We start from the raw sequence: 72,089 nt of genomic DNA on the forward strand, positions 1-72,089 counted from the left end.
ACTCCATGTATAAATAAAGCTGGCCCGTTTGGAACCAGCAGGAAGAAGTGTGCAGCAAGGGAAGTTGCTGCTGCTGTTATATATATATGTTATTGTAAATAAATTTTATTACTTTGTATCCTTAAAACTCGTGCTGGATTCTTCGTGGCCCTTACAAAACCTGTGCTTTTACAGTCAGTGCATGGGCAGCATGGTTGGGACACAATGTCCTCAGGTGTAATTTTCTACAAACAGGGCAGGGTAAAAGGCCATCGAGTGTTGGAACAGTCTGGAGGCAGAAGTTTGCATCATAAGTTACGGGTTTGGTTACCTTCAATTTTTGCTCATTTTTATCAGGAGGAGGAGATGCGAAGGAGGGAGAGGAGGAGAGCAGCAGCCAACAAGAAAAAGTAACAAATGCTGAAGGGGCTGGAGACCAGCGAGAGTTGTGTCAGGGGAGAGGCCAGTGGAGGTGACACAAAGCTGCTGGCAGAATCTACAGAGTCAGCTCTATCTACCTGGACACGAGTGAGATGCAAAGTAGAAGAAGGCTTTGCCTTTCTAGGGAGACAGCCACCTCCATTTGTAATATAATTTGCACAAAGAGAGCTTCAAACTCTGTTGGGAGACACCTAATGACAAATGCTTTGAAAGTGACTACCACCCTTATACAATTCTGACTCATTCCAGAGTTCTGCCAGGGATCTCTTTGGAGTGTCAAACCCACTGCCCACAACTGCATAAAAAGTGTGACCGATGCATTTCACAGAATAATAGCGCCTCCATCCAGTCCAATTTAACCCTGATGAGGAAAGCCAAGCAGAGCAAGAGAGAGACTTTGGGGGCAATCTTTGGCTTCCCAAAGGTACAGCACAGGACAGGCCCTTCGGCCCTCCAAGATATAGGAGGTATAGGGCACCATTGATTGTATACATGTGGAAATCATGACATTCACTGGCCAGTCAGGGACTTCTGTGAATGATTGGATTGGATTGGCTTTGTTTATTGTCACGTGTACCAAGGTACAGTGAAAAGTATTTTACTGCGAGCAGCTCAACAGATCATTAAGTACATGGGAAGAAAAGAAAATACATAATAGGGCAACACAAGGTATACAATGTAACTACATAAGCACCGGCATCGGATGAAGCATACAGGGTGTAGTGTTAATGAGGTCAGTCCATAAGAGGGTCATTTAGGAGTCTGGTAACAGTGGGGAAGAAGCTGTTTTTGAGTCTGTTCGTGCGTGTTCTCAGACTTCTGTATCTCCTGCCCGATGGGAGAAGTTGGAAGAGTGAGTAAGCCAAGTGGGAGGGATCTTTGATTATGCTGCCCACTTTCCCCAGGCAGCAGGAGGTGTAGATGGAGTCAATGGATGGGAGGCAGATTTGTGTGATGGACTGGGCGGTGTTCACGACTCTCTGAAGTTTCTTGCGGTCCTGGGCCGAGCAGTTGCCATACCAGGCTGTGATGCAGCCCGATAGGACGCTTTCTATGGTGCATCTGTAAAAGTTGGTAAGGGTTAATGTGGACATGCCAAATTTCCTTAGTTTCCTGAGGAAGCACAGGTGCTGTTGTGCTTTCTTGGTGGTACCGTCGACGTGGGTGGACCAGGACAGATTTTTGGAGATGTGCACCCCTAGGAATTTGAAACTGCTAACCATCTCCACCTCGGCCCTGTTGATGCTGACAGGGGTGTGTACAGTACTTTGCTTCCTGAAGTCAATGACCAGTTCTTTAGTTTTGATGGCATTGAGGGAGAGATTGTTGTCGCTGCACCACTCCACTAGGTTTTCAATCTCCCTCCTGTATTCTGACTTGTCGTTAGTCGAGATCCGGTCCTCTATGGTTGTATCGTCAGCAAACTTGTAGATGGAGTTGGAACCAAATTTTGCCACGCAGTCGTGTGTGTACAGTCATGTGTAGTGTGAAGGACCATCATTCCCTGAATTTGGAGATTGATTATGATCACAAATTCTCCAGGTTTGTACACACTAACCTGGGAGTTTCCATGATACCTGTGCATTTTCGCACCTCTGAGTTCCAAGGCATTTTAACCCCCTGCTCAATTGGCAGCTAGGGGAAAAGGTTAACAATTAGCTTTCCACAATCCCCTGCTGACGAGAGGGGCACTATTGAAAGGGTGGTTGGTCTCCTTAAGGTGAGATTCTGGTGCCTGGACCAGTCTGCAGACTCTCTGCAGCATCCACTGGTTCACTGATAGCTGTTGTATTTTCTTGTTATTTCCTGGGATGAGGAGTTGGAGGAAGATGACTTGGAAGAATGAAAATCAGAGGAGGAATCTAACAGTGGCACCGATTTAAAAAAAAAAAATTATGGGATGTGGCCGTCGCTGGTTAGGCCAGCATTTATTGCCCATCCCTAGTTGCCCTTCAGAAGGTGGTGGTGAGTTGCCTTCTTGAATCACTGCAGTCATGAGGTGTAGGTAAATCCACAGTGCTGGTAGAGAGAGAGTTCCAGGATTTTGCCCCAGCGGCAGTGAAGGAATGGCGATATATTTCCAAGTCCTAGATTATGAATCTAGTTAGCCACAGGGTTATTTGGAGGAACTGGCATGGCACGAGATTCTTGGAGCCAGGGAGGTAAGGGTGTCACAGGTCTTGATGTGTTGGGTGTTCTGGATCACATACAAGTCACCAACACTTGAAGTAGTGCAACACTATTTTATTGAAAGGTTAACTATTTAAACATACTTGAACTGTAGGTAAATACGATACCAGCTTTAACTAAAGACCTCTGTGCTCCTAGCTAGCTGCTACTCAAATGAGCGGGAACTCTGATGCCCCCTGTCTTTATAGTGCATGTGCTCTCACTGGTGATTGGCTGCGGTGTTGTGTATGTTGATTGGTCCCACTGTGTGTCCATCAGTGTGTGTCTGCACCATGACATACTGGTGTATATTATGACAGGTCTCACGAAAGATCCCTAAGGAGACAGCGTGAGGGCATTGACAAAAACCTCAAAAAACCCTCATTACAGATCTTGGGCCTCTCCCACTTCCCCATCTTAAACATTCAGAGGCTGAAGAAGAAAATAGCACTGTTATAGGCCTTCATCCTTCAGTTTATTCATCAACAGGACAGCAAAAGTTAGCGGGAAAAATGAATTCATGAAGTGCAATGAGGCCAAAATAAGAGTCCCGTTTGATAGTGGGTTTGTTCTTGGTGTTGCAGGCTGCACGTGCCCAAGACAGGACTGTTTTATTTTTCATTATATCGCGCCCCACATCTTCCAAATTTTGATCCCCATTGTTTAGTCCCTGCATTCTGTTCAGGTTGCACTCTATGCCATGACATTTAACCAATGCTGGATGATTATTGTGTGTTGTGAGGCCACTCTTCCATTTTCTAAAGCAACTATTGAATAATTTAACAACTTTGTACAGATTGATAGGACCTCAGTGCCGCCTGACAAGAGAGAAAGAGTGGAAAAGTGAGAAGGAAAGAATATTGTAGTCTCCCAGATGTCAAGCGCTTTGGAAGATCTTAAATGAAATGTTGTTCCTCTCTGATAAAGAATATTTAACTTCACTTCTGTAATCTTTTAAAAATATATTTTTATTCAAATGTTTACATATTTTCAACAACCCCCCCTTACAGAAAAAAGAAAAACAAAGAACACATAAATAAACATCTTACAACTACATCCCGAATTCCCCCAATATACAAACCCCCCATTAAGCAATAATAAACACAGCAGAAAACACAAAGTACACCCCCCCCCCTCCTCCCCCTCTGGGTTGCTGCTGCTGCTGACCACCTCCTAATGCTCCACTAGAAAGTCTAGGAACGGTTACCACCGCCTGAAGAACCCTTGCACAGACCCTCTCAAGGGAAATGTTACCCTCCCCAATTTAATGAATCCTGCCATGTCGCTGATCCAGGCTTCCACGCTTGGGGGCCTCGCATCTTTCCACTGTAGCAGAATCCTCCGCCGGGCTACCAGGGACGCAAAGGCCAGAATAGCGGCCTCTTTCGCCTCCTGCACTCCCGGCTCGTCCGATACCCCAAATAATGCTAACCCTCAGCTCGGCTTAACCCGGGTGTTCACAACCGAAGACACCGTCCTCGCAATGCCCCTTCAGAACCCATCCAGCGCCAGGCACACCCAGAACATGTGGGTGTAATTTGCTGGGCTCCCCGAGCACCTCACACACCTGTCTTCCACCCCAAAGAACCTGCTCAGCCTCGCCCCTGTCATATGCGCTCTGTGAAGAACCTTAAATTGTATCAGGTTAAGCCTGGCACAAGAGGAGGAAGAATTAACCCTACCCAGGGCGTCTGCCCATAAACCCTCGTCTATCTCCTCCCCAAGCTCCTCCTCCCATTTACCCTTTAGCTCCTCCACCGAGGTCTCCTCCTCTTCCTGCATCTCCTGGTAGATCGCCGAGATCCTGCCCTCTCCAACCCACACCCCCGAGAGCACCCTACCCTGGATCCTGCGTGCTGGAAGCAGCGGGAACTCCCTTACCTGCCGTCTTACAAACACCCTTACCTGCATGTACCTGAAGGCATTTCCGGGGGAAGCCCGAATTTTTCCTCCAGCGCCCCAAGGCTCGCAAACGTCCCATCTAAAAACAGGTCCCCCATCCTTCTAATTCCTGCCCTGTGCCAGCTCAGGAACCCTCCATCCATTCTCCCCGGGACGAATGGATGGTTCTCCCGGATTGGGGACTAAACCGAAGCCTCTACCTCACCCCTGTGGCGTCTCCACTGCCCCCAAATTTTCAAAGTCACCGCCACCACCGGACTCGTGGTGTACCTTGTCGGCGGGAGCGGCAGCGGTGCTGTCATCAGCGCTCCCAGACTCGTGCCCACACAGGACGCCATCTACAGCCTCTTCCACGCCGCCCCCTCCCCCTCCATTACCCACTTGCGTATCATCGCCACATTGGCAGCACAGTAATACCCACACAGATTAGGCAACGCTAACCCTCCTCTGTCCCTACTCCGTTCCAGAAACACCCTTCTCACCCTCAGGGTCTTTTTCACCCACACAAATCCCATGATGCTCCTGCTGACCCGCTTAAAAAAGGCCTTAGGGATCAGGATGGGGAAGCACTGGAATATAAAAAGGAACCTCGGGAACACCGTCATTTACACCGACTCCACCCTACCCGCCAGGGAGAGTGGCAGCATATCCCACCTTTTAAACTCCTCCTCCATCTGCTCAACCAGTCGCGTCAAGTTGAGCTTGTGGAGGGCCCCCTAGCTCCTGGCCACCTGGATCCCCAGGTACCGAAAACTCCTTTCCGCCCTCTTAAATGGAAGCTCGTCTATCCCCCTCCCCTGGTCCCCTGGGTGTATCACGAAGAGCTCACTCTTCCCCAGGTTGAGCTTACACCCGGAAAAGTCCCCAAACTTCCTGAGGATCCACATCACCTCCGGCATCACCCCCCCCCCCCCCCCGCTAGGTCCGCCACATACACTAACAGGTTATCGGCATACAACGATACCCGGTGTTCCTCCCCCCCCCCCACTCCTCCCCCCCGTACCAGCACCCTCCAGTTCCTGGACTCCCTGAGAGCCATAGCCAAAGACTCAATTGCCAATGCAAATAGCAAGGGGGGGGGGGGGCGGTAGGGAGCACCCCTGCCTCGTCCCCCGGTACAGCCAAAAGTATTCCGTCCTCCTCCGATTCGTGGCCACACTCGCCACCAGGGCTCCGTAAAGTAGCCTATCCCAACTAATGAACCCCTCCCCGAACCTAACCCTCCTCAACACTTCCCAAAGGTACCCCCACTCCACCCTATCAAAGGCCTTCTCCGCGTCCATCGCCGCCACTATCTCCGCTTCCCCCTCCACTGCAAGCATCATGATTACGTTAAGGAGCCTCCGCACATTGGTATTCAGCTGCCTTCCCTTCACAAAACCTGTCTGGTCCTCATGAATCACCCCCGGGACACAGTCCTCCATTCTGGTAGCCAACACCTTCGCTAACAGCTTCGCGTCCACGTTGAGGAGAGAGATTGGCCTATACGACCCATACTGGAATGGGTCCTTGTCCCGCTTCAAGATCAGCGAGATCAGCACCCTGGACATCGTCGGGGGTAGACCCCCCCCTCCCTGGACATCGTCGGGGGTAGTGCCCCCCCTCCCCCCTCCCTCGCCTCATTGAAAGTCCTCACTAATAGAGGGCCCACTAGGTCCATGTACTTCCGGTAAAATTCCACCGGGAACCCATCTGGCCCCGGTGCCTTCCCCGCCTGCATACTCCCCAGCCCCTTAATCAGCTCCTCCAGCCCTACCGGTGCCCCAAGCCCAGCCCCTGCTCCTCCTCCACCCACGGGAACCTCAGCCGATCCAAAAATCGACGCATCCCCCCCTCCTCCGTCGGGGGCTCAGACCTATACAGCCCCTCATAAAAGTCTCTAAATACCCCATTTATTCCCACCGCACTCCGCACCGTGTTCCCCCCTTATCCCTAACTCCCCCAATCTCCCTCGCTGCCTCCCGCTTCCGAAGCTGGTGTGCCAACATCCGGCTTGCCTTCTCCCCGTACTCATACACCGCCCCTTGCGCTTTCCTCCACTGCACTTCTGCCTTCTTGGTGGTCAACAGGTCGAACTCGGCCTGGAGGCTTTGTCGCTCCTTGAGTAGTCCCTCCTCGGGAACATCTGCATACCTCCTATCCACCCTTAAAATCTCCCCCACCAATCTCTCCCTCTCCCTCCTCTCCTTCTTCTCCTTGTGGGCCCCAGTGGAGATTTGCTCTCCCCTAATCACCGCCTTCAGCGCCTCCCAGACCACCCCCACCTGCACCTCCCCATTATTGTTAGCCTCTAGATAGCTTTCAATATACCCCCAGATCCGCCCGCTCACCTCCTCATCCGCCAGCAAGCCCACATCCAGGCGCCACAGCGGGCGCTGGTCCCTCTCCTCCCCTAGCTCCAGCTCCACCCAATGTGGGGCATGGTCTGAGATGGCTACGGCCGAATATTCCGTGTCCTCCACCCTCGTGATTAGTGCCCTGCTCATAACAAAGAAGTCTATCCGGGAGTAGGCTTTATGGACGTGGGAAAAAAAAGAAAATTCCCTGGCCCCCGACCTGACAAACTTCCATGGGTCCACTCCTCCCATCTGATCCATAAACCCCTTGGCCGCCGCCGGCCTCTTACCCGTCCTGGACCTGGAGCAGTCCAATGCTGGATCCAGTACCGTGTTGAAGTCCCCCCCCATTATCAAGCTCCCTGCCTCCAGGTCCAGAATCCGGCCCAACAAGCGCCGCATAAATCCGGCATCGTCCCAATTCGGGGCATATACATTCACTAATACCACCCGCACCCCCTGCAACTTACCACTCACCATCACATGCCTACCTCCATTGTCTGCCACGATGTTCAGCGCCTCAAACGACACCCGCTTCCCCACCAAAATCGCCACCCCTCGATTCTTTGCGTCCAACCCTGGGTGGAAAACCTGCCCCACCCCTTTTTCAGCTTAACCTGATCTGCCACCCTCAAATGCGTCTCCTGGGGCACAACCACATCTGCCTTCAGTCCCTTCAGGTGCGGGAGCATACGTGCCCTCTTGACCGGCCCGTTCAGGCCTCTCACATTCCAAGTTATCAGCGGGATCAGGGGACTTCCTGCCCAACCCCCCCCCCCCCCCCCCCCCCCGGCCGATTAGCCATCCCCTTTTCTAGGCCAGCCACGTGCCCGCGCCTCCCGCACTCTCCGTTCCCCCCAGCGGCAGACCCCCGCCCCGACTCTCTCTCCGAGCTTCAGCTCCCTTTTGGCCAATGCAGCAGCAACCCAGTTCCCCCATCCCCCCCCCCGGCTAGGCCGCCCACTAGCTGCGTTGCTCCCCCCATAGCGCTCCCGTAAGTCAGCTGACTCCTGCTGACCCCAGCCACTCCCGCCACTCCATCGACCCCCCAGTGTGGTAGTCCCCCCCCTCCTGTCCATCAGCAGGCGCTCCTCTCCAACACTGCCCTTCCCCCGGCCCCACCCCCTTCCTTCCCTAGCGCGGGAAAAAGCCCGCGCTTTCCATCAAACCGGCCCCGCCCTCACTGGCGCAGATTCCTTTTGCGGCCTAATCCCAGCTACCCCACCTCGGGCCTCCCATCTCCCCTCCCCCTCCAACGGGGCCCCGTACTTCCAACCACCGACGCCCACACTCTCACAAAACCCCCACTTCGAAACATTTCACCCTACCCCACCCAGCACCCAAGGAAACAATACAAAACAGAACAGAACATCCCCCAACATCCCCCAAAGCACAGTAACCACAGTAGCCCCCCCGTGTCTAAAATTGCCCTTAGTATTGGGTGGGGTTACTGGGTTATGGGGATAGGGTGGAAGTGTTGACCTTGGGTAGGGTGCTCTTTCCAAGAACCGTGCAGACACGATGGGCCGAATGGCCTCCTTCTTCACTGTAAATGCTATGATACCCGGCCCTCTTCTTGGCCACCTCCGCGCTCCAGTCCTGGTATATACGGACCTCTGCATTCTCCCACCTGCTGCTCCATTCCTTTTTTGCCCATCTTAGGACACACTCCCTGTGCACCAAGCAGTGGAACCGGCGGCTCGTTAGACTTGGGCCTCCTTGCCAGGACTCGGTAGGCCCCATCCAGCTCCAGGGGCCTCGGGAAGGCACCCGCGTCCATCAACATGTTCAGCACCGTGAACACATATGCTCCAGCATCCGACCCCTCCAATCCCTCTGGGAGATTCAGAATCCGCAAGTTCTTCCTCCTTGACCGATTCTCCATGTCCTCGAACTTCTCCTTCCATTTCTTATGCAGCGCCCCGTGCGCCTCCACCTTCACCGCCATGCCCAATATTTCGTCCTCATTCTCCGAGGCCTTCTGCCGCACCTCCCGGATCACCGCCCCTTGGGCCTTCTGGGTCTCGACCAGCTTGTCGATCGAAGCCTTCATCGGCTCCAGCAGCTCTGCTTTCAATTCCGTGAAGCAGCGCTTGAGAAACTCCTGCTGCTCTTGCGACCACTGCGCCCATGCTGCCTGGTCACCACCCGCCGCCATCTTGGTTTTCCTCCCTTGCACTTTTCGCTACACCAAAATTACTTTTGTTCACCGCTCCACTCCTGGTCCAATCCATACAGTGCCGGGGAAATCGTACTGTCACCTTCCCACACTGGGAACCGTCGAACAAATGCCGCTGGGGCCCCTAAAAAGAGCCCAAAAGTCCGTTTCTGGTGGAAGCTGCCGAACGTGCAACTTAGCTCAGCATAGCCGCAACCGGAAGTCTCACTTATGCAATCCTAGTGATGATGAAGGAATATTTATTCAGGAGAGTATGCCGTAAGACTTGGGGGTGATGGTATTGGTGGCCTCATTCTCGATAGAGTTTATGGTGCCAGGAAATGTTGTGCTTTTCTGCACGAAACTGATTAAGATACACATTCCAAACTGGAGCATAGTTAACTCCTGCAGTGTACAGTGTATACAGCAGAATTATCCTTTTCTTTTGATGAGAAGTACTGAAATAATAGCAGTGGCCACAGATTTCATTTGCCATTTTATTAAGACTTGTTCTCGATCATTTAACCAAAAAAAGAAGACAACTCCTTTCCCACTAGTGCTTTCATACTTTCAAACCAAGATTACAATTAAGGATCCTCTGATTTTCACCTTTAATCAAGCACATCACAATAGGCTATACTCATCGCCTTCCATTCACAGCTTCTCCTTCAGATCATTAGGCTGGCAGTGCCATTTCATTAAAAATGAAGAGAGATCTTAGACAATAAGCATCCTGATTTGATAGTAGGAATCTCTTTCTCCCCAGTGGCCTTTATAATTGCTATTTTGCCATTTAGTCTGAGCAATTTAAATATTTTAGCTCTGAGAGACTTCATGCTGAGGGGGTTTTTTAAGTTAAGTAGCTTTAGTTGTAGGTCAGCTTTTTAAACATTTACAGCACACTACAGAAATGGCCCTGATCACTTATCTGCAGATTCTAACATCAGCTGCACATAGGCAAAAACATTACTGAAAATTCCATTGTGCTTTATCTAAAATTATACCTGTCTTTACATAAAACTCATGAGACTAATATCCTATCCTCCAGACATTACTCAGTTTAATAATAAATGATTTACAAATATGTTTCTTTTTAAGTTGCGGATAAATTTTAAATTAACAAGGATTTTAAAGGCAATAAGATATTTAGAATAATTTGTATTCTTCGATAAAATCGGTTTAAATTACAGAATCCAGAAGCATTTGCCCAAGATTATGAATAAGACAAATAGTATACAAAGGGATTTGCATCAATTAAGATGATGGCATAAGCAGTGATGGGTGGGATTTAATGTAGCGAAATGTATGGAATTCTAAGAAGCAGAGCAGAAATGAGTTGGACGACACACTGATTTATGCAGAACAATGAAAGAACAGATTAATGCAGGTGAATATATGGAGCTACACATGGGAAAAAGGAATAGACAATGCAACTGTTCCATGAATAGTCTTGAAATAGATAAGGTTGAACCTGAAAGGATACCTAAGAGACGCTATACTAGATAGAACAGCATTTGCAAATTTTGAGATAAGCAACCTGAACTGATTTGTATTGAGTGAACTGACCAGTAATCCTTAGAGTGACAAAAATAGCTGAAAACCTATTGCACCCTATATTTTTGTGCAGGAATGCACCATTAGTGAACCAAATGGATGTTTACAACAGTGGCTTCATGGTCATCATCAGACTTTAAAGTCCAGATATTTAATTGAATTCAAGTTCCACCACCTGCCATGGTGGGATTCAAACCCAGCTCCCCAAATCAATACCCTGGGTCTTTGGATCACTAATCCAGTCACAATACCACTACATCATCACCTTCGCTTGCACCACCGCTTGCTTTCATTAAACTATTGGTGTCAAATTAGAGAACATAGGCTTAAATTAGAGAAGAGCACCTTAAAAGTAGATATCAGGAAATTCTTTGTTGCTTAAAGAATAATAAGCTTGTAGAATAAACTTTGAATGGGAGGTTAAAAACCCAGCAATCATTCAGGAAACAATCAGGTGCCATAGTGTTCCTATAGTGCCAAAGGAGGCAATTCAGCCCCTCGAGTCTGCACTGGCCCTCTGAAAGAGCACCCTAGCTAGGCCCACTCTGCTGTACTATCTCCGTAACCCCACCTAACCTGCACATCTTTGGACACTAAGGGGCAATTTAGCATGGCCAATCCACCAACCTGCACATCTTTGGACTGAGAGAGGAAACTGGAGCACCCGGAGAAAACTCACGCAGACATGTGGAGAACATACAAACTCCACACAGTCACCCAAGACCGGAATCGAACCCGGGTCCCTGGATTTGTCAGGTAGCAGTGCTAACCACTGTGCCGCCATGCCACTCAACAATCAATGTCCTGATTGTTTTGTGACCTTATGAATGTAGGGTTTTTTTCAATTCATTTATGATGTGGGCATTGTTAATCATTTATTGTCCATTTCTAATTGCCCTTGGGAAGGCAATGGTAAGCTGCCTTCTTGAACTGCTGCAGTCCCTGAGATGTAGGTGCACCCACAGTGATGTGAGGGAGGGAGTTTCAAGATTTCGACCCAGTGACAGTGAAGGCACGGTGATATATTTCTGAGTCAGGATGGTGAGTGACTAAATACACATTGGAAGAGGAAACATCAAGGAAACTATGAGAAAAGCTAGAAAATGAAAATAATATGGATGTTATTATCTATCCTCAATAAAGCTTCCATCAAACACACTACAATACTTGGGAACTTCAGTAATTTGATTGTAAGTCAAAATGAGTTATTTTACATTGAAATTGATCAACACTGAGCCCATGTTTGGAAAATGTGCAAATTTTGTTGTCCTACCTTCAGACAGAGCAGTGATATGTTGGCTGAAGGTTGAGCAGACAATAAAGATGGTGATTTACGGTGACTTCTTCACAGTTGGCCCCTTGGCATTGAGGACGATTTGCTTCCACTCTGGTTTAATGTGTTCTAAGATGGCTGATAGGTGCAATGCATGATCTGCACACTCTGTTACAAATGGCAGGTGGTGCTTGAACTCGAGAGTAGAAGGGTTGATTGGAGCTTTGCGCTCTCCCTCGGAAACTTCATCTCTGCCATTGCAGGTTCCTGACAAAGTGTCTTGGTGTGTTTGGTGCCTTCCTAAATGAGCCTTCTCCATTTTGGTCTGTCACAAGCCAGGATCTTCCATGAGTTGGCAGTTACGTTTGACTTCTTCAGGGATGCTTTGAGATAATCTGTGAAGTGTTTCCACTGTAAACCTGGGAATCTGCGACCAAGTTCCAAGTTGTTTGGGGAGTTTGGTGTTGGGGTATTGAACAGGGTTTGCAATGGTGGGGGTGAAGAAAGTGGGAAAATGTGAGTGGAAAATGAGACTTATTGGGGGCAATTTTCAGCCCACAATTGTCGTTGGAGAGAACGGCGATGTTGGCAGAAAGTCCGGAGAGAATCGCGTTTCCTGATTTTCCCCGCTGGCGGCGTGTGATGAACGGTTACTGCCTTATCATCATGTAAGGTGATGTCCCCTTTAAGACCAGGCTTGGAACCCTGGGGACTCCGCCTCTGGCTCCGCCCATCTGGGAGCCATACATAAAGGCCTGCCTCATGGTCTATATAGCAGTCAGCTCTCGTCCAAATCTGTAGCATAGTTATTAGCCTAATAAAGCCTTCTTTACAGTTTAATCTCTAAGCATCATTATTGAGGGTACCTCATGGCGTCACCGTGTTCTGTCCCACAAAGGGCAGGAACCTCATTTAAATTAATTATAATAAATTACACTATTACTAATGGGCCTCTCCAGCACATTATACCCCTCAATAAATATTCATACCTCGCCGACATGACATCATGTCGGTGAGGTGTACAACAGGTTTTTAAAAACTTGAGTCAGTTGAGGGAATCCATCCGGAGATGCAAAGGTAAGTACAGGGAAGAGGAACATACCCTGTCCTGGCACGGCACTCTGGTACATTGCTTTGTCAATGGCAGTGCCAACCTGGCAGCTCCAACTTGTGCCAGGCAGTGCCAGGGAGCCACCAATGATTGCCCTGGGGGTAGGCAGGGGGTGGGCCCAATGATTGTCTAGCGGAGCCCTTGTGGGGGAATCCCCCGATGATTGTAAGGGGGTGTGTAGCCCCCAATACTTCCATAGTGGTGGAGGAGGATTGTGGATTAACACTTCTGTTCTGATTGGGGTGTCCTTTAAAGATGGCGCACCAATCTCTGTGGAGCTGGGTGCTGGCTCTATCAGGCTCTGCCGTGCCAGAGTGAGGCATAAGCCACACCCACTAATTTTAGCTCTTTAAAGAGGCTGAAGATCTGGAGAGGAAACTGGTCTATGCAACTAGAGAGCTACACACCAGTTTTCAGTCTTAGCCTGATACTTGAAAAAAATATGGTAAGATTCATAAGAACATAAGAACTAGGAGCAGGAGTAGGCCATCTGGCCCCTCGAGCCTGCTCCACCATTCAATGAGATCATGGCTGATCTTTTGTGGACTCAGCTCCACTTTCCGGCCCGAACACCATAACCCTTAATCCCTTTATTCTTCAAAAAACTATCTATCTTTATCTTAAAAACATTTAATGAAGGAGCCTCAACTGCTTCACTGGGCAAGGAATTCCATAGATTCACAACCCTTTGGGTGAAGAAGTTCCTCCTTAAACTCAGTCCTAAATCTACTTCCCCTTATTTTATGGCTACGCCCACCCTTGATCGGTTAAGTATACATGTAGAACTTGCCTCTGCTATACTAAATTATCTTTGAAAGCAGAAAATTGTTAGCCTGAGACGATTAACTTAAGCATCATGAAATAAATTGTCAAAAAATAAATGTTAAGTAATACCTACTAGTTACAACTTCAAAAGTGCATTAATAGGCAATCATGTAATATTGCTTGCTCTGATACCATGAACCCTAGTTCCATAATGTTACCGGCATGGATATTATATTCAACACCAGAACTTTAGTTCACTACAAACAATAAATATTTTAGTTTCCCAATGAACAAACTATTTATATAGTTGAATACAGATCAATATGTTCATCATGTATTCATAGTTCCAATCCAATCATAGAATTATTTTGAACCAAATATTTTCCCATTCAATTCCTTTGTACAGAATTTCTGATCATTGATGCATGACAATTAAATGCCAATGTTTATTTGAGCTATGTTTGTTTGATGTCCCCTATCATTTCTAACTTCAGTACTTAGCAAACTAATCCACCACCAGACCAATCTTGTTTCTGATGTGTGATTTCTGCTTTAAAAAATGTTTTAGATTGAAATTATGGAATGAAAATTTGAGGTACAAGGGCTGAAATAAGTTATAGTTTGAAGATATTTGGATTAAAGAGTTACATATGTTTTCAAAGCCTACCAGAATTTTACCTCCCCGTAGTATTTGGATGATTGTTAATTGCTTGTAGAATTTAAAAAAGAAAGCCTTTTAAGTAGTGCAGTGTGAGCCTGCAATGCTTGAAACACAACCCTGAGAAACAGCAGGTACATAGGGGGTGAATTTCTGTGGGTTTCTCCTGTTCACCTGCGATAAATGTGTTTGCAGAAATCCCAGAAAAACACCACAGAAACTAATGGTGACAACATTCAGTACAGTCCATCAGCTTTAGCTGAGAGTATTAACCTTTATTATGCCAATAAGACAGGAAAAGAAATAGGTGCGTTAAAACTCGATTCTTTTTTGCTTTCTATAAAATGGATTTTCTGGTGAACCAAAAAACTGGCTGCTACAAGTCACATGACGACAGGATTGGGCGCTAGTTTTGGAAAGTACCAGCAGGTGCTTCAAGAACAAAATCCTCCTCTCATCACTGTGGCATCTCAAACCCAATTGTGGGAACATTATAAGCATGCAACCAGGGGACTCAGATCAAAACTCGTTATGTCTGCAGAGCTATTAACAGGCCCATCTCACACCTGGGATTCTCCATGTCAATTTCAAAAGTGGGCCACTGAGTGGACAATAGATGTCATTTGCATCTTGATAAGCTTACACCTTCAGCAGAGTCAGAGGGTCTGCCTAGACAATGGCTTCCTGATACAAGGACATCCGTATAGATGTTAACTCTTTCAAAAAGCTAATGGCTGGGGCATTATCAGTTGTGAAGCCAAAAGCCATTTGCAGACAATGGATAAAGATCCCTTTATACATCATTGTGGAGAAATGGTCACTCGAGTGACCATTTTGAAATCTCTATATTCCATTGAGAACCGAGAAACCCTCAGATTGCTCTTTTAAAAACAACTGGAAAGACCTCCAGCAATCCAGCGAACCAAGCAGTCAGTCACCAACTCTGGTTGAGTTTCAAAGTTTCTGATCACCACCTGTCAGGCAGTCTAAACACACGTGAATCATTCTGCAACATACTTCATTCCAAGGGTTTTTTTGTTTGCTGCTACCAACCAGGAACTCACCTGGACTGGGCCCTGAAAGAAACATTCTTACGCCTTTGACTTGTACTTTGGAAATCACGTGAAATAATATTCATATCTGTTGCTCTTTTATTATTGTTGCCTGGGGTTGTAAATTGTCCTATTTTCTGTCCCGCTGCTTACTGTATATATGTGTGCATGCAAAAGGCTCTGAATATACTCCAATCACCCCCCCCCCCCCTCCCTCCCCCACCCTGTTTAGCTAAGATGAAATAAACAGAACTGGTGTTTGAATTAAAAAATATCTCATGTGAGGAAATATTCCTGGATCATCTCCCAGAAATTATATTGCTTCTCAGAATGGAAAATAATTTTACAACAACTTGCAGTAAAAGCACTACTTTTAACACAGAAGAAGAATGTTCACTGGCTTTGCAAGAATTGTTGAATTTCTTTGAGTGCAGGTGGACTGTATCCATGTGGCCATTTGTACTCCTGCAAAAACAAAGCCATTGGTTACAATAGAAAGGGTCGCTATTGTTTAAATGTGATCTTAGGTACTACACTTCTGCGACATTAGGTACTACACTATGCTAGCCATGCTAAGTATCGTGGCAGCTCCTTGGAGTTTGCATCAGTCCACTCTCCTACACAAATGTCAGGCTAGCTGCTTGATGGCAAGGACTAACCTCCAAACCATTGGTTCATTACTTCTGTCAAGGTCACAGGCACAGATGAACAGCATACGTACAATGAGAGGCACATAAGAACTAGAAATCTCTCTGAGCAGACCATCCAGCATCTCATTTAAAATATCTCAATCGAGGCCGAGACAGAGTGAAGATTTCCACTAGTAGGAGAAACTAGAATCTGACTGAAGGGACAATCCTTTAAAACAGAGATGAGGAGGAACTTCTTCAGCCACAGGGTGATGAATCTGTGGAACTCATTGCCACAGAAGGCTACGGAATCAAAGTCCAAGTCACTGAGTGTATTTAAGACAGAGATAGATAGGTTCTTAATTAATAAGGGGATCAAGGATTATAAGGAGAAGGCAGGAGAATGGGGGAGAGAAACATATCAGACATGATTGAATGGCAGAGCAGACTCGATGGGCCGAATGGCCTAATTATGCTCCTATGTCTTATGGTCTAATAGATCCAGAGACATATTTCAATGTAGTCAAGATTTGTTACTGCATGCTGACAAGTACACCCCTCTAAAGGTTGGTAAGGGGAGGCAAGCACTGGGAGTCATAAGAACAGGAAAGAAGTATGGACTCAGTCCTGGGATAAGAAACTTTTGGGTAAATTGTGCCTTTCCCATTGGAGTTTAGCAGAATGAGAGTTGATCTTGTTGAAAATATTAGATCCTGAGTGATGTGTTGGATACTCTGAATCTGTGGAGACTGTGTTTACCTTAGCAGTAACATAAACAGGTTACCAACACTTGTAATAGTACAGCTCTATTTTATTTAACTAAGAGCTGTGAAACATACTTGCACTGTGGGTCGACACTATGTTAGATTGACTGAAGACCTATGTCTAACCTGACCAGCCTATACTGCTAGCACATGGTGGATGTTTGTGCTACTGACTGTGGGCTCTGTCTGTCTCAGAGGCTGCATCCCGAATGAGCGGGAAAACTAGTGCCCTCTGTCTTTATAGTGACCGTGCCCTAACTGGTGATTGGCTGCTGTGTTGTGTGTGCTGATTGGTCTTGCAGTGTGTCAGTCAGTGTGTGTCTCTGCACCATCATATACTGATATGTATATTATGACATCCCCCCCTTTCTAAAACAAATGTGTGTTCGTGGCCATAAATAGTGTAGTGTGCGAATGTTCCTAACTATGTATGGCACATGCGAGCATATTTACAGGAATATGTACAGAAACTCTAAGATATTTACATTGGAAGGTGTCCAGTGCAGATGGACAGCATGCAACACAAAATATAACTTTAACAACAGTATGTACAAACCAGTGAGTTAATCAAACAGGGTAACGAAACAATCAGTTCATGAGTTCAAAGAGTCCATGAATTCAGGCAGTTCATAAATTCAGTCTCTGAGGTGGGCGACGAATTCTAGTTGACCACCTCAAGGGTGGGTCAGGGGCCACCTGTTCTGGAATGGGCGGGACTGTGTCAGACTCAGAGGGTGGCAGAGCGAAAGGGAGATCTGCAAAGTCCGTGATGGGTTCATTGTGACGGCGAGGCAGGACATTATGATCTGGTGGCGAGCGAGGAAGGAGTCATAGTGCCCGCCTATTTCGGCGAAGAAGAGAGCTGTCTTGTAGACGAAACAAAAATGACCTGGGGGCCACTTGTCTGAGCACCACAGCGGTGGCGGACCAACCACTATCGGGAAGTTGGACACGGACCTCGTCATCAGGAGCCAGAGCAGGGAGATCCGTGGCACGGGCGTCGTACGCCGATTTGTGTTGGGCCTGAGCCAACTGCATTCGATGAAGGACCGGAAGGTTGTCTAAGTCCGGGACATGAATGGCCGGCACCGTCGTCCACAGCGTGCGATTCATCAACAATTGAGCCAGTGACAGGCCGGTGGACAATGGAACTGATCTGTAAGCAAGCAAAGCGAGGTAAAAATCGGAATCTGCATCGGCCGCCTTGCACAGGAGTCGTTTGACAATGTGCACCCCCTTTTCAGCTTTGCCATTGGATTGGGGGTAATGGGGACTGGACGTGACATGTGTGAAGTTGTATCGTTTGGCAAAATTGGACCACTCCTGACTGGCAAAATACGGGCCATTGTCAGACATGACCATGAACGGGATGCCATAACGAGCGAAGGTTTCCTTGCACGCACGAATTACCACAGTTGAGGTGAGGTCGTGTAGCCTAACTACCTCTGGGTAGTTTGAGAAATAGTCCACTATGAGGATGTAGTCCCGGCCAAGTGCATGGAACAGGTCCATGCCCACTTTGGTCCAGGGGGTCGTGACCAACTCATGGGGTTGCAAGGTCTCCCTTGGCTGAGCAGACTGGAAACGCTGGCATGTTGGGCATTTAAGAACGGTGTTGGCAATGTCCTCGTTGATTCCAGGCCAGTACACTGCCTCACGGGCCCGTCGGCGGCATTTCTCCACTCCCAGGTGGTCCTCATGGAGCTGCTCAAGGGCGAGGTTCCGCATGCTGTACGGAATGACGATCCTGTCCAGCTTTAGTAGAATTCCATCTACCACCGCCAGGTCATCTTTAATGTTACAGAATTGAGGGCATTGGTCCTTGAGCCACCCGTCTGTCAGGTGGCGCATGACACGTTGGAGCAGGGGATCGTTGACCGTCTCACGACGAATATGGATGAGTTGTTCGTCTGTGGCGGGCAGATTGGATGCGGCAAATGCCACCTGAGCATCAATTTGGCACACGAAGCCCGCTGGGTCGCAGGGTGTGATGACAGATCGGGAGAGTGCATCGGCGACGATGAGCTCCTTCAGTTCCCGCCATTCTTGTTAGTGGGTGGGGAGCCATTGGAACTCGGTCATCTTCTTCACCATGTTCCTGAGAGCCGTGGTGTGGGAGGCGAGGTTAGGGATGAATTTCCCCAGGAAATTCACCATGCCCAGGAAGCGGAGGACCGCCTTCTTGTCCTCCGGTGTCTTCATGGACTTAATGGTAGATACCTTGTCAGCATCCGGCTGCACGCCAAACTGTGAAATGTGGTCTCCGAGGAATTTAAGTTCTGTTTGACCAAAGGAGCATTTGGCCCTGTTGAGGCGGAGGCCATGCTCATGGATTCGTCGGAAGACGCGTTGGAGGTGATTAATGTGCTCCTGTGGGGTGGTAGATCAGACGATGATGTTGTCCACATACACGCGAACCCCTTCGATACCTTCCACCATATGCTCCATTATTCTGTGGAACACTTCCGATGCAGAAATGATGCCAAACGGCATCCGGTTGTAGCAATATCGGCCAAATGGGGTGTTAAAGGTGCAGAGCTTCCGACTGGATGTGTCGACTTGGATCTTCCAGAATCCCTCGTATGCGTCTAGCTTGGTGACAAATTTGGCACGAGCCATCGTGCAGGTGAGTTCTTCGTGCTTTGGAATGGGATAGTGTTCTCTCATAATATTGCGGTTGAGGTCCTTGGGATCAATACATATGCGTAATTCGCCAGATGATTTTTTTCACGCAAACGATAGAGTTGACCCAGTCAGTCGATTCTGTAACTTTCGAAATTACGCCCTGGTCCTGGAGGTCCTGCAGCTGCTGCTTGAGGCGGTCCTTGAGGGGTGCTGGTACCCTGTGAGGTGCGTGCACCACAGGCGTGGAATTTGGTTTTAACAAGATTTTATAAGTGTATGGGAGTGTGCCCATGCCCTCGAATACACCATGGTATCAGGTGATGATGGCGTTCAGCTGTGTTCGAAAGTCAGCGTCCTGAGATGCGGAAGCATCAGCGGGTGACAGGGAGTGAACCCTTTGGACAAGGTTTAGAAGTTTGCACGCCTGAGCACCAAGCAGGGAGGCTTTAGTGGATCCCACTATTTCGAATGGCAGGTTAGCCTTTGATGACCGGTGCAAAGCTTCAAGCTGGCAAGAGCCACTGGCAGCAATGGCGTTACCATTATAGTCCAGAAGCTGGCAGGCGGATGGCAGGATGGTTGGCTTGACATGGAGGCTTTTGAGGTCAGACCGCGTAATGAGGTTGGCTGAAGCGCCAGTGTCCAGGCGGAATCAGATGCGGGATCGGTTGACCGACACCGCTCGTCATCCGGATCAATGCTGAATATTGGGAGAGACTTGGCTTTTGCTTTCTGGTGCATCTTGTGTTTGGTGATGATGCCCACCCGAAATGGTGCTTTAAGGTCCTTGGTGTCAAGGTCCGAAATCAAGTCGGAGTCAGAATCGGTGACCGGTGGCTGGATGGTTCGGACATCCCTGCATGGGTGGTTGGCGCGACGAGAGGTAGTAGGTTGAGCAGACCTGCATTGGGCTGCATAGTGGCCAAGCTTGCCACATTGGAGACAGCGTCGGGATTTTGCAGGACATTGCTGCTTTAAGTGGGAGGAGCCACAGTTGCCACACATCGTGACATCAGAACGTTCGGTACGCCACTGCACATGCGCGGTGCGGTTGTATGTAGTGCGCGCCTGCGCAGTGCGGTGGTCGGCCTCGCCGTCCCCTCGGTCAGTGTGCGCATGCGCGGGAGCCCGCGAAAAGCGCGTGAAATGGCCACACTCATCCAGGCTTAGGCCCTGGAGTTGTTTGATGGCTTGCACCCGCTCTGCCTCGTGGGGACCTTGCCACGCCGTTTCAGCTGCTTGAATGTGCGAGTATCGGTTAGTGACGTGTTCATGCAGAATGCAGGTCCCGATGGCTGTCGCAAGGGTGAGCTGTTTAACCTTGAGGAGCTGCTGGCGTAGGGGGTCCGATTGCACACCAAAAACGATTTGGTCACGGATCATGGAGTCGGAGGTGGGGCCGTAATTACAGGACTGCGCGAGGATGCGAAGGTGGGTGAGGAAAGATAGAAAAGGTTCATCCTTACCCTGAAGACGCTGTTGAAAGACATAGCGCTCAAAACTTTCATTTACCTCGATGTCACAGTGACTGTCGAATTTGAGCAGGACTGTCTTGAACTTGGACTTGTCTTCACCTTCAGCGAAAGTGAGAGTTGAAGATATGGATGGCATGGTCCCCGGCCATGGAAAGGAAGAGAGCAATCTTCCTGCCGTCTGAAGCAGCTTCCAGGTCTGTAGCTTCGAGGTGTAGCTGGAATCGTTGTTTAAAGATTTTCCAGTTCGCACAGAGGTTGCCGGTGATGCAGAGTGGTGGGGGAGGGCGTACGCTGTCGATACTACCGGATGGCTGATTGCTGGTCGAAGGCAGATCACTTGAAGGTAGGTCTATTAAACTTGAACATCACATACTGGTACCATGATGTGTTGGGTACTCTGGATCTGTGGAGACTGCGTTTACCTTAGCAGTAACATAGACAGGCTACCAACACTTGTAATAGTACAACTCTATTTTATTTAACATACTTGCACTGTGGGTTGACACTATATTAGATTGACTGAAGACCTATGCCTAACCTGACCAGCCTATACTGCTAGCACATGGTGGATGTTTGTGCTACTGACTGCGGGCTCTGTCTGTCTCAGAGGCTGCATCCCAAATGAGTGGGAAAACTAGTGCCCTCTGTCTTTATAGTGACCGTGCCCTAACTGGTGATTGGCTGCTGTGTTGTGTGTGCTGATTGGTCTTGCAGTGTGTCAGTCAGTGTGTGTCTCTGCACCATCATATACTGATGTGTATAATATGACACTGAGGGGATATGATAGGGTAGATACCGAGAGTATGGTTCTGTAGCGCACAAAGACTCCGTGAGATGAATAGAGTGAAGTCGATGAGGCTTTATTAAGCGTGTCTGTTCCCCCGCAGCTCGATAGTAGAATGGCCTGCGGGGGAGGACTCCGGCTTCTTATACTCCGCCTTCAGGGCGGAGCTAGAGGTCAATGGCCAACCAGGACCCGGGATCTGTCAGCCAATGACATTAGGGCTTCCAGTCCCACATGACCCCTAATACATACTACCACATTCACCCCTTGTCAAAAATGAACCCGGCGGGGTGATGCTTCGTATGGTGGTAAGGGTTTACAGGGCTGGTCCTGGGAGGAAAACATTCACATAGCAATACAGTATTGTACAATTTTGTCCTGTTTCAACTATTTACAGAAGGCATCGGGAGAAAAGCAAAATGTTCTTGTGAAAAGTCCATATATTGATTTAGATCGACGCCACGAGTCGGTCGGGCGGTCTGGTCGTCCGTGTCGATCGCCTCGGCCCCGGTGGTGGTGGTGGTGGTTGTACCGGTGTTGTCGTCTCCGGGAGCCTTACGGTTTCAGCTTGGGCTTTATTCTTGGTCGGGCCTGAGGGGAGGGGAACCGATCCTCCTGGGAAGGGGGCGGTCGCGGGGTGCGGCGGTGGCAGGAAGGGGGGGGGTTGGGTGAATGGTGTCGGGGGGGGTGTGTGTTGCCGGCGGGCGCCAGATCCCGCAGGGAGACCGTGTCCTGTCGGCCGTCGGGGTACTCCACGTAAGCGTACTGCGGGTTCGCGTGGAGGAGGTGAACCCTTTCGACCAACGGGTCCGCCTTGTGTGCCCGCACATGCTTTCGGAGCAAGATTGGTCCTGGGGCCGCCAGCCAGGTCGGCAGCGACGTTCCAGAGGAGGACCTCCTAGGGAAGACAAGGAGACGCTCATGAGGCGTTTGATTAGTGCTCGTACATAATAGCGACCGGATGGAGTGGAGAGCGTCCGGGAGGACCTCCTGCCACCGGGAAACTGGGAGGTCCCTGGACCGTAGGGCCAGTAGGACAGTCTTCCAGACCGTGCCGTTCTCCCTCTCTACTTGCCCGTTCCCCCGGGGGTTGTAGCTGGTCGTCCTGCTTGAGGCTATGCCCTTGCTGAGCAGGAACTGGCGCAGCTCGTCACTCATGAAAGAGGACCCCCTGTCGCTGTGGATGTATGCGGGGCAACCGAACAGTGTGAAGATGGTGTTCAGGGCTTTAATGACTGTGGCCGCGGTCATGTCAGAGCAGAGAATGGCGGGAGTATTCGTCCACCACATTAAGAAAGTATGTGTTGCGGTCGGTGGAGGGGAGGGGCCCTTTGAAATCGAGACTAAGGCGTTCAAAGGGGCGGGAAGCCTTAATCAGGTGCGCACCATCCGGCCTGAAAAAATGCGGTTTGCATTCCGCGCAGATGTGGCAGTCCCTTGTGACTGTACGGACCTCCTCTAAAGAGTATGGGAGATTGCAGGACTTGATAAAGTGGAAAAACCAAGTGACCCCAGGGTGGCAGAGGTCCTCGTGGAGGGTTTGGAGGCGGTTAATTTGTGCGTTGGCACATGTGCCGCGGGATAGGGCATCGGACGGCTCGTTCAGCTTTCCGGGACGATACAAAATCTCGTAGTTGAAGGTGGAGAGCTCGATCCTCCACCTTAAGATCTTGTCGTTTTTGATTTTGCCCCGCCGTGCATTATCGAACATGAAGGCTACCGACCGTTGGTCGGTGAGGAGAGTGAATCTCCTGCCGGCCAGGTAATGCCTCCAATGTCGTACAGCTTCCACTATGGCTTGGGCTTCCTTTTCCACTGAGGAGTGGCGGATTTCTGAAACGTGGAGGGTCCGGGAGAAAAAGGCCACGGGTCTGCCCGCTTGGTTAAGTGTGGCCGCTAGAGCTACGTCGGAGGCGTCGCTCTCGACCTGGAAGGGGAGGGACTCGTCGATGGCGCGCATCGTGGCCTTTGCGATATCCGCTTTGATGCGGCTGAAGGCCTGGCAAGCCTCTGTCGACAGAGGGAAGGCCGTGGTCTGTATTAGGGGGCGGGCCTTGTCTGCGTACTGGGGGACCCACTGGGCGTAGTATGAAAAAAACCCCAGGCAGCGTTTCAGGGCTTTTGGGCATTGCGGGAGGGGAAATTCCATGAGGGGGCGCATACGTTCGGGGTCGGGGCCTATTATCCCATTGCGCACTACGTAGCCCAGAATGGCTAGCTGGTTGGTGCTAAAAACGCACTTGTCCTCGTTGTACGTGAGGTTCAAGGCTTTGGCGGTCTGGAGGAATTTTTGGAGGTTGGCGTCGTGGTCCTGCTGGTCGTGGCCGCAGATGGTTACATTGTCGAGATATGGGAACGTGGCCTGCAACCCATGTTGATCAACCATTCGGTCCATCTCCCGTTGGAAGACCGAGACCCCGTTTGTGACGCCAAATGGGACCCTTAGGAAATGGTATAATCGCCCGTCTGCCTCGAAGGCTGTGTACTTGCGGTCACTTGGGCGGATGGGGAGCTGATGGTAGGCGGACTTGAGGTCCACGGTGGAGAAGACTTTATATTGGGCAATCCGATTGACCATGTCGGATATGCGGGGGAGAGGGTACGCGTCTAGTTGTGTGTACCTGTTGATGGTCTGGCTATAGTCTATGACCATCCTTTGTTTCTCCCCTGTCTTCACTACTACCACCTGTGCTCTCCAGGGACTATTGCTGGCCTGGATTATGCCTTCCTTTAGTAGCCGCTGGACTTCGGACCGAATGAAGGTCCGGTCCTGGGCGCTGTACCGTCTGCTCCTAGTGGCGACGGGTTTGCAATCCGGGGTGAGGTTCGCAAACAAGGACGGGGTTGCACCTTGAGGGTTGCGAGGCCGCAGATAGTGAGTGGGGGTATTGGGCCGCCGAATTTGAACGTAAGGCTCTGTAGATTGCACTGGAAATCTAATCCCAGTAAAGTGGGGGGGCAGAGTTGGGGAAGGACGTTTAGTTTGTAGTTTTTGAACTCCCTCCCCTGCACCGTTAGGGTAACTATGCAGAAACCTTGGATCTGTACGGAGTGGGATCCTGCAGCTAGGGAAATCTTTTGTGCGCTGGGATAGGTGGTCAAGGAACAGCGTCTTACCGTGTCGGGGTGGATAAAGCTCTCCGTGCTCCCGGAGTCGACTAGGCATGGTGTCTCGTTTATTAGCACCGTTGTCGTCGTCGTCTGGAGTGTCCGGGGCCGAGCTTGATCGAGCGTAATTGAAGCGAGACGTGGTTGTAGTAGTGGAGTGGGGTCCGTTGTTGCCATCCAAGATGGCGTCGGTGATGAACAAAATGGCTGCCCCCATACATCGCACATGGCTGGGGGGTCACAAGATGGCGGCGGGGGTGGACAAAATGGCCGCCCCCATGCGTCGTACAGGTCTGGGGTGGTCCAAGATGGCGGCGCCCTTCCTCCCCTCGTGGTGGCCGGGACCCAAAATGGCGGCGCCTGCGGGTCGCACATGGGGCGCTGGGGGGGTTGGGGAGCGTTAGGACCGCGTGGGGCTCCCTCATCTCTGGGGACAGCGGTGGTCGGGACCCAAGTTGGTAGCGCCGGCGGGTCAGACGTGGGGCGCGGAGGGGGGGTTTGGGGGCGTTAGAGACGCGCAGAACTCCCTCTTCTCCGGGGAGAGCGGTGGTCGGGACCCAAAGTGGAAGCGCCGGCGGGTCATACGTGGGGACGGGGGGGGGGGGGGGGGGTGTTGGGGAGCGTAAGCGGCGTGCAGGGCTCCCTGTTCTCCCAGGACCGCGGTGGTCGGGACCCAGAGCGGCTGCGCCTGCGGGTCGTACATGGGGCGCTGGGGGGGTTGGGGAGCGTAAACGGCTTGCAGTGCTCCCTGTTCTCCCGGGACAGCGGCGACCTCGCGGGACCGGCACACAACCGCGAAATGGCCCTTTTTCCCGCAGCTCTTGCAGATCGCTGCGCGGGCCGGGCAGCGCTGCCTGGGGGTGTTTCGCCTGGCCGCAGAAATAGCAGCGGGCGCCCCGGTGCGACTTGCCGTTTGGACCGCGCAAGCCTGTGGGGTGTCCGGGGGGGGTTTGTCACGACGGGTACGTAATGGGCTGCCGCGCGGTCGGGGCCGTAGGCGCGGGTATTACGCGCGGCCACGTCTAGGCCTCTGAGAGTCCTAGCGACTCTCTTTCTAGAAGTCTTTGCCGGATTTGGGAGGAATTCATACCTGCCACAAAATCATCGCGCATTAACATGTCCGTGTGTTCATTTGCGTTCACCGAAGGGCAGCTGCAGGCTCGTCCCAAAATCAGCAGCGCGGCGTAGAATTCGTCCATCGATTCTCCGGGACCTTGCCGTCTCGTCGCGAGCTGGTAGCGAGCGTAGATTTGGTTAACTGGGCGGACATAGAGACTTTTCAGTGCTGCGAACGCCGTCTGGAAACCCTCCACGTCTTCGATGAGGGAGAAAATCTCCGTGCTCACCCTCGAGTGCAGGATCTGTAGTTTTTGGTCTTCTGTGACCCGGCCGGTGGCCGTTCTGAGGTAGGCCTCGAAACAAGTCTGCCAGTGCTTGAAGGCTGCTGCCGCGTTCACTGCGTGGGGGCTGATCCTCAGGCATTCCGGGATGATCCTGAGCTGCATAGTCCTTTTTAGGCACGCTTAATAAATTGTAGTGCACAAAGACTCCGTGAGACGAATAGAGTGAAGTCGATGAGGCTTTATTAAGCGTGTCTGTTCCCCCGCAGCTCGATAGTAGAATGGCCTGCGGGGGAGGACTCCGGCTTCTTATACTCCGCCTTCAGGGCGGAGCTAGAGGTCAACGGCCAACCAGGACCCGGGATCTGTCAGCCAATGACATTAGGGCTTCCAGTCCCACATGACCCCTAATACATACTACCACAGGTTCCACTTGTGGAAGAGACTAAAACCAGATGGCACATGCTGAATAAAAAGTTCTACCATTTAAAAAGAGATGAGGAGATTTTGTTTTCATTTTTAAGGGACATTGGTGTGTGGAAATCTCTTCGTCATAAAGCAGTGGAAGTTGGGTCATTGAATTTATTCAAGAAACATTTAGACAGATTATTGACAGGCAAGGGAGTCAAGGGTTATGGGGGGCAGACAACAAAGCAGAGTTGAGACAGAACCAGATCAACCACGATCTATTGAATGATGGAACAGACTCCAAAAGGTGAATGGCCTTTTCCACTCCTATGTTTCTATGCCCTATGAGTGTAACATAAGGCTGAGGCTATAGAGGATCAGCAGGGCTCAGTGGCACTGTGTAAGATTTTAGGAACAATGCATTGATTAAAGATGTTCAGGAACATTCCCTCCCTTCTCCAATACACCAACAAACACTCTGTCGTGTTGAGCACAGTAAGATAACACGGGCTGCAACTGGATGCAGCTTTACCCGAGAGATACTCCACACCTTGAAGTTAGTTCAATATGATTTATTGAACCTGTCACACAGTTAGCTTAATCCTCTGTGAGTTCAATTCTCTGCTAACCTAGTGTGGTTAATCTGTCTGACTGAACCAGACTAGCTCTTAGCCACGTGCTGTAGGAGTTATATGGTATGTACACCCTGACTCACACTGTAGATGTCACCAGTGGAAATAGGCGGAGTGTGACTGCCTCGTGCCTTTTATAATGGGAAACCACCTCCAAGTGTTCTGCCTGCTGATTGGTTATGTCCTGTTCTCTGTATTCATTAGCTGCCTGTTTGTATCTTATTATGTGAATGTCTGCATATCATGACACACTCCACTGACATCACCCAGTCCTCTGAATGCCCTCAATTTGGTTTTGCCCTTATGTAACTAAGAATATCAAGACAAACAGCAATTCAAGATTTTTTTACAATCCTAAGATCCTTAAATACTCTTCATTTGACAATTGCGTATACTGCACATAAAGACTTAAAAATCACTCATGTCCAAAACCCAAAATCCTGCTTTGTTTGCTCACTTATGTGTTTTTATATTCTGCATGTCTGTGGCCTTTTTCATTCATTGACAGGTTGTGGATGTCGCTGGCTGGGCCAGCATTTATTGCCCATCCCTAATTGCCCTTCAGAAGGTGATAGTGAGTTGCCTTCTTGAATCGCTGAAATGGCCCTGGCTGAACCCAAACTGAGTATCGATGAGCAGATTTTTGTTGAGCAAAAGTCACCTGACAGCAAAGTCCACGACACCTTCCATCTCTTTGCTGATGTTTGAGAGTAGACGAATAGGGTAGTAATTGGCTGAATGTGATTTGTCCATTTTTGGGTAGATCTTAGTGTTGTAACTGGACTAGAGTGGCTTGACCAAAGGCATGGCTATTCCTGGAACACAAGCAGTATGGTGGACAGTGATTAGCACTGCTGCCTCACAGCACCAGGGTCCCAGGTTCAATTCCAGTCTTGTGTGACTGTTTGGAGTCTGCACGTTCTCCCCGTGTCTGTGTGGATTTCCTCCGGGTGCACTGGTTTCCTCCCACAGTCCTAAGAGATACAGGTTAAGTGGATTGGTCATGCTAAATCGCCCTTCAGTGCCCAAAGATTTGCAAGTTAGGTGGGGCTGTGGGGTCATGCAGCTAGGGCCGAGAAGTGGGTTGCTTTTTCAGAGGTTTGGTGCAGATTTGGTGGGCCGTATGGCATCTTTCTGCACTGTAGGAAGTCTGTGGTTCTATGGTTTCAAGCCTTCAGTAGTTAAGCCAGGAAGCTGCCCTTAGCTTTTTCTGTATCAGCTATTTCATGATATCATGTGGGTTGAATTGAATTGGCTAAAGACTGACATCTGTGATGCTGCGGACCTTAGAATTGGGCCAACCTTGGATCATTCACTTGACATTTGTTGCTGAAGGTGGTTGCAAATGCTTCAGTATTTCATTTTGCTGTGAGGTTCTGGGCTCCTCATCGTTGAGGATGAGGAGTTTCATCGAGTTTCTTCCTCTGGTTTGTTTAATTATCCACCGCCATTCCTAATGGATGTGACAATACTGTAGAGCTTTGAACTAATGCATTGATTGTGGGATTGCTTAGCTTTGTCTAGACCACGCTACTTCTGCTGTATAACATGCATATAGTCCTGTGTAGTAACTTCACCAGGTTGGCCTTAATTTTTGGTATGTCTGGTGCTGTATCTGATGTGCTCTCCTGCACTCTTCATTGAACCAAGGTTAGTCCCCCAGCTTGATAGCAATGGTATGCCAGGTCATGAAATTACAGAGTGTGGTGGAAGATTAATCTGCTCTGTGGATGGCCGACTGCATCTCACATTTATCACAGTAGCAATGCCACAAAACACAATAAAGGGTGTTCTATGTGTGAAGGCAGATCTTTTTCTCAACATGGATAGTGGTCACTCCGACCAATGCTGTCATGGGCAAATGCATTTGCTACAGGTAGATTGCTGAGGGTCAGGTCAAGTAAGATTTTTCCTCATGTTGGTTCTCTCACTACCTGCCATAGGCCCTGTGTTACAAATATAAAGTTTGTAAGATTATGTGTTAGGTCTGCCTTTTTATTCAAGATTAAAATGGAAGGATGAAGCAGTGATTTCATGTGACCATTCTGAATTCTTCCTGACAGCAAGCTTGGGTGGTTTAGTTATTAATGGTTAAGCAGGAGGGTGGGGATAGGTAGTGCAGTTGTCTTACTGGGAAAAAGATGCATGATCTTCATACCTGTAAACAAAAACCAGCACTGTTGTGCTGATGGGTAGCGTCTCCAAGTCTCACAGGGAGGTGTGACGACTGTCAGGTTTTTAAAAGTATTATGCTGTAACCTGTCCATTTAATTGCAAGGTAGAATAGAGTTTGGGATCAGAGGATAGCTAATCAGCATTTCTACCTGGATACAAGGCCCTGTGATTCTTGAAGATAGGCTTTGAAAGGGGATGGATCCATAAAAAGCCATTGTAGTATTGGCTTTTTTGAAATATCCCTGAACCTCACAGACAAATCAGTCAGCAAGAATCTGAGAGAGAAAAAATTCAGAGAGATAGAGGCAACTTATCTTTAATGTTCCCCACACAGAATATGAGTGGGACATCACACTTGAATTGAGGAGACCAGTGTAAGATTTTTAGGTTCTAACCATATTGCTAATAAGAAGCTAACATCTTAGAAACTAAGAAACATTATTAAGAACCAGCATAACTTTGTTAGATAGTCTTCTTTTATAATAGTAAAGTGGGAAAACATGCCAATGGGCAATGTATAGAAGAGGTGATGATGTTGAGTTAATAAAATAATGACAAGCAACATTACCAGGACCTTTAAAGTAGTTTCACAACTGAACGTTTTGACAGTACATTCTCATTAAAATTAAGTTGTTAGAACCCATCAAATCCAACATCAGGTTCATAAGGATTTAACTGAGATTGGTAGATTTGCCTAGTTTGGCTAAAGGGTGGAATCGCCAAGGTAACCTTTGCTGTGAAAGTTAATTCAGGGGTTCAAGCCTATCCATTTGGAAAAGGCAAAAGGGAGCAAGCCATCAGGAACAGAGAATAGCTTTGGACTGCTTCCTGGAGAAGAAGTGTTCATTTAATAGACAGAGTTCTGTACAATAGTGGTGGGATAATTTGATGATGTTAAATAGCCGATCTTTATTTCTCTGTAGTTTAGAGCATAAGTTGCCAACTGAATGGTGTTTAGGCAATGTTGAGTGTGATTCTCCGGCCTCCCAGCCGCTTGTTCCCTGGTGACGGGAGGCAGCGCATTGTTCGCTGGTGGTGGGAATCTCTGCTCCCATTGCTGTCAGTGGGAATTCCCATTGACGCCACTCCACGCTGTGCTACTGGCAGAACCTGAGGATCCCATCGCCAGCGTACGGCTAGAATTACTTTCTGTTGTTTTTTATAGTAAATGGCATAAAACTAGAAAGCTTTGTCATGGGATCCTTTCAGTTAGCCAGTGGAAATTTGAATATATTTTTAAAATTATCAATCTCTGTAGGAATTATAACACCGGTCTGGTGGATACCTCCTCCCGTCTCGGCCAGTTTGGTCACTAGCGGTGCTACCCAACCGCTCTTCGTAATGGCTTTTACTACCCTCGGTCCAAATACTGTGCAACGTGGAGGAGCACTAATTAAACAGATGAGGAGGCTGCTGGGTGGTAATCAGCAGGCGATTTCCTTGTCAGTCTTGGACCTGATGGGATAAGATTTCATGGGGCCTACAGTCAGTATTGGGGACTTTCAGGACCACTTCTGACTGTATACCACTGTGCCACTACCTCTGCTGTTGGGACAAGATATGCCCAGGCATAGCAATTGAGATGGCTGGCACATTAGTAGAGGGGACTAAAACGTGGTCAAAGTGGTAGGTGTTAAGGGTATACTACCGATACATTCAATATTTTTATAGCCTCTCTGTTTCTACACTTACGTGACTAGTTGGAAAGTGTGTCTTCTATGTTATAGAAGTGAGTTCACGGAATGGCTCAGCACTCAGTTTACTTCATTTCTTGTTAGTGATTAAATGGTTCAGACTGATTATTCCAAATGACATTGAATAAATAGGTATACATATTGAATCGCTGTAAAGAAAGCACACAAAGTATTTGTTACTTTTTGTGAACAGTGGAAAAAAAATGACCTTCACAGTCTTTGAGTGTTTTATTAAAATGTATCACCATAATATGACATTCTGACTGCTGCAAAATGTTGGCTCAAACTTCGTTCATTGTCTGATTTACTTGCTTAAGACTAGAAAGAATAAAATGCTGTGACGCCCTGTCCATCTGTCTACATTTGAGTGGGTGTGTAACTGAGGATGTGTGCATGCATGTCTTTAACTGAAACAGATAACAGTTATAATATTTCACCCACATTGGTGAAATTCAGTGACCTGATAAATGAACACAATAAAATCTGGAGCTCAAATTTGAAACTTCTGATTTTAGGGGAAGACAATGTATTTAAATTTAATATTTGCTAATACTGTACCCTGCCTGTTCATCATAGACAAAGAGTCATATGAAATTAGAAAGGGGGTCGGAGAAGAATTTGGCTACATCATTAGTTTTGCAGCAGCTTAGTTCGCAGCTGGAAAGGCTATCGTGTATTTCAAGGGCGTATATTGGGTGGATGCTTTCAAGGATCTGACTGAGTGGCTGACACCTATTTCCTGTGCAATTGAAGACAACCTTTTTTTATTGTTCCATCATTCATGTGATGTGGGTGTTGCTGGCAAAGCCAACATTTGTTACTCATCCCTAATTATCCTTGGGAAGGTGATGGAAGGGCGTCTTCTTGAACCATTGCAACCATGCGGTATGTATACACCCATAGTGCTGTTAGAAAGATTGTTTCAGGATTTTGATCCAGCGACAGCGAAAAATTGGTGATATCCTTCCAAGTCAGGATAGTGTGTAGCTTGAAGGGGATCTCGCAGCTGGTGGAGTTCCCTTGCAACAGATGCACTTGCCCCTCTAGTGATCGAGGTCACAGGTTTGGAAGGTGCTGTTGAAGGAGCCTTGGTGGGTTGCTGCATAGCATCTTTATGTCACTGTGCCTGGTGGGGGCGGGAATTAGTTCTTAAGGTGGTGAATATGGTATCGATCCAGAGGACTGCTTTGTCCTGGATGGTGTTGAGCTTCTTCAGCCTTGCTGAAGTTACACTCATCCAGGCTGGTGGAGGGTATTCCATCAAACCCGTGACTTGTCCCTTGTTGATGATTAGGCTTTAACAAGTCAAGAGGTGAGTTACTCGCCACAGAATTCCCAGCCTCTGACTTAATCTGATAGCCACAGTGTTTATATGGCTGGTCCGGTTCAGTTCCTGGTCAATGGCAACCCCCAAGATGTTAATAATGGGAGTTTCAGCAATGGGAGTGCCATTCAATGTCAAGGGAGATGATTAGATTCACTCTGGCTTGCAGTACCATGCATATGCAATACAAGGTTACCAGACTTATGCATTTTTTTACTAAAAGGACGCTTTATGCGCGTAAGTTCTTGGTAGATGTTTATTACCCATTTGTTCAAAGATATAAAAATGGAAATCATGTTGAACTTCTTCCTGTCACTTACATGTGCCATCATTACTTTTAGGATAACACATATTTTCTGCCCCATTCTTTCTCCAAACAGTAAATGCCTAAAATGTTACCTTTATAGAACAAGAAATTGTTTGCCTTAGCTGCAGAGATTCCTCGATTTACAAGAGTGTCTAGAGACCTGGCTGTGGAGTTTAATGCAAGCAATTTGCTCCTGTCTTGTTTTCAGAGAATTGGAGGGATCAGCATATTTTTGCCAATTGGATATATTGATCTCCAATCCTGGCTGTCCAATTCACACCCTGTTATATCCTGGGAGTGGAGTCTCACAAAAACTAGCCTTATATACTTCACAACAGCTTACACTATTCTCAAATATCAGGTCTGTTAATTATAAATTCATTTGGTTCACAGTCAGCAACTGTACACATTTTAAACTTATTTCAGTTTGTAAGTGGTACTACTTGATGAAAGCTCAGACAGGAAATATTAATCTAATTTGGTAGTTCAAGTATTTTCTGGAATTGGTTGAAAGGCAGTTTATTATTGCAATTGTGTATTATGGAACCGCAACAGAATGATTTCAGATTTTCAGCATCCATAGTATTTTGCTTTTATTATGGTGAATTGCCCTATCAGAGAGCCACCACGAACACTATAGGTCAAATGGTCTCCTTCTGTTCTGGAGTCACAGAGTCAGACTTCCTCTTTTACTTATTAGACAATATTTCACTCTTATTGATGTGGTAAGGAGCTGTCAATCATAGCAAGAGCGTTTATAAACATTGCAGTTAGCATCAAAGTAGGGTAATTGAGATGCATTCAGGTGCGAAGGGAAATAAAATAAACATACCTTCTAAGCAGCTGTGTCTGGACATTTAAAATTGTCGATCACTGGCTAGTGCAATGTATTGCTGTATCAAATTGAATGGAAGTTTTCCTTTTGAAAGGCTGTCAAGGGATTTGAAGCCCTTTGAAGTGTACTTGGCTTTGGAGGAAGCCTCTGATACTTGTAACAAGTGCTGCTTTGAACACTTTTGTCTGAGGCAGCAGATGTTAGGCGGAAATGCAATGATTCATCACTCTACTGCCTGGACTGCTCTGCAGCTTTCAGGCAGGGTCTCTGATAGGGGTCTCTGTTGGGGGTCTTTGATGGGAGTCTCTGATGGGGATCATGGATGAGGATCTCTGATGGGGGGTCTGTGAGGGGGGGGTTCTGATGGGGGACGGTTTGGGGGGATCATGTCACCCTCATGGGTGCGTGCGGTGGGGGAGGACCCCACTGTCTGGGCTTGTTGCTCTGACATTTCAACCTAAAGGGAACATGTTGGATCTGTACTCTCCCCATTTTCTTTTTGAACGCACCCCATTGCTCTTCCGTAGATTTTCTAAAAATAAACTGTTCCCAGTCTGCTTTGGCCAGATTCTGCTTTCTTTTAATAAAATCTGCCTTCCCCAAACCCAAAACTGTTTTTTGAAGATCGTCTTTTTCCTCTTCCATAACAAACTTAAATTGTAATATGTTGTGAATCGCTATCACTAAATGCTCCTCCACTGCCACCTCAAACATCTGTCCAGCTTCGCTTCCCAGAATTAGATCTTGCATTACGCCATCCCTTGTTGAGCCATCAACATTTATGTTGACATAAAAAGCTCTCTTGAAAATATTTCAATAAATCTGCCTCCTCTAAACTCTTTACACTGTGACAATCCCAATTAATGTTGGGAGATGAATTGTCCAAACATCTGCTCCTCTATTGCTTGCTGACTGTTTGGGGGCATATAATACACTCCCAGCAGCGTGACTGCTTCCTTGTTATTTCTAGGCTCTACCCACAAAGCCTCATTTGAAGACTCTTCCAGGATATCATCCTTCATGACTGCAGTAACTGACTCCTTAATTAATATGCAACTTCACTTTTACCCCCTTCCCTGGCTCGCCTGAAGATTCTCCACCCTAGAATGTTGAGTTGCCAGTCCTGCCGCTCCCACAACCACGTCCCTGTGATAGCAACAATATCACAATTCCACATGTCAATCCACCCACTTAACTCACCAGATTTCTGTAATACACCTAGCATTAAAGTAGAGGCCATCCAAGTTTGCCTTAGTCCCTTGGAACTCAACATGGCTTAACTCTTGGTTCTTTTACTGTGTCCCAATTGTACGAATGCTCCGTGTACTCTCTGTAATGTAACACTTCTGTAATTTGTGACTAGAGTAGAAATATGTCTCAGGTAGTAGCACAAAACAGAAAATATCGCATACACCCTGCCCAATATTCAGTCTATTAAAGTCATTGGAGTGCTGCTTTGGGTTGCACTAGATTGCTTACATTGGAGTTTGGTTACTGAGTGAGTTCAGTGAAGAGGAAACAAGGTATTCCTTTCCTTTCCTACCCTTGGCAAGTCGGACCTGGTGAGTATTTCTACTGTCCTCAATATTCTCTAAACTAAAGGAAATAAAAGTAAAGGGAGTAATTTAAGGGTAAATCATGGCAGGGCAGCTTGACCTTATGGGATGCTTCTCCTGTGCAATGTAGGAAGTCAGGAACACTTCCAGTATCCAAGGCACTCACAGGCACAGGACTTGTCTCCAGCTTCAGCTGCTCAAAATCTGGGTTTCGGAGCTGGAAAATATAAAATAATTCGGCAGGGAGTGAGGAATACCCTCGGCCCATTTTCCTCTCTAACAGATTTTCCATTGAGGACACTGATGGGAGAGATGGTTTCTCAGGGGAAAGCAGCAAGAGCCAGATTGCACCGTGAGTGGCTCAGCTGCACTGAGCAGCGAGGGTGGGGGTTTTGGGTGGGAGTGGGGGAAGCGGGGGGCGGGGGGGGGGGGGTTGGTGCCATAGGAGATTCTACTGTGAGGGGAACATATAGATATTTCCTTCCCAGTGTCAAGATCAAGGATGCCACTGAACAGCAGCTGCAGGACATTCGGAAGGGGAAGGGTGAACAGTCAGAGGGCATATCAGTACCAACAATGTAGGTAAAAAAAGGGATGAGATCCTGAAAGCAGAAAATACAGAGCTGTGATTATTCCCAGTGCCATGTTGTATTTTTAATTCATTGGATCAGCATTTATTGCTCATCCCTAATTGCCTACCATTTCAGAGGGCATTGGAAAATCGCCACATTGCTATGGACCTGGAGCCACATGTAGGTAAAGACAGCAGATTTCACCCCAAAGGACATTAGTTGACCAGATGGGGTTTTATGACAATAGACAATGGTTTTATGGTCATCGTTAAACTTTTATTTTTTTATTTCACCATCTGCCACGGTGGGATTTGAACCCGGGTCTGCAGATCATGCCCTGGGTCTCTGGATTACATGTCTAGTGACTATTCCACTACCTCCCCTTAGCAGGACCAGTAATCAAATAGACCAGATGAATGCATAGCTGGAGATATGGTGTAGGAGGGACGAACTTAGATTAATGTAGCATTGGAGCCGAATCTGGGGAAGATGGAACCTACACAAACTGGGCGGGTTGCACGCCAATCGGACTGGGACCAATATCCTCATAGGGGTATTTGTTAGCATTGTTGGGAGGGTTTAAACTAGAGTGGCATGGTTGGAAACCTGAGTGGAAAAAGAGGCAAACAAAGAACAAAATGAAAGACAGAAAAGTAGAAAGCAAAAGTGGACGGCAGAGGAAACCAGGGCCAGCAGCAATTAGGGCCATAGTACATAAATCGATGCCAAAAATGTTTCACAAAAACAAGTCTAAATGCACTGTATCGGAATGCACAGAACATTGACAATAAGGTAGACAAATTAACAATGCGAACGGATATAAACATCTCCAATATGATTGTGATTATTGGGATTTGGCTATAGGGTGACCAAGGCTGGGAACTGAGTATCTAAGGATACTTGATATTTAGAAAGGACAGGCAAAAAACAAAAGGAGATGGGATGGTGTTGTTGGTTTAGGATGAAATCAGTGCAACAGTCAGAGAGAATATTGGCTCAGAAAATCTACATGTAGAATTAGTCTTAAGAAATAACAGGGGGAAGAAAACATTAGTGGGAGTTGGCTATTGGCCTCCAAATAGTAGTGCTAAGGGAGGGGATGGCATTGACAGGAAATTAGAGAGGCATATAACAGGGATATGACATAATCTACTGGGCAAACCAAATTAACAACAAAACTGTGGTGAATTAATTCCTGGAGTGTGTACAAAATGGTTATTTAGACTAATGTGCCGAGGATCCAACTCAGGAACAGGCTATCCTAGATTTGGTATTAGAACATAGAACATAGAACGATACAGCGCAGTACAGGCCCTTCAGCCCACGATGTTGCACCGAAACAAAAGCCATCTAACCTACACTATGCCATTATCATCCATATGTTTATCCAATAAACTTTTAAATGCCCTCAATGTTGGCGAGTTCACTACTGTAGCAAGGTATTGTGCAATGAGAAGCGGTGAATTAATAATCTAGTTGGGCTGGGACCTTTGGGCAGAGTTTTTCAAAATGCAGGTCATGACATGGGGATGGTCACTGGCAGATGTTGGGAGGGTCACGGAGCGATCGGTCACGGCATTCCCGATCGCAGGAGAATGCCCAACAGCCGTGATCACATTTTAAGAGTGCTCACCATGATTTCCGGCAGCAGCATGGCTTTGAATAGTGGGGATGAAGAGTTTACATGGACCCTGCACAACCACCCCCCCCCCCCCATCTGAGGCCCGTCTGAGGCGGAGATGAAGGTGATTGAGGCCCGTCATGACCTCCAGGCCAAGGTCTCCAAACTGATGGGTCATTACCTGCTGAAAGGATACACAATGCTGACATACAAGAAATAGAAAAAAAACTACTGGGTCACCTGTCAGGAGCTGGATTCTAACATTGACAAGGAAAATTCCACTTTTGGTCCTGTCAAGTGTAGGAGTGACGTTTTCAATGGCCACGAGAAGCCGCTCCCCTCCCACTCCACTCCGGATATTTCCACTGATGCCAGGGCTGCACGCCCTTTTCATGAACTCCCTGAACCAGCCCCTCCCCATGCTGAGGGAGACACAAACCCCTCCCTGCCCACAGGGGGAGACCTGCGGGTCTTCACCCTCAGGGAGGCCAAGCAAGCCTGCCGACAGAAGCTGGCTGGGCCAGCAGTGAGTTGGAGCGGACCTCGTCTGTAGAGTACAGCTCTCAGCTCTGCACCTTGATCAGGAACTGCGTCAACTCCCTGCAGAACCTGAGGTAGCTGATGTAGTTCCACACAATGAGGGCAGGGGGAGCGTTGAGGGATGGGGATGGTCTCTGTTCAGGGCTTTGTCTCCATCGCAGTGGATCCGCCCTGAATACAATAGTGCATTCCACAGCAGAACTGCAGGAGGCACAGTTCTCTCTTACATTGGCTCCGGCACATCCTCCAAGTGCAAGAGAATCAAATGTAATCTTTCCAAGTTTGCTGATGACACATAATTTGGTGGGAATGTGAGTGGTGAGGAGGATGTTAAGAGGCTTCAAGGTGATTTATGCAAGTTGAGTGAAATACATGGCAGATGTGGTATAATGTAGATAAAGGTGAAGTTATCCACTTCAGACAGAGAAAAGGAATGGCAGAGAATTATTTAAATGGTGATAGATTTGGAAATGTTGATGTATAAAGAGACCCAAGTGTCCTCGTGCACCAGTCACTTAAAGCAAGCATGTAGGTGCTGCAAGCAGTTCAGAAGGCAAATGGTATGATGGTCTTCATTGCAAGAGGACGGGAGTACAGGAGCAAGGATATCTTACTGCAGCTATACGGGGTTTTGGTGAGACCAATCCATTGCGTGCAGTTTTGGTCTCCTTACATAAGAAATGATATACTTGCCATGAAGGAAGTACAATGAAGGTTCACCAGACTGATTCCTGGGGTGACAGGATTGACATGTGAGGAGAGATTGGGTCAGCTTGGCCTGTATTCACTGGAATTTAGAAGAATGAGAGGGAATCTCGTTGAAACATATAAGGTTCTAACAGGGCTGGTGGATTGGATGCAGGACAATGTTTCCGCTGGCTGGGGGTCTAGAACAAGTGGTCATAGTCTCAGGATACGGGGTAGACCATTTAGGACTGAGATGAGGATAAACTTCTTCACTCAGAGGGTGGTGAACCTTTGGAATTGCGACCACAGAAAGCTGTGAAGGCCAAGTTATTGAATATATTTAAGAAGCAAATAAATTTCTGGACCCTTAAGGCATCAAGATGCACGAGTAGAGCACAGGAGTATAGTACTGAGACAGAGAATCAGCCATGTTCATATTGAATGGTGGAACAGGCTCGAAGGGCCGAATGACCTACTTCTGCTCCTATTTTCTATGTTTCTAATTGAAATAAATACTGGGCTGAGGGTATGAAAGGTGGCCTATGGAATATATCACTCTTAATAATAATATTCTTTATTATTGTCACAAGTAGGCTCACATTAACACTGCAATGAAATTACTGTGAAAAGTTCCCAGTCGCCACACTCTGGCACCTGTTCGGGTACACAGGGGGAGAATTCAGAATGACCAATTCACCTAACTACACGTCTTTCTGGACATGTGGGAGAAAACCAGAGGAAACCCACGCAGACAGGGGGAGAACGTACAAACTCCACACAGACAGTGACGCAAGCCGGGAATCGAACCTGGGACCCTGATGCTGTGAAGCAACAATGCTAACCACTGTGCTACCGTGCTGCCCTTAGGATGTCATCCAAGACAAATGTATACCCCATTACATTTTCAGTCAGTTTGCCCAACAGACAATCAAAGGAAGACAATTATTCTTCAGAACAAAATGCAGTAATGGTTACAGAGTAGAAACTATTTCCTCACTGTAGTGCTTCTCAGGATCTTTCGTTTATGGAGCCCAAGGATGTATTAAAATAAATACTGACTGGAACTTGACATTTTCAGGCTCCAAGTGGTAAAATATTGCTCTTTGGATTAAAAGCACGGTCTCAAGTGTACAATGATTTTTAGATGTAGAATAATGAGTGGTCTGAGTGAATTTGCGTGTGGTCATAAATTGATTTCATACCAGTTGGAACTATTGAGAGATATATACAAGCACCCACAGGGAAATGGGGAAGATTTATGATCCATCTATGATATTTTGAACATTTCTAAAATTTGTAGCTTCTTGCCAGCCAATATGAAATGTAATACTTGCTGTCGGTCATTCTACCTATTTTCAAATTTATCTCTGGTTGGCCAGCTTTCCCAGGCCTCAGGAAACCCAACCCTGAAGCAAGGCAAGCACTGCTAAATCCAGGAGGCACATGCCTTCCCACTTACCTGCTGGATCTAGCCTACAAGCTGAATGGCCTACCCCTGCTCCTAATCTACAAGTTTGTATGTTTCTATGCTAACTACTGGGACCAGACATCACCCCCCAACTCTCCAGTTTCCCTCAACCCCACCTAGAGGTTCCCAATCTTTGCAAACCATCTTGCCTCTGACCCTTCAGCCCTCAACCTCCAATCTCCAACATCCCTACCCACTCCGAAGAATTCTGATCCTCCAGGCCTCTGATCCCTTTCCCTTCTTTGTGTTCTCTAGCTGTAGCCTGGTGCCTAAGACCTACCTGCCTAACTGTCATAGATACATATCTAGATACATAGAAGATAGGAGCAGGAGGAAGTCTTTTGGCCCTTCGGGCCTGCTCCGCCATTCATCACGATCATGGCTGATCATCCAACTCAATAGCCTAATCTTGCTTTCTCCCCATAGCCTTTGATTCCATTCTCCCCATGTGCTATATCCAGCCTCCTCTTGAATATATTCAAAGTTTTAGCATCAACTACTTTCTGTGGTGATGAATTCCACAGGCTCACCACTCTTTGGGTGAAAAAATGTCTCCTCATCTCTGTCCGAAATGGTTTACCCTGAATCCTCAGACTGTGACCCCTGGTTCTGGACACACCCATCATTGGTAACATCTTCCCTGCATCGATCCTGTCTAGTCCTGTTAGAATTTTATAAGTCTCAATGAGATCCCCCCCTCATTCTTCTGAACTCCTGCAAGAACATTCTTAACCTAGTCAATCTCTCCTCATATGACAGTCCCGCCATCCCTGAAATGAGTCTAATAAACCTTTGCTGCACTCCCTCGAGAGCAAGAACATCCTTCCTCAGAAAAGACCTAAACTGCACACAATATTCTCGGTGTGGCCTCACCAAAGCCCTGTATAATTGCAGCAACACATCCCTGCTTCTGTACTCAAAACCTCTAGCAATGAAGGTCAACATACTTCTTTACCGCCTGCTGCACTTGCATGCTTACCTTCAGCGACTGGTGCACAAGGACACCCAGGTCCCACTGCACACTCACCTCTCCCAATTTACAACCATTCAGGTACTAATCTGCCTTCCTGTTTTTGCTTCCAAAGTGAATAACCTCATACTTATCCAAATTATACTGCATCTGCCATTGATTTGCACACTTGCCCAACTGTCCAGATCTTGCTGTAAGATCTCTGCATCCTCGTCACAGTTCACCCTCCTACCCAACTTGGTATCATCTGCAAACTTTGAGATGTTACATTTTATTTCCTCATCCAAATCATTAATATATATTGTGAATTTGAAAGGACCCATTAATTCCTACTCTTAATTTCCTCGCTGCCAACCAGTTTTCTATCCAAACTATATCAGCCAACCTCACAAATGGCCTGAAAACAGAGAAACACATTGTTATATTTGGTAGGATCATTTGGAAATCCACTGCAGCAACTCCAGATCCGAATATAAATCTAGCTTCGAAATTCATAACCCTGGATGAGACTCATCCCCAGGAGTTCCTAATCCCTATTAGATCTGGTTTGGTTTAGTTCAATTCAGGAAGAGGGTTTTTTGTTGCTTGAGTTAATGTGAACTCTAGTTTGTTGGCCATGATTATCTAGCTATTTCTACAATTAACATTTTACATATCTTCTGTACTATCTGAATATCTGTATTTTTTGCAAAAGTTTAAAGTTTTGTAAACCACTCTCAATGGCCGGGATTCTCCGACCCCGTGCCAGGGTCGGAACAAGTGCCCGCCGAGTTCGGCTGAGTCCTGCCGGCGTGGGTTACGTATGGTCCCACCCGGCGGGACCTCGGAGTTCTGGCTGGTGGGGGATCCGACTCTGGGGGGGGGGGGGGTTCCACGGTGGCCTGGCCCGCGACCGGGGCCTACCGATCGGCGGGTGGGCTAGTTCCGTGGGGGGCCCATGTTCCTCTGTGCCGGACCCCTGTATTGCTTGGGGGCTGGTGCGGAAACGGGGACCCACGCACATGCGCGGACTCGCGGCCGCCGTGGCGCACATACGCGGGCCCGTGCCAGCCGTGGTGCGCATGCGCGGACCCGGGCCGGCCGTGGCGTGCCGGCTTTCGAGCGCCGGAGCAGCGGACACCATTCTGCCATCGTACTAACCCCCGAGGAAGGGGTGCATACCCGGGCCTGGCGGCCCGTTGACGTCGGAGTGGCCCGCACCGCTTTTGACGCTGGCGTCAGAATTTTGCCGTGGGATCGGAGAATCCCGGCCATTGTGTCTGTATTAGATGAATACAATTTCCCCTGGATGACAAAAATCTTCAGGTACTGAGGAGTCATGTTCATTCAAGTCAATACTCGAGCATCAATCTTTAAAGGCAATATTCTCCTATCTTGGAGTGCCTGAGGACATCTGCTTTCTCTGACACAAATATAGTGACCAATATGAGCCAGTTGCTGCAAGTTTTCTGAGGGAAATCGCAATGACAGGAATAGTTGTTTCAGAACTGTAATGCTGCCTCAAGCTTTAATGCAATGGCATTTTTACTCATGAAAGCATGGACGTTGGCTCGAAAAATCAGTCCATAATTGATTGATGCCATGGGTGGTGAACATTTTTATCAATTTCCCATTAACAAGGAGACACTAATCGGGGAGGACACAAAATTATTTCCAGCTGACATACTCCCTGAAAGTTCAGAAGAATAGAAAAACAGTTAGAGTAGTAAGTCACATTTGTATAACACAGAAAAACTGCCCCAAGGTACATCACAGAAGAGAAATAAAATAAAGAAATGCTGGCCTATGAGGATGGGTAACCAAAAGCTGAGTAGAAATCATGAGTTTAAGGGCGACCTGAAAGAAAGAGAAGGCATGAAGAGTCAGAGGCGTTGAGAGAAGAAATTTTAGAGTTGGTGCTCAGGTAGGAAGGAGTAATGGATTGTTCAAGAGACTGGAGGTGGGAGAATGAGGTGGAAGAGTTGGAGTGAGACTGTGGAAGGAGTTGTCCTATCAGAGATTAAAGGGTTAAAGATTGGTGGGACAATGAAACGTCATGCGAGAGTGCCTTTAAGAAATGGATGTTTAAGCAATGTACCGATAAGAAAACAGTGATGTCAGAGAGTGGGTGGGGCTGATGTCAGTCAGCCATTTTGCAGTTTAGTTTTGCAGGTTTTTAGATTCACTTTAAAAAGCAGTGGGTGGGTGGCTGTGTGTGTCCAGAGAGCTGCAAGAAGAAAGCAAGGTTCTGGAGCTGAAATCAACCAATATATCTCTGCCATTCTACAGAAAAAATATATATCCTTTAACCTGATCTGATACTGTTTAAAGGTGTTAAGTCTCTTGGAAGTTTGAAGGAACATTTTAAAGAGTTATTTACTGTTGCAATATTTTCTGAGTTATCTTTGAAGCAAGGGGTGTTAAGAAATCCGATGTTTATTTAAGATGTTAAGTTGAGTTCATGGAATAAACAGTGTTTTGTGTTTAAAAACCCACGTGTCCATAATTGTAATCCCACACCTAGGGAAAAAGCCGTGTGCTCGGAAAAGCAACAAATACATTAAAGGGAGAGGTTGATTGAACTCCATGATACATTTTGGGGTTCTATAAAGGCCTCGCCCATAACAATTGGGGGCTCGAGAGGGATAAAAGTCTATCTATTGGATTGGCTTTTGTGAACTTAAAGACAGTGAAGGATTGTTGCTTTTCCGGTGTGGTATTTTAGTTTAAGTGGGGAGAGTGTTGTGAACAATGGCTCTTTCAGAGGCTCAGAAGTTTTTGGGGGTGGAGAAGGTCACACGTAGTACTTTACAGACAGAAATGAAAAGCAGACTGTTAGATTTGGCAAGAACATTGCAGTTAACATTACCTGACAAAATATGAGGTAATTATGGCGGTGGTTAAGCATTTAAAGTTGCTTGAGATAGAGTTTGATTCATTGGAAATGGCAAAAATTCAGTTGCAAATTAAACAAATGGAACATGAGAAAGAATTAAAGCAGCTTGCATACGAGAGTGAGAGAGAGGAAAAAGAAAAAGAAAGAGAGAGAGAGGAAAGAGAAAGAGAGAGAGAGGAAAAAGAAAAGGAGAGAGAAGAAAGGAGAAAAGAAAGAATAGCCCCAGCAGAACAAAAAGAAAAAGAAAGGGAGATACAGATCAGGGAAAAAGATAAAGAGAGGGATTTTGAAATTCTGAAAATGGCCATGAAACATGACAATCAGTTAAAATTGGCAGACGTAACGGGAAAAGTACAGATGGATGAGGATAATGAGACAGAGCGTCATCGTCGAAGACGTGGTGAGGATCTATTTAAATATGTACAAGCATTGCCAAGGTTTGACGAGAAGGAAGTGGAAGCCTTTTTCATTTCATTTGAGAAGGTAGCTAAACAAATGAAATGGCCACAGGGTGTTACTGATTCAAACAAAGCTGGTAGGTAGAGCTAGTGAAGTGTTTGCATCACTACCGGAGGAGGTATCTGGAACGTATGAGGAGGTGAAGAAATCCATCTTAAGTGCATATGAGCTAGTGCCTGAAGCTTACAGCCAAAAGTTTAGAAATTTAAGGAAATAATTTGGTCAAACATACATGGAGTTTGAAAGGCTCAAACAGAGTAATTTTGATAGGTGGATAAGGGCTTTGAAAATAGACCAAACGTATGAAGCTCTCAGAGACATTATACTTTTCGAGGAGTTTAAAAATTCAATTCCTGATGTAGTGAGAACTCATGTGGAAGGACAGAGGGTTAAAACTGCGAGATTAGCAAAGGAAATGGCAGACGATTATGAATTAGTTCATAAATCAAAGATTGGTTTCCGACATCAGTTTCAGCCAGTGAGGGATAGAAACTGGGACATGAGAAATACTCAAGTGGTAAAGGTAAAGGTGATCTGATGGGAGACAATAAAGAGAGTGTACCTCAGATTAAAAAAGAAATCCAGGAGGGTGGAAAAGAAATGAAAGGTTTCAGATGTTTTCACTGTAATAAACTAGGCCATGTAAAGTCACAGTGTTGGTGGTTGAAGAAAAGCACTGGGAAGGCTGATGTGGTAAAACAGGATAAGACAGTGGGTTTGTTAGAGTGGTAAAGGAAAGCCCAAGGGAAGCGAAGGAGGTGCAAATGGTTCTACAGCCTGTTCAAGAAGTAATTGTTAAGCAGGTGCCAGATGTCTTTAAAGAATTTACTTGTGTGGGTAAAGTTTACTCATGTGTATCAGGAGGAGCAGGTAAAGAAGTCACAATTTTAAGAGATACAGGGGCTAGTCAATATTTAATTGTAAGAGATGAGGAATTATGTAGTTTGGGAAGTATGTTGCCAGAAAAGGTGGTGATATGTGGAATTCAGGGTGAGAGGAGTAGCGTTCCATTATATAAGGTAAGGTTGGAAAGTCCAGTGAAGAGTGGTTAAATGGTAGTAGGAGTAATAGATAAACTATCTTGTCCAGGAGTACAATTTATCTTGGGTAATGATATAGCTGGATCGCAGGTGGGAGTGATGCCTACTGTGGTTCATAAGCCAGTGGAAAATCAGTCAACTGAAGTGTTGAAGGTTGAATATCCTGGGATTTTTCTGGATTGTGTAGTAACAAGGTCGCAAAGTCGCAGGTTAAGACAAGAGGAGAAATCAAAGAGTGAAGATGAAGTTGAAGTGCAATTATCAAAAACAATTTTTGATCAGATGGTTGAAAGAGAACAAGAACAGGTGGAGGATGAGGTGGATATTTTTAGTTCAGGAAAATTGGCGGAGTTACAACAGAAAGATGTAGAAATAAAACGGATATATCAGACAGCAAATATGGAAGAGGAAGCTGAGAGTATACCAGAGTGTTATTACCGTAAAAATGATGTCTTGATGAGAAAATGGAGACCTATACATATGCAGGCAGATGAAAAGTGGGCAGAAGTTCATCAAGTAGTATTGCCGGTAGGGTATCGAAAGGAGGTGTCGCACGAGTTGCACATGAGGTACCAGTGGGAGGTCATTTGTGAATAAGGAAAACTCAAGCTAAAATCCAGAAACATTTTTATTGGCCTGGACTACATAAAGATGTAGTTAAATTTTGTCAATCATGTCACACATGTCAAGTGATAGGAAAACCACAATCAGTGATAAAACCAGCGCCCTTAATACCCATTCCAGCATTTGAGGAACCTTTTACAAGGGTCCTAATCGATTGTGTAGGACCGCTTCCTAAAACAAAAAGTGGGAATCAATATCTTTTGGCTGTAATGGATGTGACTACTAGGTTTCCAGAGGCCATTCCAGTACGTAATATTACAGCTAAAAGGATTGTGGAGGAGTTACTTAAATTCTTTACTAGATATGGACTACCCACAGAAATTCAATCGGATCAAGGAACAAATTTTACATTAAAGTTATTCAAAGATGTTATGGATAGCTTAGGAATAAAACAATTTAAATCAACTGTGTACCATCCAGAATCGCAGGGAGCATTATAAAGGTGGCATCAGACATTAAAGACAATGTTGAGGGCGTATTGTCAAGATTATCCAGAGGATTGGGGTAAAGGAATCCCATTCGTATTGTTTGCAATTAGGGATGCACCTAATGAGTCTACCAAATTTTGTTCTTTTGAACTAATTTTTGGTCATGAGTAAGAGGACCACTTTTGGGTAAGAGGACCACTTAAATTGATTAAGGAAAAATTGGTGGGTGAGAAATAGGAAATTACACTTTTGGATTACGTGTCAAATTTTAGGGAATGATTAAATAGAGCAGGTGAATTGGCTAGACAACATTTGAAAGTTGCACAAAATGTGATGAAACGGGTAGCGGACAAGAAATCCAAAGTTCGTACTTTTGCCAGTGGGGATAAAGTTTTAGTGTTGTTACCAGTGGTAGGGGAGCCTTTAATAGCTAGGTTTTGTGGACCATATCAGATTGAAAGGAAATTAAGTGAGGTGAATTATGTGGTAAAACGCCAGATAGAAGGAAGACTCACCGAGTGTGCCATGTGAATATGCTTAAAAGGCACTTTGAAAGGGAAGGAGGGAAAAAGGAGGTTTTAATGATTCTAACTCAAAGTGACGAACCAAATCCAGTTGACTGTGAATTTGACATCCCTCAAATTAAATTGGAAAATGAGGATGTTCTTAAAAATTGGGATGAATTGTTAAGCTACCTTCCAGAGGAGAAATGAACTGACCTGAAAGAGTTATTGATAATACATGGGCAAGTTTGTAGAGATAAATTGGGAAGTACTAAAATGGCTATACATGATGCAGATGTGGGAAATGCTGTTCCTATCAAACAACATCCATATAGACTTAATCCTTTAATATTGGCACAGGTTAACAGAGAGATTGAGAGTATGCTGAAGAATGGCATAATTGAAGTGGGTTGCAGCCAATGGAGCTCACCCATAGTGATGGTACCTATACCAGACGGTACCCAACGGTTGTGTGTGGACTATCGAAAGGGGAATGCAGTTACAAGAACGGACTCTTATCCTGTCCCACCATTGAAGGATTGCATGGAGAAAGTGGGACAATCTGCTTTTATTTCCAACTTACAGACCTGGAAAGAACATTTAAACCATCGTATCGAGTTCTTCGATCGACTTCAGGTGGCGGGTTTGGTGATGAACCTAGCTGGAAGTGAATTTTGAGAAGCCCAAATCACTTTCCTTGCGGAGTTTCCGATACCCTCAAGACGAAGGGAAATAATGCGATCTCCTCGCATGAATGAATTTGATCGAACAGTTGTGCAACAGTTTTGTGGCGTGATTACTCCACTGATGGAATTGCTGAAGAAACGCAAAAAAATTCAATGGACAGCGGACTTTCAACAGGCATTTGACTGCCTGAAAGCTGTGATCACCAATGTTCCTGTATTGGAGAATTGCAAGGGACTCTGTCGTCAGATTGAACTAAAGTATCTGATTCTAAAGAGAAATGCCGAGGAGTAGAGGAATGGATGGATCGTGCAGAGACTTTGTTCAAAAAGACTGTCAATCGAGAAGGATTTCGGTTGGAGGAAGAAGAACAAAGAAAAATGGACCATATTATTATACCTGTTTGCATGTGTTTTTGTTTGTGAAACGTAAAAGTATTTTTACTGTGTGCATTTCTTAGTGGATGGTGCAAAAGTGAAAAATGAAACCATCTTGAAGTTGATGGTTTATTTTTTTTTCTTGGGGGTGGTGTCATGCCTTTTAGAACTGGATGTTTAAGTAAAGTGCCTTTAAGAAAACAGTGATGTCAGAGTGTAGGTGGGGCTGAGGTCAGGTCAGCCATTTTGCAGTTTAGTTTTGCAGGTTTTTAGTTTCACTTTAAAAAGCAGTGGGCATGTGTTTGTGTGTGCCCAGAGAGCTGCAAGAAGAAAGCAAGGTGCTGGAGCTGAAATCAACCAATATATCTCTGCCATTCTACAGAAAAAATATATATCCTTTAACCTGATCTGATACTGTTTAAAGGTGTTAAGTCTCTTGGAAGTTTGAAGGAACATTTTAAAGAGTTATTTACTGTTGCAAAGTTATCTTTGAAGCAAGGGGTGTTAAGAGATCCAATGTTTATTTAAGATGTTAAGTTGAGTTCATGGAATAAACAGTGTTTTGTGTTTAAAAACCCACGTGTCCATAATTGTAATCCCACACCTAGGGAAAAAGCCGTGTGCTCAGAAAAGCACCAAATACATTACAGGGTGAGGTTTGTTGAACTTCATGATACATTTTGGGGTTCTAAAAAGGCCTCGCCCATAACAGAAGGAACAGAGAGGGTTGTACATAAGCTTAGAGGCGCATGTAAAGGCTGGAAAATTGAATGAGAACTTTGCATTTGCATTTTGAGCTGTTGACAAAATGCTGGTAGAAATTGAAATGGTAGAAACAATGAATGGGGTGAAAATTATGAGCGAGAAATACTGGAAAGACTGGCTGCGCTTAAGAGTGGCTAAGTTGCCTGGTTTGATTGCCTTGCTAGCCAGGTTGCTGAGGAAAGCGGAGATAACAGAAGGATTTGCCAATCTTTCAACTTTCCCTCGACAGGGAAGATAATAATAATCTTTATTAGTGTCAGAAGTAGGCTTACATTAGCATTGCAATGAGGTTACTGTGAAAAGCCTCAAGCCATTACACCACGGTGCCTGTTTGGGTACACGGAGGAAGAATTCAGAATGTCCAATGCACCTAACAAGCACGTCTTTTGGGACTTGTGGGAGGAAACCGGAGCGCCCGGAGGAAACCCACGCAGACACGGGGGAACACGCAGACTCTGCACAGACAGTGGCCCAGTCGGGAATCAAACCCGGGTCCCTGGTGCTGTGAAGCAATAGTGTTAACCACTGTGTTACTGTGCCGCCCATATTTGACAGAATTGGAAGGCCAAGTTGGAAACCAAGGCCAAGACCCGAAACGGCAGAGACCTCGCGTGAGGACCCGAACGTGCCGTAAGGTATTCCCGTGCTTGCAGAACGCTGGGACCCACCCAGATTGCACAAATGCCCCCACAGTAACCCCACTACCTCAACCAGCGCCCGGGATACTGCCAGACGCGACACTGGAAATGTAACCAGCGCATTGGTCCCCTCCAGCGCCCCGGCCCCTGCCAGATGCAATCACCTACCTTCCATAAGGGCTGACTTCTCCCATCACATCCCAGGACCATCCAGCCGCAGCTGCCGACTGAGGAAGCAACGCGGTCTCAAGACTCCTCTCCCCAGCATACACCTGGCAAACTCCAAGCGATCAAAAACGAGCTGGATGAACTTAACGCTCGATTTACCTCTCAGAGGGAAGTAAGAGACTGCTGTGAGCTCTGTTTTACAGAGACATGGCTCACCCCCGCCTCACCGGACTGTGCCATACAACCTGAAGGCTTCTTCATTCATCGGGCGGACCGCACTGCGTCATCAGGCAAAGCGAAGGGTGGAGGGGTGTGCCTCCTCATCAACTCCTCCTGGTGCTTGGATGTGGCGACCCTGACGACCTACTGCTCCCCAGACCTGGAATACGTGACCGTGAAGTGCCGGCCATACTATCTTTCACGTGAGTTCACTTGAGCCATTATCACAGCGGTCTACATCCCACCCCAGGCAGAAGTGAAGAAGGCGCTGGATGAACTGTACACAGTTATAAACAACTACGAAACAGAACACACGGAGGCCTTGTTCATCGTGGCCGGGGACTTCAAAAGGGCCAACTTCAAGAGTGTACCTCCAACATTCCACCAGCACATCTCCTGTCCCACCAGGGGCGACAACGCTCTTGACCACTGCTACTCAAAAATCAAGGGCGCCGACCGTTCCATCTCCCGACCGCACTTTGGGAAATCAGACCATAAGACGGTGCTCCTTCTCCCGACATACAAGCAAAAACTCAAGCGGGAGAGTCCAGCTAAGAAGGTCGTGCAGTGCTGGTCCGAGGAGTCAGAAGAGCTACTACGTGACTACTTAGAGACAGTGGACTGGTCCATACTTAAGAACTCAGCGGCCAGCTGAAATGAGAATGCCACCACAGTCACATATTTCATCAGCAAATGTGTGGACGACTGCGTGCCAAAGAAACGGACATCGCGCGACAATCACCAGGCAGGAATGTTCCCTTCCAGTCGGGGAACACTTCAGCAGTCAAGGGCATTCAGCCTCTGATCTCCGGGTAAGCGTTCTCCAAGGCGGTCTTCAGGATGCGCGACAACGCAGAATCGCCGAGCAGAAACTTATAGCCAAGCTCCGCACACATGAGTGCGGCCTCAACCGGGACCTGGGATTCATGTCGCATTCCATTCACCCCTCACCATCTGGCCTGGGCTTGCGAAATCCTACCATCTGTCCTGGCTTGAGACAATTCACACCTCTTTTACCTGGGGTTACCCCTATCTCTGGATATGTAAACACTTAATTAACTGCAAATGCTCGCATTCCAAGCATTGTCTTGCATCTTTGAATTTGGCTCTATAACATACCTCTTCATTCACCTGAGGCAGGAGCAGCGCTCCGAAAGCTAGTGACATCGAAACAAACCTGTTGGGCTTTAACCTGGTGTTGTAAGACTTCTTACTGTGCTCACACCAGTCCAACGCCGGCATCTCCACATCATGCATAAATAGAGGCACTGAGTGTAAAAACGGGGAAGTTATGCTGAACCATTTTAAAACTCTGATTAAGTCTCAGGTAGATTATTGAATCTATTTCCGTTCACCACAATTTGGGATTGATGTGAATTTCATTGAGATGATGTAGAGATGAGGGATTTTAACTACAAGGTTGGGTTGGAAAAGCTGGCGTTTGTTCTCCGTGCAGTAAAGGAGATTAAGGGAAGATCTTTTTAGAGGTGCACTGTAAATTCTATGATATGGCTCTATGTGTACAAGATCATGACAAGCTTAGATAAGGTAGAGAAGAAAAAGCTGCTCCCATTAATTAATGGCACATGGAATATGGGCACAGATTTAAGGTTTTGGCAAGAGATGCAGGAGAGATATGAAGAAGCATTTCTTTATACAGGAAATGGTGAAAGTCTGGAAATCGCGCCTATGAAGGTGGGGAAGCAGAGAAAATCAATTAATTCAAAGTAAATGACATAGGCATTTAAAGGAAGTAAACTTACAGGGCTGATAGAGCAGGAGAGAAGACTGATTAGATTGTTCATTGGAGAGCTGGTAAGGACTCGATGGCTTGATGGGCTGAATGCCCTCCTTCTGTGCCATAAACACACTGCGGGAAATTTTAATTTGCTGCACCTGGTGCTCAGGAACCAATGTAGGTTGATGGGACTTGTTGGCAGAGAGGGTACAGGCGGCAGATGTTTGGATGAACTGATGTTTCTAGAAGGTGGAGCATGGGAGGACACACAAGATACCACTGGAATATTCAGGATCACACAGCCTTGGATGGCAGTTTCAGCAGCAGATGGACTGGCCCAGTGGCAAATCTGGCTGACATTAAAAATGTGGGAAATGTGACAGTCAGGGAAGCGAAGGGTGAACCTGTGATGGAAATTCGTAACTCGGCAGGGTGAAAAAGGACACTGATATTGCGAATGACTACCTTTTTTTTAATGGTGCTGTGTTTCCCCAGAGATCTCATGGGCTTCAACAATCTCCAAGGGTCGCTGTATAACCTGGCAAATCTCCTGCAGTGTAAAGCAGATGCAGCTTGTGGAGCCTTTCCACTCATCCATCATCCTCAACTATATGTATGTAAGTCAGTGCTTGTACATTAGATCAGCATTCTGCCTACATAATCAGGCAGTTAGTGTGATTGTTCTGCCCACTCATTGCTTGGTATCTATCAGATTGGAAAACCTACTTACTGTCAGAACTAGCACATGAATAATAGTTATTTCGGTAAAGTACTGGAGGAGACTGACAGCCTAACTCAGCAACCAACATCTTCATGAGAAGCAGGAAGAGAAATCATTGAGGTTGAATATTAATATGGAACTCGTGTTTGATGCTTGTTCACTTGAGGTAATAGTTCTAGTCAGCAGCTATTTGTTTTCTGATTTCATCTCAAGCAGTGGTAGATAGAATGGCAACCATGTCAGCATATATAACATATTTCATTTTAAAAAGGAGGTGATGATCTTAGGAAAAGAGGGAAGGAAAACTGACACAGACCCAACTTTTTTCATGTACGTGAAAGCAATTCCGCTGACTACTACTGCTAAATATGATGACAAAGGGCAAAAGGGCATTATTTAGTAGCACTATGAGATGTGGAAAATGAGAATCAGAGTGCTGCCTAAAATAAAACGTTCCCATTCGGCTGCTTTAAAAAAGCCCCTAAGGATAATATCCATAACTAGTCACACAGTACAAAAACAAAATGCACATAAAATACAAAGAGTGGCAAAATGACTTGAATAACATACAGCCTGTCATGTATAGTGGCAGATTTCTTGCACGTTATATCGGGTATATGTCAAATGGAACTGTTGTTGCTGCAGTGCACAGGTGACCTTAAACAAAACCAGATTAGAAACAGTGAGTTATAAAATCTTCTTGGTCAGTAGCCAAAATGGGCAATAGTGAATTGATGTGCTCTTGTGAGCCTTGTCTGATTTCCTTTCCAATTGAAGCCAATCAAAAAGAGTGCAAAAGGGATAAACAATTTTTCATTATCCGTTTTGTGTTACCAGCCATGATGAATTCATGTCCCATTGTGTTTGACTCTTTTGATTATTATAGCCATAGTCACTCAAACAAATGTAAACATAGAAGCTCAAAAACAAATGGTATGCCAGTGACAGGGGTGACTCCAATATGATGTAGTTTTACTCAGAGAAATATTCAAAAGTAAATTGAACCCTACTGAACCTCGTTACCAGCCAGTAAAGGTTGCCAATGCTGTAAAAAACAGTAAATGATACACAAAATGAAAGAAAATAAACCAGAATCCATTCGATGGAACATTTAAAGGCCCCAGATTTTGAACAGAAGAGCATTTTGTGAATCTTTCACAGTTTTAAGGAAAAGCTATAGCTTGCATTTTCTGTTCAACCACCCACCATGACATAAAGTATGAAAATAAAAAAAAGGATAGTTAATCATATTGCAAACTAATAATTACTCATTGAAATCTTAACTTGAGTTACTTGGCTTATCCAAATAACCAATTTTATATTCTCTATGTGATTCATGGATATGGAATGCTAAGTATGCTAAAGCCTCTACTTCTGTGTGAAGGGGAGTGGTAGCCCAATTGTAGATGACCAGAATAAGAATTTGTAAAGCGATTTTATAGTCTCACATTTTACTGGGGTCATTGTGCTTCTGTTTATTGTTTCTCATTGAAGAAATATGCAACAAAGCGTTCTGCTTTGAAATAAGAGAGCTGCAGTGCATGGTGGAGCCCTGAAAGGTGAACAAAAACTGGTGGCATCGGACATTTTCGGTTCATGTAATGCATCAATTTTAATACTGAAATAAAACAATTCAGTAGCACAATGAAAATAATGCAATGAGATGCTTCAGGAGCCAAGCTAGCTCTTCCAGTAATTATATAATACAAAGTCGGATAGCAAATTTTTATTTTATAAGATTTTAGTTATTCACTAGAGAGACTCCCCAATGTAAAAGGCTGTTGCAATGAATAATGTACAAGTACAAAAATCTCACATACGTGCAAGGTTAGAACAGCATTTCTATTATGAACTGGCTCCCAATGGGCTTGAAAAGGACACATCAGACAATACATGACCCTAGCTACAAACAGAACATATAGCTGTCATTAGAATCCTTTTCCCAAACCTTTTGGTCAGAAAATGAATATATTTTATGCCCTTGCTATAGGGGAGGGTAGAGGCCAGAGAGTGAGGGAGGAAAGGTTATTTACTAAATTAGCTGACATTAAACATTTAGGAAGAAGCTTGACACTGAAACTAGATTGCAGCAATAAATCACATTGTGGATACAATGCTTTTCAGTCACATGTGTGTCAAAGGAAAGTTGCTGGTTAAAAGGTATTAAATTGTAAGTGATAGGTTTTGATATTGCTGTCATTGGGAAGTGGATTACTCGACACTAATGCAATGGATTCTTGTTCATTGGTATAATCAGGTCCTTGTATGCTGGGAGAGTATAAGGATTATTACCATTCAAGATGTTACATTGAAACAATTTAGTACAGTTTGGGACGATTATGGTGCCTTTACTGTAACTTAAACTTCTCAAATAAATATAGGTGTACATAAGTGGAATCTGATACATAATTTGGAAGAACTTCAGTGGATGAGCAGCATTTTAATCTGACTGCTCTCACATGCTGCAAGCTCAATGGTAAATTTGATTTAAGTCTTTGGCTTTTGAATTTCCCTGATTGCAATCTTTTACATAATAAAACTGATATGTCAGCTGCGATTATAGGAATATATCCAACATTACAGTATTTTTAAGTGCACAGTAGCAATTTTAAAATAAAATGAAAGCATTTCTGCACTTTATCAGGCAGGTGCTGATGCAGTTTTTGCTGACTTTGAGACTTGTGCACTGACTGTTCCAAGTTGTGGATGAAATAGCTGATGTGTTAGGTTGGTTCAATGTGGACTGCACTCGATGCAGGGAAGTTAGAAACAGACGTCTAACACAGGAGAAGATCCAACACTGTTTTATTCAACGATAGAACTGATATACATGTTCAGCTGTGGGTCGACACTATACTGAACTGACTGGAGACCTTGTAGTAGCCTGACCAGACTTACTAGCTACCGCATGGTGTTTGCACTTGCTAGCTCGTGGACTCTGACTGTCTCAGTGGCTGGGTCCCGAGAGAGCGGGAAACCTAGTGCTCTCTGGCTTTATAGTGGCAGTGTCCTGTCTGGTGATTGGCTGCACTGTGTTGTGTGCTTACTGGTCATCCTGTGTGTCAATCACTGCCTGTCTGCATCTCATTATATACATGAGTGGATATTATTACATCTCCCCCCATTTTTTTTTAGATAAATAAATACTAAGGTGTGCGTGCATATATATATATATATATATATATATATATGCCTGACTATATACAAAAGGTGTCTGAATGAACGGATATACATAGGAAGGTGTCGATGGTGCAGATACATGGCAAACGAAACAATATTTACAGAGGTTAAATCAATGAAGTCACAAAATGTACAAAAGTTCAGTCTACAGATTCAGTCTTTGTGGTGGGCGACGAATTCTTGTCGATCGCCGCAGAGGTGGATCAGGAGCCGCCTGCACGTGGATAGGCGGGATCGCTGCCATCATGGTGGTCGCATGGGCCGGCAGGATTGCTGGTAGATCGGTAGCCTCGTGGCAGCGTATGTCCGGAGGAAGCATCGTAGGCAGCGGGGCACTTCGGTCAGGTAGCGAGCATGGAACTCTTCGCAGTGCCCGTCTGTTGCGCCGTAGCAGGGAGCCATCAGCCATGTGGACAAGGAAAGATCTTGGGGCCACTTGTTTGATCACAATAGCTGTGGCTGACCAGCCGCCCTCAGGCAACTGGACACGAACATGATCAGTTGGGGCCAGCTCGGATAGATCCGTGGCATGAGCATCATATGTGGCCTTCTGTTGGGCCCGTGACTGCTGCATTTTCTGTAAGACCATGAGGTGGTCAAGGTCTGGAACATGGATGGCTGGAACTGTGGTCCTCAGAGTGCGATTCATGAGCATCTGCGCTGGAGACAACCCAGTGGACAGTGGGGTTGCCCTGTATGCCAGCATCGCCAGGTTGAAGTCGGAGTCTGAGTCTGCAGCTTTGCAGAGCAACCGCTTTACAATATGGACCCCTTTCTCGGCCTTCCCGTTTGACAGAGGGGAGTGGGGACTGAAGGTTACGTGATGGAAGTTATAGGGCTGTGCAAAATCAGACCTTACCTGGCTGTAAAAGCAAGGACCGTTGTCACTCATTACCGTAAGCGGAATCCCATGCCTGGCGAACGTTTCTTTGCAGGCTTTGATTACCGCCTCGGACAGTTTCACCACTTCTGGGTAACTGGAGAAGTAGTCGACCAGGGGTACATAGTCATGCCCCTTGGCGTGGAAAAGGTCTACACCTACTTTGGACCACGGAGAGGTCACGATCTTGTGCTGTTGCAGCGTTTCCTTGGGTTGAGCTGGTTGAAATCTCTGACAGGTGGGGCAGTTGAGGACTGTGTCGGCAATGTCCTGACTGATGCCCGACCAATAGACCGCCTCCCGAGCTCTGCGTCAGCATTTCTCAACCCCAAGGTGACCCTCATGGAGTTGGCCCAGCACCATAGCCTGCATGCTCTGAGCAATTACGATCCTGTCGAGTTTCAGAAGGATTCCTTCCATCACCGTCAGGTCATCTTTTACGTTATAGAACTGGGGACGTTGTCCCTTCTGCCAGCCATTGGTAAGGTGCTGCATCACGTGCTGCAGCAGAGGATCCGAGGCTGTCTCCTCACGAATTTGGACGACCTGTTCGTCAGAGGCCGGAAGGTTGGTGGCACACAACTGCACTTGCGCTTCTATGTGGCAGATGAAGTCACTTTGTTCACACGGTGTGGTAACAGACTTGGATAGGGCATCTGCAATGATCAGCTCTTTGCCTGGCGTGTAAACAAATTCAAAGTCGTAGCTGAAGAAGAATTCGCTGCAACTGAGGTGTCATGTCATTTAAATCCTTCTGGATTATATGGGCGAGAGGCCTGTGATCCGTTTCTACCGTAAATTTTGGCAGGCCGAAAACGTAGTCGTGAAAATTGACTATCCCTGTCAGGAGGCCCAGACACTCCTTCTCAATCTGAGCGTACCGTTGCTCAGTGGCGTCATGGCCCTGGAGGCTACGCCACTGGAGCCCAGGACGAGGAGTCATCTCGCTGGAGGAGCACCGCCCCAATGCCGTCCTGGCTTGCATCAGTTGATATCTTGGTTTCCTTGGTTGGGTCGAAGAACACTAGAACCGGGGCTGTGGTGAGCTTTGCTTTCAGCTCATGCCATTCCTCTTCATGCATGAGCAGCCACTGGAATTCTGTCGACTTCTTGACGAGATGGCGGAGGGCCGTGGTGCGGGGTGCCATATTGGGAATGAATTTCCCGAGGAGGTTGACCATCCCGAGGAAGTGGAGGACCGCCTTCTTGTCCTCCAGGGTCTTCATGGCGTTGATCGCCAAGACCTTGTCGGCATCTGGCCGCACGCCTTGCTGCAAGATGTGGTCACCTAGGAACTTAATATCCGATTGACCAAATGAACACTTGGCCCTGTTGAGCTGGAGCCCATGTTCATGAATTCTCTGGAATACCTTCTTGAGGCGAGCGATGTGTTCCTAGGGCGTTGTGGACCAGATAATTACGTCGTCAACGTATACTCACACCCCCCCGATGCCCTCCATCATCTGCTCCATGATGCGGTGAAATACTTCGGAGGCAGATATGATGCCAAAAGGCATCCAGTTGTAGCAGTAGCGACCGAACGGGGTGTTGAACGTGCACAGCTTGCGATTGGACGCGTCCAGTTGTATTTGCCAAAAACCCTTGGAGGCGCCGAGCTTAGTAAAGAATCTGGCATGAGCCATCTCACTGGTCAACTCTTCATGTTTTGGTATCGGGTAATGCTCCCGCATGATGTTGCGGTTTAGATCCTTAGGGTCAATGCAAATGCAAAGCTCCCCTGACGGCTTCTTAACACAGACCATGGAGCTGACCCAGTCTGTGGGCTCTGTGACCTTCGATATGATGCCCTGGTCTTGGAGGTCCTGTAATTGCTTCTTCAGACGATCCTTGAGGGGTGCCGACACCCGGCGTGGTGCATGAATTATGGGGTGGCGTTCGGCTTGAGCAGGATTTTATATCGGTATGGGAGCGTGCCCATCCCATCGAATACGCTGTGGTACTGCGTAATAATGTCATCTTTGTCGGCTTGCAAGTTTCCATCAGGCGAGGCCGTCGCCGGTGATGATGACATGGTGTGGACTCGCTGAACCAGGTTCAGGAGCTTGCAAGCTCGAGCACCGAGCAGGGATGCTCTGTCAGGCCTGACGATTTCAAACCACAGTGTTGTCTTGATCGCCTCGTTGGATACCCCTAGTTGACAGGAGCCACTGGCAGCTAAGGCATTGCCATTGTAGTCAAGGAGCTGGCAGGCCAGTGGAAGAATGCTTGGTCTGACGCGGATGGTGTCGAGGTCGGATTTTGAGATGAGGTTCGCTGATGCGCCGGTGTCCAGTTTAAATCGGATGTGAGCCTTGTTAACTGTGAGGACAGCACACCATTCGTCGTCGGGATCCACACTGAGGAACGAGAGGCGTTTTGCCGTTGTGGTGGAAGGCAGCGCATGTGTAGTTATGATGAGGCACTCAGCATCAGGGTCTGTTGGGCTGTCGGGATCGGAATCTGGCATGCCTTGTTGTATGGAGCGGACACTTCTGCGCCGCAGCTGGGATCGCTGGCTGCTGAGCGGTGGAGCAGATCTGCAAAGGGCTCCGTAGTGGCCAAGCTTGCCACACTGTAGACACCGGCTTCTTTTGTCAGACATTGCCCTTTAAATGGGCGGAGCCTCAATTTGGACACGTCATGACGCTAACGTCAGCGCGTTCCGTGCGCCATCGCGCCTGCGCAGTGCGGTCGGTCGACGTACGCACCTGCGCAGTTGGGTTGTCGGGCTCGTCGTAGCGCGCATGCGCAGGGACCCGGGAAAAGCACGTTAAACGGCCACTCTCCTCGATGCTCAGGCCCTGCATTTGTGCAATGGCCTGCACCCGTTCCGCCTCGTGGGAGGCCAGCTTTGCAGTTTCTGCCGCCCTGATGTGGGAGTAACGATTCTTAGCATGCTCATGGACAACGCACGTCTCGATAGCGACAGAGAGGGTCAACTGTTTGACTTTCAGGAGCTGCTGCCAAAGGGAGTCGGAGTGGACCCCGAAAACGATCTGATCCCGGATCATGGAATCAGCCGTCGAGTCATAGTTACATGACTGCGCTAGGATGCGGAGATGGGTAACGAAGGACTGAAAAGGTTCATCTTTACCCTGAAGCCTCTGCTGGAAAATGTACTGTTCAAAGCTCTCATTAATCTCAATGTCGCAGTGGCTGTCAAACCTCAGCAGGACTGTTTTGAATTTTGTTTTGTCTTCGCCGTCAGCGAACGTGAGGGAGTTGTAGATGTGGATGGTGTGGTCCCCAAAGTGGAGAGAAATAGCGTGACCTTCCTGGCATCCGATGCTGCTTCGAGGTCGGAGGCCTCAATGTACAAGGGGAACTTTTGCTTGAAGATTTTTCAATTGGCGCCGAGGTTGCCGGAGATGCGGAGCTGCGGAGGAGGCTGGATGTTTTCCATTTCACCGGATGGCTGCTTGCTGGTCAACGCTGATTCACTCAAGGTAGGTCCGTCAAGATCAATATCACTCTGGTACCATGATGTGTTAGGCAGGTGGGTTCAATGTTGGCTGCACTCGATGCAGGGAAGCTAGAAACAGACGTCTAACACTGGAGAAGATCCAACACTGTTTTATTCAACGATAGAACTGATATACATATTCAACTGTGGGTCGACACTATACTGAATTGATTGGAGGCCTTGTAGTAGCCTGACCAGACTTACTAGCTACCGCATGGTGTTTGCACTGTGCTAGCTCGTGGACTCTGACTGTCTCAGTGGCTGGGTCCAGAGAGAGCGGGAAACCTAGTGCCCTCTGGCTTTATAGTGGTAGTGTCCTGTCTGGTGGTTGGCTGCACTGTGTTGTGTGCTTACTGGTCATCCTGTGTGTCAGTCACTGCCTGTCGCACTTCATTATATACATGAGTGGATATTATGACACTACCCACACCCTGTGCTGCATCGTTGGACTGTCTAACACTACCATTTTCTGTTTCCCTCCTCCCCCAGAAGAAGGTTGCCCATAACTGTCAGGTGTGGGAGAAAACTGGAGAGGGACCACCGGACCTGTGGCCGCTTACCGTGGTAGAGCAACGGAACCTGGACGTGGTCGGCGGCCCAGAGATAAGCGAGATCGCCGGGGCAGATTTCAGTCATGGGTGAGGAAGTGAGACCCTGCCGAGTTGCGATGACACTGTGTCAACACCATTCCCACATCACCCTCACACCACCTTCACCTCCACACTACCTCACCATCACCCCCATCTCACCCTCACCCCCACCACCTCCACTCCCCTCCGGCCCGCCGTCTAATCATGCATCTTGTCTTATGTCTTGCAGGACCTGCTGGATGTAGGTCGGGTCCAGAGTCACAGAACCAGGGACTACATGAGGGGTTGTCGGCGAGCATCCGGGTCCTGCAGGTGCAGTTGGAGGAGTGCAGGAGCAGGAGGTTGTGTCGACCATGCATGCCACCCAAGCCAACATCGCATGGGTGGAGTCCACAGTGGAGGCCTTGGGGGCGATGGGTTTGGCTGCAGAACAGGGTTGCTGCCTCACAAGCAACCATGTGCAGAAGACACCTTGAAATCGCAGTGGTGCTCCTGAGTATGCCCCAGTCACAGCAGGCCATGGCTGGGAATGACGGCAACATTGCCCAGGCACTGACCGACATGGCGCCAACACAGAGAGAGGTGGCCCAGTCCCAGAGGGAGATGACCCAGTCACTGGCTGATTTGACACAAATCCAGAAGGTGATGACACATTGAATGGGTGATGCAGCACAGTCCCGGACAGAGATGGTCCATTCCTGTGCTCCATGGCAACTAGCATTCAGACCAGAGCGGGCCTCCAGGACTGGCAGTACCACGTGGTTGGGGAGCCTCAGCAGATAGCTCCGCTTGCACCCCCGTCCCATGGAGTAGCCCAGGAGCTATCGGGCACCCCAAAGAGGAGGAGGTGATGGGGCCCGATAGCTTCTGGGCTACTCCATGGGACGGAGGTGCAGGGGAGGTGCCAGAATACTGCAGCATCACTGACTCCCCCCTTCCTGTCTCTGGCACATCAGGTGGGCAGCGGGAAGAACAGGGCAACACCATGCAACCTGGGACACCCGAGCAACAGGTGGGTGCATTTAGGCCCGGTCGCCCCAGATGATGCCCGCCAATGGGGACCCAGTTTGCTGGGTGGGAATCACAGTAGGCCACCTCCACTCCTGCTGTACCGTCTGGGCATTCGCCAAGACGTAGCATTAGGGCCCATGAGGCCAGAAAGTTAGACACCAGTTAAGTTGGCACAGGTGCATGTCACAGTTTAATTATAGAGGCTAGGGCAAAAATGTGTACATACGTTGTCATATTAAACACTTGTTCACACTGTTACAACCTGTCTCGGTGGTCTGTCAGATGTGTGTGAGGGATGGTCTGGTCTGGACTGGCCAGAGAGGGGGTGCAGGAGGATTGGGGGAAAATGGGCGGACATTGTGGGTGGCCCGGGCTCCCCGACCCCGTTCCCCATCCCCACCACCATCACCCTAGTGTTATGGGCCAGGGCTTGGAAACTCCAAAGTGCATTATGAAGATTACCTGACCTATAACCTTGATGTTAAATTTGGCTAGGATGACCACAAGAGCCTTCACTGAAGGTGTGATTCATCAGACTTCCGAGGCCATTTTATCAAAACAAAGTTTATTATAAGAATGTAGTTAACATATATAAAACACTTATCAAGAATTTATCAATTACAAACATGAAAAAACAACAACAGCTACAGTAATCTATGTATATAACTCTTAATGAATCCCTCTTAGCTGTTCCAATTCAATACAAAATCCAATAAAACCAAAATCCCTTTCAAGAGCATGGCCCAGCACACTGTAATCACATTTGAATGGAACTGGTCCTTCCCCTGAGATTCTGGTCCAGCCTCCAACCAGCAGATTCAAACTCTTTCAGGAAAGCAACCCTAGATTGAAGGTTACCAAGGCAGTTTGCCACACCCAATGTGCTTCCAGTTCACTGGAACAGCTTGAAAATGAAGCAGAGAAAACAGGGAAAACCTCCTGCAGTCCAAACAAACAAACCGAAAATGAAACCAAAAAACTAAGTCCCCTCTCCCTGACAGCCGCAGTCCAGCTCCACCCACAAATGACATCACTGAAGCCGTGATACGAGTCATGTGGTAAAACAAAACCATTCTGAAAGGGACACTCACATGACACCAGGGATTTGATGGCACCATGAGAGGGAATGGCCAGCTTGCATGCAGGGATCACCCAGGTGGAAAGTGCTACCGTGGGCAGGAGTCAGACGTTGTCAAACAATGCGGAGCACCAAAGCTTATCGCAAAGCAGGTTGTCATTATCCTCTATCCCATGGAGCAGTCCCAGTGTTACTGCTAACCCAGGGCCCACACCCCGTAGTGTGGCAGGTATGTATCACGGAGGGGGGGGAGGGGGCAGTCAGGGGGTGTAAGGGTGGCATGTGGTGTCCGTGCCCTTGGCCAGTCTCCGCCTCCCTCCACTCAGTTGGTTAACCTGGAGGTGATTAGAGCATCCCGTGCACAGCCTTCCATGCCTGCCTGGGCTCCATATCTTGCCCATCCTCCCCCTCCCCTGCATTTCCTCATCGGGTGAGGCCCGGAGATCCTCCTCCTACTCCAGCACATCTTTGTTCGCTCTGCTGTTCGCTGTTGTGGAGGATGCATCAGGCCACCACGATGTGGGCGACCCTCTCAGCATCATACTGATAGGCCCCTCCAAAGCGGACCAGGCACCTGAACCATATCTTTAGGAGGCTGAAGCACTGCTCAATCACGCCCTGGTTGATGTATGGGCATCGGTGTAGCGGGTCTCGCCTTCGGTCTGTGGCCTCCAGATAGGTGTTATCAGCCTCGACCGCAGTGGCTAACTCCTGTCACCCACGAGCCAACCCGCAGCTGGAGAGGGGTGGGGAGCATCTCGAACATGCCAGGACTCATCGAGTGTGCCAGGATGAAGGCGTTGCACACACTTCCCGGGTACCGTGCGCAGAGGTGAATAATGCACATCTGATGGTCACATATCAGCTACACATTCATCGAGTTGAACCCCTTTCGGTTGGTGTAGAGCAGCCTGTCTGCAGGTGCTCGTTGGGTAACATGCATCCCGTCAATCACCCCTGCACACGGAGCATGTCGGTGATGGCAGCGTACGCCGCTGCCTGCGCAGCCTGGTGGGCTTGGTCCACATTGAAGTGGATGTATTAAGCCGTCTGGGCATATAGAGCCTCTGTGATGGCACGGATGCACCTGTGCACCGAGGTCTGTGAGATCTCGCACAGATCCCCACTCGGCACCTGGAAGGAACCCGTTGTGTAAATGTTCTGGGAAACGTCACCTTGGCGGCCACTGGGAGAGGGTGTCCTCCTCCATACCCTGTGGTGCCAGGTGTGTCATCATCTGGCAGATATGTTGTACTGTCTCTCTGCCCAGCCTGAGCCTTCAATGGCATACCCAGTCCAGCAGGTCCTGTCTCCCGCCGCGATTTTGCCGTTGGAACCTGTTCTCCGTCCAATCGTGTTTTGGGATTTGGGAGTTGTCCCACGGAGCATCCCACCCCATGTCTCACCTCCTCTCTTACCCTCATCAATGACAGGCAGTGCCGGTACACGGTAAATGCCCGTCCCTGATGCCAGGGTACTGTCGGCTGGCACTGCCCTCGCCAGGGTTTTGCACTGCAGCCCCCATAGGGGCTTCTGTGGGTGTTGCCCTGGGTGGGCTGCCTGCGGGTGGCGGCCAGGTTGGGGGTGTGTGCCAGAGGTGGGGTGCGAGGCTGAGGGGGTGGGGGCACCCATACGGCCAGTATCACTCTGCAGAACCAGGGGCCAAGGTGGGCAGTCAGTGAGGTGCACAGCAAGATGGCCACGGTAATGGTGATGCATGTCTGGGCACTGCCCCAGTCCCGTGGGGGGGTGACCCCAGCCACGCAGCCTGTTCCCCCGTCAACCCCCCTCCCCCTCCCCTGGCACTGGCAAGGCCTCCCCCCACCCCAGTAAGTCTGGCCAGTGTCTGGCCCGGCAAGCCACAGTCGCGCCTCTCTGTGTCCTACCTCCTCTCTCTCTCCCTCATCAGCCATGACGCCTGTTTCATGATTTTTAAAAGTGCAAGTGAACCGCGCCATCGGGAACTGGGCTCGTCGGAGGCTGGGAATCGCGAAGGCCCCAGAGAATACCGGGTCAGGCTTGCTAATGATATGCAAACGGTGTTTACTGTATGTGCGTTCCGGACCACATTGACACCGCTGTTGAGGTAGCGGCAAATGCGATTTGGCTTCAGATTGTCTCCCGCCGCGATTTTGCCGTTGGAACCTGGGGCGAAATTCTCCCCCAACGGCGGGATGCCCGCCGACTGGCGCCAAAGCCGGCGCCAATCAGACGGGCATCGCGCCGGCCCAAAGGTGCGGAAGTCTCCGCATCTTTGGCGGCCTAGCCCCAACATTGAGGGGCTTGGCCGACGCTGGAGGGATTTCCGCCCCGCCAGCTGGCGGAAATGGCGTTTGTTGCCCCGCCAGCTGGCGCGGAAATGCGGCGCATGCGCGGGAGCGTCAGCGGCCGCTGTCAGTTTCCCAGCGCATGCGCGGGAGCGTCAGCGGCCGCTGTCAGTTTCCCGCGCATGCGCAGTGGGGAGAGTCTCTTCCGCCTCCGCCATGGCGGAGGCCGTAGCGGAGGTGGAAGGGAAAGAGTGCCCCCACGGCACAGGCCTGCCCGCGGATCGGTGGGCCCCGATCGCGGGCCAGGCCACCGTGGGGGCACCCCCCGGGGTCAGATCGCCCCGCGCCCCCCCCCCCAGGACCCCGGAGCCCGCCCACGCCGCCTGGTCCCGCCGGTAAATACCAAGTTTGATTTACGTCGGCGGGACAGGCAATTCCTGGGCGGGACTTCGGCCCATCCGGGCCGGAGAATCCAGCGGGGGGTCCCGCCAACCGGCGCGGCCGGATTCCCGCCCCCGCCCAATCTCCGGGAGCGGAGACTTCGGCGGGGGCGGGATTCACGGCGGCCAACGGCCATTCTCCGACCCGGCGGGGGGTCGGAGAATGACGCCCCTGTTCTCCGTCCAATCGTGTTTTGGGATTTGGGAGTTGTCCCAAGGAGCATCCCACCCCATGTCTTACCTCCTCTCTTACCCTCATCAGGCACGGTGCCTGTTTCCCGATTTTACATACCACAAGTGTACACACCTAATGGAGATTGCCAGGTCAGGCCTGTTAAAGATATGGCAACGGCCTCTACCGTACGATTTGCATGCCCATACCAGAGTGTGGCGTAGAATGCATTCACGCTGCTGTTGAGGCTCCAGAGCATGGCATTCCGTTGGGTGTCCGGCACTGGACTCGACTTTTGCTCACGGGTGATTGTCTCCCCAATCACAGTTCGCGATTCCGGCATTGGTTGATGGAGACTTGGATTTTCAAAAATCATTTGATAACACAAGAGGTTTTTATACAAAATTCGGACTCTTGGGATTAGGGTTATATATTGGTTTGGATTGAGGATTCGGCTATGGACAGAAAACGGAGCAAGAGTGATTTGGGGCTGGCAGGCTGTAATTAGCAGAATAGCGCATGGGGTTGGGACCTCAGCTGCTTGCAATCTATATTAATGAATTAGATGAGGGGACTTTGAGTAATGTATGAAAGTTTTCTGACAATATAAAGTTATGTGGGAGAGTAAGTGGTGAAGAGGCCTGAGTCAGACGATCAGGCGAGAAAGGTTTAGATTTTGAGGTAGGAGTCTCGGAGCAAAGTGGCAATCTGACTCTGATGGCCAATCTGTGGAAATTCAATCCTATTTCCTTTGGCTGAGGAAGCTAGAATACAGGATCATGGTGTCAGAATTAAAGATCAGTCAATTTGGGGCTGAAATAAGGAATGTCTTCACTCAAATGGTTCTGAATCTCTGGAATTCTCCACATGACAAAGTTCAGTATGCTCAGTCATTGAATACAATCAAGAAATAAGTCAATGGATTTTCAGGTATGAAGAGATTTGGGACAGTTCGGGAAGGTAGAATTGAGGTAGAATGTCAACCATGACCTTGGTGAATGGTCAAGCAGATTTGAAGCGCTAAATGCCCTTTCTCTGCTCCGATTTCTTATGTTCAGAGGTTCGAATGAAGGGTTTTTAAAAAAAAATATTTCGCATTTTCTCCCAAATTTACACCCACCAACAGTAAACAATAATCAGTAATAAACAATAATCAGTAACAAATATGTCAATCCCCATAACAATACCAACGATCCCATCCTCCCACCAAACCCCAAAACATTCGCCCACCTGTGTAGTGATCTGTACATCTGTACATACATCTGCACATACACCAGGGACTGCAGCACAGATGTAACAGTCACAGCACCACTAGAGGGCAGCATCAGAGACGGGTATAAAGGGTCGAGCCCAAGGTAGGATCCGCCTCTTTGAGAAGCACAGAGCTACGGAGCAGCAGCAGACAGAGACAGCTCAGCATAGGCAGTTTACCTTAGTTTCACTGGTCATACCTCTTGACTGTCTTACATCTAGTTGAGCTCTAGAAGCAGAACAAACTCTTTAAATAAAGAGCTTGTGTTAACTGTAAGTCTTCAGCCTTCATTCAGACTTAAAGAATAACATATGGTGTTGCTAACTTTGGTTGGCTCTTAATTCGTTGCCCGTTGGATCTTTACTGAATTTGCTCTGTTTCTATAACCTTTGCTCTCGAGTCGCCAGGTGTCTTTATGATACCGCCACAAGGTTCAAGTTCAAGTACTGATCAATAACTCAACACAACAATTAGTAAGATTCAAATCAACACACATTTATTATACACAGTAAATCACTACACATGCATAAAACTCTACTTACTAGACTATCTCTACCACTAAAAGGCCTATACTTAGCTTCGGAAATGGCCCACCAGGTCAGGGGAACAAATGGCCTTTCGTTTGATCCTGAGTCTGCAGGATTCAAAAGCTGGTATGGACTGGTAGCTAGGAGTGCCTATCTCGTTGCGTGCGTTGACTGGAGACTTACGGCAGCTAGGCAGGTCACTGTCAAGGGTTGTTTCGAGCTGCTGAGTGACCCTGCCAAGAAGACAGATTTGAACTTGGGGACTCTACTTTATAGTCCCCAGGGGCTTCGCGCCGTTCGGGGCGGACCCCGTATCTGGTTCCAAGTGATTGGACTACGTTCTGATCACTTGGATCGATTTCTCCAATACTGGAGTTGTTCCCTGATCGCTGGGCGGTCCTGAGTGTCCGTTGGCCTTCCTTTGCCTTGGCTCCTGCTGGCGCCGAGGAGTCTGGCTTGGCCTTATTCACCTTACATGTTTCAATTGTACCCGGGGATCGCTCATTAGTATGCAGATGGCTGTGAGTTTCAGTGCTGTCTGGGCTTTTGCAAGTTCTAATACACAGGATTTTGCACTTGCTAGTTTTTCCCTGTGTTGGCTGAATTTCCCTGTAGTCTTTGCGGACCTCCATTTTAAGTCGGGAATTGTCCAACCCAGGTGGCTACAATGGTACCAGGTGTGATTTCAGCAAGCTAGCTAGACAACAGCAAGAAAAGAGGACTTAAACCAGACAATCGACCACGGAAGGCCTCGCAACATTCGGACCCTTCAGATACCAATCGGCACGATGGACCCAATCCAACCTCCATGCCTGCTCCAGACCACTGGTAATATGCATTCCAATTGGAAACTTTTTACACAACAGTTCAAAATATATCTAGAAGCTAAGGATCTAACCTCAGCGTCTGATGCCAGGAAGATAGCCTTGCTCTTATCCCTGGCTGGGTCGCAGGCACTAGATATACATAATTCCTTTACCTACCTGGCAGGGGAGGACAAGGGCAAGCTGGAAATAATCATCAAAAAATTTGAAACCCACTGTCAATCTGAAGGCAATGAGATATTTGAAAGATTCAATTCCTCCAGGCGCTTGCAACAACCGGGAGAATCTTTCAGCAGGTTTGTAACTGATTCAAAATTACTAGCTCAATCCTGCAAGTTTGAAAACCTCCGTGACTCCCTCATAGAGACCAGATAGTCAATGGTATATCTGATGAGGGACTTAGAAAATCCTTACTTAAACAAAAAGACCTAACCCTAGAAACAGCCATGCAAAGGTGCTCTACTTATGAAAAAAGTAAAGAAGAATATGAGGAGTTTACTTACCAGGACCAAGATCTTCACCACGAGGTTGAGCCCGTCAAAATGGTGGCCCAGGTGTCCAGAAGGCGCTCCTCTAGCGGCAATCCCGCGCGTGCGAACCTGGATGCAGGCCACACACATGTTCACATAAACAACTGACAAAAAGGAATCAGGAATCACCCATGGCCACCATTAACACCCATCGCCCCCCTCCCCCCCAACCCTCCCACCCACCCCCCCAACTAATGTTCGATGTTATCCAGTTCTTAAAAGTGCATAATGAATAATGCCCATGAATTGTAGAACCCCTCCATCCTTCCCCTCAGTTCAAACTTAACCTTCTCAAGAGTCAAGAATTCCAACAGGTCCCCCCACCACACCAGGGCACAGGGTGGAGAGGTTGCTCTCCATCCCATCAGGATCCGCCTTCAGGCGATCAACGAGGAGAAGGCTACAACATCTGCCTCTGCACCCGTTTCCAACCCTGGCTGGTCCGACACCCCGAATATGGCCTCCCAGGGGCCCGGGTGCAGTTTCATGTGCACCACTTTAGAAATTACCCTAAAAACCTCCTTCCACTAATCCTGTAGCTTTGGACAGGACCAAAACATATGAACGTGATTAGCGCCCCCCCCCCCCCCCCCCCCCACAACGCTCACGCACATCTTCTACTCCTTCAAAGAATCGGCTCATCCTCGCCCTCTTGAGGTGTGCTCTGCATACCACCTTCAGCTGTATCAGCCCAACCTCGCGGCACGAGGTGGAGGTATTCACTCTCTGGAGCACCTCACCCCAGAACCCCTCCTCCATATCCTCTCCCAACTCTCCCTCCCACTTTGCTTTGATCCCTTCCAGCGGTGCCTTCTCCTCCTCCAAAATAGCTCCGTAGACCGCTGACACTACCCCCTTCTCCAGTCCCCCTGTCGTCAGCACCTCCTCCAGCAATGTGGAGGCCGGCTCCTCCGGGAAGATCTGTACCTCCTTTCTGGCAAAATCTCGAACCTGCATGTGTCTAAACATTTCCCCCTGCTCCAGCCCATACTTCGCTTCCAGCTCCTTCAATCCTGCAAACCGACCCCTAAGAAGCAAATCTTTCAGTGTCTTAATCCGCTTCTCCTCCCATTTCTGAAAATTTCCATCCCACCTCCCTGGCTCAAATCTGTGGTTCTCCCGAATCGGCATTTCCCTTGACCCTGCCCCAACCCGAAGTGTTGGCGAAACTGCCTCCAAATTCTCAATGAAGCTATTATTACCGGACTCCTTGAGTATTTCCCCGGGGCTATCGGGAGCGGCGCTGTTGCTAGTGCTTTGAATCCCGACCCCCTGCACAAACTCTCCTCCATTCTGACCCACTGGGAATCAACCCCTCTGAACCAACTCCGCACCTTCTCCACATTCGCCGCCCAGTAGTAATATATCAGGTTCAGAACCCCCTGCCTGCCTTCCCCACTGTAGCAGCACCTTTCTAACTCTGGCCACCTTTCCTCCCCATATGAATGACAAAATCCTTCCCTCAATCGCTCTGAAAAAAGTCTTTGGCAGGAAAATCAGCAGGCATTGAAAAATAAACAGAAATCGTGGCAACATGTTCATTTTAATCGCCTGTACCCGACCCGCCGGTGACAGAGGGAGACTGTCCCACCTTGCCAGATCAGCTTTCACTCTCCCCACCAAACTAGAAATGTTGTACCTGCGGAGCACCCCCCACTCCCAGGCAACCTGCACCCCCAGGTACCTAAAGTGATTGCCTGCCCCCCCCACCCCTGCCCCCACAACCGGCCGAGATACCACAAAATACTCACTCTTGTCTAGATTCAGCTTGTACGAGAAAGACCCAAACACTTGAAGCAGCTCCAATATTCCCCCTATCGACACACTCGGTTCCGACACGTATAACAGCAAGTCATTGGCATATAAGGACACCCTATGTTCTATCCCCCCCACACTATTCCTTTCCATACCCCCAAACTTCTTAATGCGATGGCCAACGGCTCAATCGCGAGTGCAAACAGCAGGGGGGACATAGGACATCCCTGCCTAGTCCCAAGGTGGAGAGAAAAGTATCTCGAGCTGATGTTGTTTGTGCGGACACTCGCCCTCGGCTCCTTATATAGTCGCTTTACCCAGTTCACAAATCTTGGTCCAATCCCAAACCGCTGCAGCACTGCCATCAAGTACCCCCATTCTACCCCGTCAAACGCCTTCTCAGCGTCCAATGCCACAACCACCTCTGTTTCCTTCCCCTCTGCCGGTGCCATAATGACGTTCAATACACTCCTAATGTTTGAAAAGAGCTGCCTCCCTTTCACGAACCCCGTCTGATCCTCACCTATTACCTTCGGGAGGCACTCCTCCAGCCTACCCGCCAGTACCTTCGCCAATACTTTTGCGTCCACATTCAGAAGTGATATGGGCCGATACGACCCACACTCCGTCGGATCCTTATCTTTTTTTAGCAACAGTGAAATCGATGCCTGCCCCAAGGTTTGTGGCAACACCCCCTTCCCTATCGCCTCTTCAAACATCCCCACCATCAGGGGTGCTAGCTTATCCTTGAAGTTTTTATAATATTCCACCGGAAACCCATCCGGCCCTGACACCTTCCCCAACTGCATCCTCCCAATCGCATCCTTTATCTTCTGCTCCACGATTGCTCCTTCTAATGTAGCCCTGTCCCCCTCCCCTAACCTCGGGTACTCCACCCTATCTAGAAATTCCTGCATCTCACGATCTCCCCCAGGTGGCTCTGACCTGTACAACCTCTCATAAAATTCCTCAAAAACCTTGTTAATCAGATCCGGAGTCACCATCAACTTCCCTGCCCTATCCCTCACCTGCACAATTTCCCTTGCCGCTGCTTCCCTTCAGAGCTGAGCTGCTAAGGACACCCGCCTTATCTCCATGTTCGTAAACTGCACCCCTTGCTCGTCTCAGTTGGCGCACCGCCTTCCTGGTGGACAGTCGGTCGAAGCTCGCCTGTAGTTCCTTCCTCTTTTCCAGCTTTGCTGGGTCCCCATCCTTTGCATAACTCCTATCTACCTCCAACATCTCATCTATTACCCTCTGCCGCTCCAGCCTCTCCTCTTTGTCCACCCTGGCCTTAAACGAGATCACCTCTCCCCTCACCACCACCTTTAGAGCCTCCCAGACAACCGCCTTCGACACCTCACCCGTACAGTTGAAACCTACATATTCCTTAATTACCTTTTCAATTTTGTCACAGAACACTTGGTCCCCCAAAAGTTCCACATCTAATTTCCACCCCGGCCTCTGCGCTACCCCCTTCTCCAGCACCATATCAACCCAATGCGGAGCGTGATCTGACCCTGCAATTGCTGAGTATTCCGACCCCTTAACCCCAGCCAACAAAGCCTTCCCCACCACAAAAAAGTCGATCCGTGAGTATACCTTATGGACTGCTGAGAAAAACGAGTACTCCCGTTCCCTCGGGTGCAGAAACCTCCAAGGGTCCACCCCTCCCATTTCCACCATTAGCCCAGCCAGCGCCTTCGCCCCCCCCTGATGGGACCAGCGAGCGCAGCCATGATCTGTCCAACCTTGGCTCCTGCACCAAGTTCCAGTCCCCCCCCCCCACTATCAGTTTGTGTGTGTCCAAGTCGGGGATGGCCCCAAAGACCTTCTTCGCGAATCCCACATCGTCCCAATTGGGACCGTATACAGTTAACAGTGCCACTAACCTCCCCTCCAGCGCCCCTGTCACAATCACATATCTACCCCCCTGATCTGCCACCACCTTCTCCATCCGGAAGCGTAC

At 48.0% G+C, this 72,089-nt stretch overlaps 1 pseudogene; it reads left to right on the plus strand.

Moving 5' to 3' along the window:
• Positions 1-14,529: 14,529 nt before the first annotated feature.
• Positions 14,530-37,865, plus strand: LOC140391323 (protein ZNRD2-like; annotated as a pseudogene).
• Positions 37,866-72,089: the final 34,224 nt, after the last annotated feature.

Source organism: Scyliorhinus torazame, chromosome 15 (assembly GCF_047496885.1).
Source record: "Scyliorhinus torazame isolate Kashiwa2021f chromosome 15, sScyTor2.1, whole genome shotgun sequence".
NCBI lineage: Eukaryota > Metazoa > Chordata > Chondrichthyes > Carcharhiniformes > Scyliorhinidae > Scyliorhinus > Scyliorhinus torazame.